Source organism: Camponotus vicinus, unplaced genomic scaffold (assembly GCF_025532165.1).
Source record: "Camponotus vicinus isolate PSW18456_S1 unplaced genomic scaffold, iyCamVici1.0 SCAF_2, whole genome shotgun sequence".
Lineage (NCBI taxonomy): Eukaryota > Metazoa > Arthropoda > Insecta > Hymenoptera > Formicidae > Camponotus > Camponotus vicinus.
In genome coordinates this window covers 3,841,655-3,902,602 of record NW_028141956.1, presented here as the reverse complement: position 1 = coordinate 3,902,602, position 60,948 = coordinate 3,841,655, and the positions used below count along the sequence as shown (strand labels likewise).

Below are 60,948 nucleotides of genomic sequence, written 5' to 3'. Positions count from 1 at the left end.
CAATATGCAATCAAACTTACTCCCTTTTCTTATATTATTCCTTTTTTTATAAGCTTTTAATAAGATAAAGTTGAAGAGTCTTAAAGCAAATAGCGTTGCATAATTTTAAATGGTTGATATATTATTTGAATAAGATTATTTTCAGCGAGAACTCGAAATTGAAATTTCATTAATTTAAATCCATCCCTGTTCTTTTCATATTCTTCCCTGAATAATCATACACTCGCCACAGCGACCCTCTCGATTGCTGGTCGTTAATATCAACCGCCAGGTAGTCTCTGTCGATTGAATTTTTTACCGCGATACCCACCGCGGAAGCCGCGGCTCGAACCGGTACCCCATTCGTGCTGTTGCTCCTTGAGAGTAACTGACATTCACCTTAAACGTCTATCATTCGTCATCGAGTCCGTGATGTCGATACAAGTTGGCGGGAAATGAAACAGTATGATCATACTAATATTAAAAAATTTGCTATTAAGAATTAACTGTTAGTAACAAATTTATTGATATCAGTTGTTTTTGATAATGTAAGTATTATATAGTGATCTAAAAATAAAGACTTGATAAAGATATATTGAAAATCAAGCTATTGATTAAACTTCTTAAGAATTCAATTGGTCCAGTTATTACTAAGATCTGATAATCTAAGATACTCGCAACTAAGAGAGCGGCTTGCATAAAGATATATAATACAATGCGTTTCGTTGTTGCTTCACATTCGTTACCTATCCTTGATCTCACATCGATATTTCAATAATATTCGCATTCAATAAATTATTCGTAATAATAACTTTTAACATAGATGCATCCATAGATGATATCTGACATTGATTGTAAACAGAACGTCAACTGTTTTGATGATAACACTATAAGAACATAAATGTGATAAAATGTATGTCACAGATATTATTTTATTTATATACATAAAGAACGCGTGTATATAAATGTTATGCTTTCTTAAATACATTAAATGAACACATAGCATAGGTAATAGCGATAAAATCATATATGAGAAAAGATAATAAATTAAATAATTAGTTTTAATCATGCATTTCAACTTATTTATATAATTTGTTATCTTATTTATCTATAGTTCTACTTTTCTACGATCAATGAACACACTTTGTATTTCTTTCAATTTGATTTTTTCATGATTCGACTTAAATATTTCACTTAAATATTATACTTGTTTAGTATTGTTTGTTAAAAGAAAAATAATAAAAACGCGTATTCTCATTCTTATGTTTTTTCTCTTTTGTTTAAAAATTTGGATATATGCTTATACAATTAAAAAATCTAGTTAATTTTATGTACACTACTCAGTTACAATTTTTGGACTCAAGCAATTATGATCATAATTTTAAAATTATATATTTTTATAGTTATATTTTTTCTTTGTATTCACTAGAAAATTATTATTGCGTGATTAATACATATGTAAATCATGTAAAAATATAAAAACGCATGTTAAATTATTATTTTCAAAATAAAGTATTCTCGAAAATGTCACGCGCGCGATTATTCATAATTACTAATTATTTTTGCCGATTTGACTATAAAATTATCCGAATGTCCATCAACATCCTCCAATTCCTTCGAATAAAATTTCGCCGCTATCCTAGCACGTCCTTCTAACTTCGGTGTCATGTAAAAGCTACATTCCGCATCCGCGTCCACCTCGACAGTCTCTGATAGTTTCAGCTTCAATTGCTTGTCCATACCAGGCCCTTCAATAAGGAACGTACCCTTCCTCAAAGGAATTGGTAGTGGATTGCGAAACTTGGCCGAAGCGTTGAGAGTCTGACCGACGATTGCCTCGTTATGTAACTAAATCAGGAAATTTAATTTTTATATAGTAACATACATATATATCTGTTATCATATCTATTTTCTGTCCTTAATTTTTTTCATTGACAAGAGTTTTAATAATATATGTATAATCTAATAATTACCGTGATTTTAATGTCGGGTTTTCTGACGCGAAAGTCATCCTGCGCAAAGTACTCGAAATTCGTGTCCTTGACAGTAGCGAGACAAGCAATGTTGAAGGCGCATTGATCTAATAATCTAGGACCGTATTCCTCCCAAGAAACATCCATGCGAATTTCCTCGAGCATTCCTGGCCGGACTAATCTATCGATATGTAATCTCTTCACCGGATCGCCTACCCGACCGGTATACAAGACAGTTTCCACTCTCAGAATTGCGGATATGCGATATTCCATTATTGAATTCCGATTTTTAATCAATAGTACAACACTATCAAAAAATATAAATAAATTTAAATAATTATATCTAATAAAATAAAGCATTTAAAAAAATTAATTCTACAATCAATTGTAAAGAAAAGTTGAAGAAAAAATTTGAAGAATTTTATTAATAATTTTAGTAGTATTTTAAGAATAATAAATTAATTTTATTAATAAACTAAAAAAAATACCTAAATGGCTGTCCGATTATGATGTCATCGCGCAATTCAAAAGTGAACATGATATCGTTGAACTCCTCGTTGAGATAATAACGGCTAAACAAAGACTCGCTTTGACGCAGCGCCTTCAGCATGGCAGCACGTTCTTCCTCAGACTCTATTACGAGACATGATTCTTATATAATTCATAGTAGCCAATTAAATGTGCATCACATTAATATTTTAAAATTAAAATAAAATCAATACACTTTTTTGAGTTGTAATATCATTAAATTATAAATAAATTATCTCTTGATTAAGTAATGACATTACCTTCTATTGCACAATTTTCTGTTAAGAATTCACTTACTTTCGGGATATTTGTAAGTGTGCGTGATATCTTCTCTCGTCCATTTTCCAACAGCTTTCGTGCTAATCAATTGGCCGATGCTGTAACATAATTATTGTATGATGATTATTCAATCTAATTAGGCTAATTATCGGTTTAATAATAAAAAAAAGTGACATATATTGGCAATGTATGAAAAGTACATTTCGCACGTACCCATACATATCTTTGCGAACTAATTTTAAGGGCTGTGTAGGTCCGTTGTAACGCCAGAAAACTTTGTCGGCATTCACTTCGGCAAAGACGAACGCGTTATCGTAGGGACGTAGAACTTCGCCCTTCTTTACAGCGACCACAGAGGCTGGTCCACAACGATATGCACCTTCGCTTAATTCCTGAGGAGTGGCATCGATCGCTTGCCATCCCGAACAATCCGGCGACAAGTCCAATCGTTTCATCCACACCTCATTCCAGACGTGGAAATTCCTTTTACGATAAAAAGAAGAAATTCGGATAGTTTTAATAAATTTATAATCCTTTAAATTTCTAAATTTTAAATTAATATCATCATAATCATATATCGAGATTCTTCATAATTGTACATTGATCCCTAAAAGAAATTATGCTGATTATTGAACAATTAAAACTAATCGTTTTATATATGTTTTATTTCTATTTTTATTAGAGTTAGTTTCACTTTTATTTGTGATTTGTAATTAAATTGACCGTCTTTCTTTCCTTCCCATATCGAATTAAATTAAATTACCATATCGAATCGCTGTTAAGCTCCTCCATGATTTTGCCCTCAGCATTCACAAAGTAGTCCACAGTCAGACTGCTCTGAGTATCATGCGCGCTCGAGTAGTTGGTCACTACTCGACAGGGTATACCGAGAGTTCGACAAACTGTTGCCAACACGCCGGAGAAGACCCAGCACTGTCCGTACTTGACTGGTTTCTTCGTTCTGTAATATTCCTGGAGTATTTTCTGCGAGCCCATCCATCTCGTAGGTGGTGTGCCACCTTCGTAATCATCCGACCAATTTCCCATCACTGCCCCGTTGTCATCGGGGGAATTCACCTAGAAATCGATGGCACTTACGAAAGACAATCTAAAAATTCTAATTTTCACGCATTTTGTTCGTATTTTCGAAAGAGGGAAAGTGTATTTTAAGGATTGTTTCCCAAAATAGGAAAATGGGAAAAATAACTTACCGCGGCGGACAAACAACGCGTTATGATGACGGGATCGTTTCTGCCGGGAACTCGAACCTTGCCAACATAGTTCATCAGGTGCAAGGCGCTATCCAAAATGTCTCGTTCGAATTGCGCGTATTTCCATACGGTGGGTCGCAAACGATTATGACTTCCACGCCAAATTAAACCATCCTCCGCTAGCACATATTCTTGACGTTCAGCCTCATTTTCCATGTAAACCACGTCATCTAAAAGAAAGTATTTTGCAAAATTTGAAATCATTAATTGGAAATTTTTTAATCCTTAGCCCCCAATAGATAAAATTTTTTTCCTTTTTTCAATAATCCGTAGATTTCTGCGAAGTTAAAAAAGATTTTCTGTTGTTATGTATTATAAAGCAATAATATAAAATTTGGAAAACTTGCATGATATGTTGCTCAATATTCTTGAAAAACAAAAGAAATTAAGACATTTGCAAATAAATACCTTCGCACCATGGATTACAAATCAAATAAAACGGATGATCCATCGTGTAACTGACAGCTCCTTCAGTTTCCTTGTTCTTGGTGTCAATCTCCATTTTCCATTTGCCTATAATTGCATTTGGGGATGATACAACCTAAAAGCAATATGTTTCGTTAATAAAAGATTTTTTTTATCTGATTCTTTTTACCTGATACATATGTATATTAAAGTTATGAGATCATATGTTCAATCACATTCTCTCTCTTAGTAATAAGAAAAATCTGACAAAATCTACATATCTTTCATAAGCTTCTAACTTGCCTTTATCCTTAAGAAATTTTGTGCTCTAGCGTCAATGGTGGTCTGCCAAGCAGCTTCGGAAATCTCTCCAGGATTGAGCACAGCGGTTGCCACCAATGTCCCGTGTCCATATTGCGGTCTTTCGATGCCGTCTAAAGTGAAGACGATGGAAATCCCGTCGATGGAAGAAATATAGTCTCGAGATAGGCTGAGATGCAGATAAAATTCCTGACCACGTCTGACAACGAGTCTCGCTCTGTCATCATGACGGGTCATCAGCTCATATCTGGATGTCCGATGATTCTCGCCATTCTCTTCAATGCAAGGATCTACATTATGAACCGTCAATACTGGAACGCCAAAATCTTCCCCTATAAATAACAGCATTTTTGAAAAAAATTGTGTAATAAAAATTTTAATATAATATAGGGGAAGAATGAAGTATTTTATTCAAATGGAAATAGCAAATCGAATAATAATTAAATGATAAATACTTGTAAAAATCTTGGAATAAGATTATGTCTTTGGTCAGTTGATAAAAAAGCATCTTCAGTGATTTAGGATTAATTCACTTTTTTCGCTAAATGTAACGATTTATAATGACACTTTAATAATTAGAAAGATTAAAAGATAAGAGTCAATGCGAGAATCAATAACACGCGAATAAATTTATTAAAAATAATAATTTAAAGAAATAAAATATTAAACAAGTAAAAAATAAAATTAAAAAAATTAATAACAAATGAAGCGAATATTTCGGTTCCATTCTTCGGATTATTTTCTTTGTAATATTTGACAATTTAATATCTAATAATTTAATTATTTTCTGAAGTAAATGTATTAGATATGTGCAACAAGACTGACAAGTGCGTTTTATAATTTGGATGTCATTTTTTTTTAATAATTACATTGTTTCTAATTCTTCGCGCAGGACTCACAATAAAATCTAAACGGAAACGGCCGGATACGTCGGTCGTTGAATATCCGGTAGCGATCGTAAAATCTATAAAACATCCCACGGCGATCTGGCTGCGCCGGCTGCGGATACGAACGAGAGGCTGGATACATGGATGAAGAACGCACCGAACGCGAGTTTGCCGAATGACTGAAGAGCTTTGCCGGCGACAAAGAGGAAGGAAAAATAGCCTAGGTTCTACTGCGTTCTAGGAGCAGTTTCAAGGACTAACGTGCTGCAACACCGAGTGCAACCATACATGGCGTCATCGGTGACACCCGCGTAAATAAAAGAGTGAAAGAGAGAGAGAAATAGATAGAGAAAAAAAGAGAGAGAATCACCCACTTTTCATTTTTATAAATTAATCGGCGATTATAATTGCAGTTAATTATTGTAAATTTCGACGAAAATCTCTATTTGAATTTTTTAATAAACAAAATAATATATATCTGGTTAGAAAATTTTAACAGCTTCAAAAATCAACAAATTAAATTTTTATAGAATTTTTACACGCTTTAATAAAATATTAAACGTTAAGGTAACAATAATAAACATTTCTTATTTAAGAAAATTAAAATTTTGAAATTATTCTAATCAAGTTGTTCAAATAAAATAAAATTGCTATCAAAATATATATCATACATGTCAAGTAATAAATAATTATTAAATAACAAATTAGGCAACAAATAATTATTTTACTTAAAAATGATATATTATTTTGTATGAAATCTAATAATATAATTATATTTTACGGATTGCGCGTAACAAATAAAATATTAGTCATCTTTATAATATTAGTTCATCTTATGGCTATAATGACGATAATACAGTTTTATTATGCAGTTATCACGTAATGTATTAAAAGATAAAAATGCGTCATTCTTAACACTCATTGTTCTCATAAGTAGTCCAGGGATATATTTGTAACTTACGCAAATTATAAATGCCAAAGTAATGATATCCTTCCATAATGTAATGATATCCTTCCATAATGTAATGTCATTAAATATAACAATATGTAACTTTAAATATCATAGTCAATAGTAATTTAATTTAAATTTTCTCTCATCTTATATAAATTTCAGAATTATATGTTTAAATTCTATAAATATTTAACTATTTAAGATTTATTTAAGGTTTATAAATGTTTCCATAAATCAAAATTTCGCAAGTATTCATTTAAAATGTGGACAAATAAGATTACGAAAATTAGTTACGCCTACAGAAATGTGAATAACGCTTTGTATAATTTAAAGATTGCACACCTACATGATCAATTTAATAACATAAGCCTATAATCATGCTTATTAAAAAGGTCATTACAAATCGAATTTAAAAAGAATTGTCTATCATTGGGAAAGATCTGCACAATCCCTAAATTATAAAATTCCGCAAATCAGAACGACATTGATGATTAATGATGAGAAAAGATCGATTATTACTCTGAATTGCATGCAGATTTTTCAATAATAGCGAACACGACTTACTTCATTCTAATTGATTGTTATGAAATGTAATCGCGCAAAATTTTGCATGTGCACAATTAAAAATTATTGCAGTATATATAAATAATAATTAAATCTTATATATAATATTTTAAAATATATTATATATAAAAAAATATGTTTCATACATAAAAAATATATTTATCTAACATTAATATTAATCAAACAATGAAATATTACAAAAAGATATTACACATACATATATAAGATTAAAATAATATTTTTCAATAATTCATAAACACAAATTTTTTAATGATTTATTTCAATCTTGCGAATTCATTTTTATTTTATAAAACATAAATATACCGGTTTACATATATTTAGAAACACACGCAAGAAGAAGTCACTATTATCATTAACTTGTAATTACCATTTCTGGTTAATAAGATACAGTTTAATAATAAGATACAGTTAAATAAAATGATTAAAATACAGTTTAATAAAAGATCGATCCGCTAATCGGTTTGTGGATTTCAGGTTTCTTAAGCGTAGAGACTAAGTTTTGCCATTTAAGGGAAGACAAGGTGTACTCCTTATTAGTCAGAAAACAATTTGCGACAATCACATACAATCTGAAGAAGTACTCCTCTCATTATGCATGATCTCAATGTGTATATATAATTTTTCGCGCCGACACATTGTCATTGCAAGCAATTGATTGGCGTCACCCACTTTTACCTGCATAAATTGATTTGAAGATGTTGCTTAAGACATGAATTTATAATTAATGTATTATTATTTAAGGAAAAAAGAAAGACTAATTAGATGATAAACAAAGTAAAATGCATTTTAATAAAGTTTATATAGTTAAAGACTAAATCACATTCTTTTTTTGCAAAATGTTTTATACTGAAAACTAAAATATGCGTTGCATACTGACTAATACGGAGACTAATTTTTATATAGTTTTTTATGAAACAATATAATTGCTGAGAGAACAAATTACATAGATAAGCTCAACCGACATAGTATGCAATAAAATGATAAAAACATAGCACGATAGATAATTAAGATCGATTCTTATAAATTATTTCTTACGTTTGCTATATTATGATTGCTCTATAATTAACCATCGATATGCCGACAACAATTATTATGTTATTTCATCAGATTTCTATTTATCGTATTCATTTCAAGATGCAATTTGAAGAACAAGACAGATTATGCAAATTACTCGTCTTATTATTGAATTCGCAAATAACAATACGCGCTCCAATTGTCATTGTAATTCGCTTATTTCATCGATCTTAATACGAAAATGATGATATTCAAATGACTCAGTAATGAAATTCATATCACAGACGTATGCGTAAGTATTGTTTCCGAACAAAAATAACGCCGAGAACTCGGCCAAGTATAAAAGTGACTGACATCACTCGCGTTTGCTCGCTTAAATCGATCGATTTTTCGATCAATTTAAGATTGATCTCTTTAAAAAAAAATTAATAAGATCTTGTTTCGTATTTAATTTTTAACATCATATAGTTCTCTTAACATTACATATTTCTATTAACGTAAAATTCATTTGAAATTAAATGAAGAGTTCTATTATCTCTTTTTATATCTAAAATATTAATATTGCATTAATATTAAAATATTTATATTGCAAATTGTATTTTTTCAACACAACAAATATAAAACGCTCAAATAATTAAATCTTAAAAGAATATTTGATGCAGTTTTTATAATATATTTATCTATGTGTGCGTATATATATATTTATATGTCGATATGTTTATCATTCAAGAGATGCATTTGCAATTCTTATTGGAAGCATCTTGCACACCTAAAGCATGTGCGAGCAAAATGCTTGTTCACGAACAACTTGCTGATGCTCTCATAGATACATATCAGGATATCTTAATTATCTAGCATCAGAGAAGCACCGCTTGGTATAATAAATCCGCGTCGAGAAGCAAAAGTCCAGTAGCTTGTATGTTACACGTCGTGTTATTTACATGTATAGAAGAGAATGAGTCAATAGAATAAATTATCTGGAAAAGACTGATTTAATGAGGAGATCCCCGATTGAAAATCCTCCGATTAATCTGTCAATCTACTTGCGATCCATGAAAGAAAGTAGTTTTTAGATTTTCGTATATTAATATAATTATATTTACTGAGAAATAATTTTCACTATTGATTATGTGAAAAAAAACAAATTTAGATTAATTTAAATAATTCGAATAAAAATGCTGATAGTAACATGAACTTACACTTCAGCGAAAATGACATCACCGTTTAGCGATCACGGCATCGCGCCGCTTGCGTAATTTCACTTTCATTCATGACAACGCGAGACTGAGAAGTATTCGTTAATATAATTCACGATCTGAGACTTTAGAAATTAAAGAGTTCTGAACCATAAAAATTTCTCTCTCTTTAATAAAAGATACGAAAATATTGTTTTCTTTATGCATGGCGGATTAATGCAAACACGTGCATCTTCTTTAACGAATTAATAGACTCTATCATGTATGTCTACAATGAATGATAAATAGTGCTTGCACAGATACAATCACATATATAAATACAATACTGATACAAGTATACCTAGTGAATAATTTCAAATACATAATCTGCAAGATGACGCCGTTTAATGAAGGTCGGCGTCTCGCGAGAGAGGCGGAAGCTGACTGATTTCCCATCTGCTTGAGTATATGTATATTTTCTTAACCAGAGAACGATAAATTGTAAATGTTCGAACGAGGAATAAATCGTGCGTTACATCGATGGAATCTGCGTTTATTTACAAATCGTTCAGTCATTTGTCAAAGTACAAAAACTCTCTGTCAAGAACGTAAGAGAATACAATCCTCCCAAGTGTTTCTTACGTTCCTCGCAAAATTTATATATCATTGAATTTCTTAAGATTCCTATATGTCTAATTCAAGCGTAAACAAATAGTTGCAAATGACAGGAAAAATATATAGAATATACATCTGTCTTTATTACATTTTATTTTACAATGTTATTCTTTGATTTCATTTCATTTTAAATCTTTCTTTTTTCATTCTTTAATTTAAAATATTATATAACAAAATATCATCATTAAATTAACGATATTTGATTCAAGATGAATGCTAAACGGATAAAAATCTTCACGCCTACGTATATTAATGCTCATCTCGTCAATTATTTACGATTTTTAACTTTATATCACGATAATAAAATCATCGTCAGCGTATTGAATTCAAAACGACCTTATGATTTTTTTTTAGATAATTTCATAATAATGACATCATACGTTACATGTAATACAATATTAAATGTTTGTTGTATTTTCCATCATACCAAAAATCATTGATTAAATGCACATTTTCTTAGCATGTGTTGTATCGTAAAACCTATGGAACACATAGCATCTTGTCCCTGACCGATATTCTGAAAATAGACTTCAAAGTACGTTGGAAAAACACTTTGCTTCTTAACTAGATATTTCGGATATTTAATCCTTCATCGCACGTGTTCAAACAATTAAACCTCCTTGATCTAATTTACATTTAATAATTAATATATAATCCTTTAATGTCTAACATATTTATCGTACAATTACAAATATAATTTCAAAACTCGTTTAAAAATTTATTTATGAAATTTATATATCAGCAATTTTATAATGTATTAACAAACAACAGTTTTGAATTTTTTAGATAAAATCATAGAATCGAAAAATTATAAAGATTAAAATTATGTTTGCGTCTCGTGATAATTCACGATCATTGGATCTAAAGAAAACCAGAAGCTTCTACTAAATATTATTCATTGTATTATCTCGATAGGGCACGTGCTTCCGTCACGATTTTAGACGCTCGGCAATATGGGCTTTATTTTACGCCTTTATGATTCATACCGCGCAGACGTTTACTTCTTATCTCTCCGTTTTACATTAATTGATTTTTGTCCTGCCCGTGCACTCCGTCCTCAAAGGGGTCAATTGACTACGTGTCAGGGCAAATATATCTCGGAATGTGCTTCTCTTTATCGAGATTCACTCAATCGCGGACTTTGAAAATTTAAATTGATATCGCGTCATAAAAACTCTTATCTTATTCAGTGAATTAATAGTATAATAATGATTACTTTTGTGTTTAATAATTTTCACAAATTATGTACACAAGTTCGTATACATTAATGAGGAATAAATAATTACAGTTTTTAATAATTATAAACATCGTACACACAATAAATGCGTGATTATATTTCTTTGATATCGACGAATCTCGATAATGCGAGATGAAATGTCGGAGAGAAATCGACATTTCACTAAAATTTATTAACTCACGTAGTAAGACCTAGAAAGCACGTAAGAACCATTTCGAGCAGGGAAATAAGTAAGACAATATTCTTATCTCTCTTGCAATTTTTAATTCTCCTCTTATTGCAATCCAAACTTTTGGCAGATATGCAGATAATCGTAATCTCACAAGAATATTTAGCTGCGCTCGCCTCGGGAAAACATTAAGGGAACAATCTATTCGAAAAGTTACTCCTCTCTCGAACTTTTAATCAACATTAATAATAGCATTATAATTAGAATTTCTTCAGTACATGAATATAATGCAATACGTGCAATAATGTTACGTTCATTATGTTTACTTTAACATACAAATACTATTTATTATATCATTGCATTGCATTTAATTATTATTTTTTCAAAATATAATTTTTTACATCTTTGTGTTAATTGTCAGTACATTTAATTAGCAATTAATAATCATTTTAGCAGAGGATTAACTTACCGGGAGTAATGGTTGCAGGCGGTCGTGGCGTCTGCGAAGGTCTGATATGTTGAGGTCTAAACGCGGCCCTGAATCCGGGAAGACACGGACACGTGCAACACTTTTTGATCATTGTAATAATTGAGAGAGACGTTATCCGTGTAAAAGTTATGTCTTCTACACCATCCTTCGATCCGCATAAATCTTGATGAATCTAATAAAAAATTTGTGTTTATGAATTTATCATTTTCTAAATATTCAACTTTGATCTTACCAATTATAAAACATTTTTTTATCTAAAATAATTTTAATTCTAACAATAAGTCTTAAGTACATTTAATCAAGGACAATGAAAATTGTTTAAAATAAGATATAAATGAATGATTGTCGGAGGGTGATTGACCACGTCGCCAATTGGCCAAATTCAAAATAGGATTCTCTGATTAGTTAATCATTGCTGATAGAACTCTCTGATTAGTTAATCATTGCTGATAGAACTCTCTGATTAGTTAATCATTGCTGGTTACTTTAGGCACAGGTCGATATAATTGGCTGTGGTCAATCGCAACGTGATCAAACTCCCGTGATTGTCTCACAAGTATAACGAAAATAATATTTTATAAGAAACTGATATGCTTGGCAACTTATTCAATTAGAAATTATTTTATCGCGTGATAATATTTTCAATCAAAAAATTAAAATCAAAAAATATTTTTTTGTTACATTACATTATGATATTATTTCAATAACTTTTACTAAATAATTTTTAAACAGATCTTATTTGTATTTGTATAATAAAAATTATGATTAGTAAATGAATAAGTGTGATGTCTTTCTTCAATCAATAGTTCATATAGTTTATAAATTTTTATATATATGAATTTAAAAAAAACTCATATATAAAATTCATATAAAGATATTCGTACAATACTTTCAAATGATGTGACAAAAAATCTCTTTTATATATATTCGCAATAAATAAATATATAAAATTTTCCAAACTTGTTAAACTATAAATATTAGTTTTTTAATACTTTTATCGAGAGAATAAATGTAACTTTTTTATAATTACATAATATCTTTGAAATAACATTGATAGCTGCGTACCTGTAAAACACAATCTGAAGTATTTTTCTCTTACAAATAACTTTGCACATATCACGTCACTATACGCATTTCAAACGCGTGTGTGCGAGATGATTGTAATAACGTGTTATATCTCCGTGCCGGTTGTCGAACGACTGTCAGTAAGAATCAACTGCAGACGATAATGTATCTCCCGCCAACCTTCGGTTAACTTTTAGGAAAGACGGCTAAGGAAAATAGTAATGATATGCGAATACGCTAACGTGGGCATTTTATATCACTGGTTCAACGATGAAAGGACACACCTCTCTAGTGGATGCTGCGCTCATTAATAACTCGATGCAGTTTACATTTTTTACTTATCATATTCTAATCACTTATAAAAAAACATTACAAATATATATAAGTATCTCCTCTCTAGAAATATGATTCTCATATCAATTCGGACAACTCGAAAGAGAGAGAATCTTTTTGCAGAAAGTTATATTTTTAATAAAAATTGATATTACAATTTATATATATATATATATATATATATATATATATATATATAGGATAAACAATAAATTAAATATATTGCTTATTATTGAAATTAAAAATAATAATGAAAGAAGTCAAATAATCGCAAACTTTTCTTCTTTGGAGATATTTTCGCATGCGTGTACAGTATAATATATGCATGATTTAATTGACATAACGTATAATAGTGTGAGCAGAGAACAAGTAATATTTATTATACAATTTGTCATATGTTCATATATTAATTAATAATTATTGTCGGATAATGAGTACATTAACGCTGCAATGCATATATAGATTTACGCGACAGCATGAGTAAATGATAGAGAAAATAATGCATATTTTTAGCGTCCACGTAACACAAGAATTTGTTCTCCGAATTTCGTAACTCAGTTCCGTTTCCGTAGTGAGAATGCGATATGTCTATGAGTCTTTCGCTCATCATCGAGCTCAAGATTAGGGTAGAAATGTAAAATGACGTAAATTCTAAAAATAGATGATTTTATATACACCAAGAAAAAGAAAATACACGTAATAACATATAATGTATTGTAACTATGAGAACATAAGATTATAAAAAAAGATTAATATTGAAAATGTATTAAACAACAGTTTTATTAAAAAAAAAATTTAATTTTTATATCTTTCAGTCAGTTAAGTCTCTAAATCCTAACAATGATTAATCAACATTTAGCAATTTTCAAGTATTCCACTAAGAAATTAAAATTAAAAATATTAAAAAAATCGAGCAATTTAAAAAAAAAGAAAAAAAAAACATCTATTATTATTACTATACTATATGAAATTACATTTAAAAATTACATTATTATTATAATACAACAATAGAGATGGTTTTTATACATTTTATACATTTTGAAAATTTTAAAGTAATTCCCTAATACATTTTGAAAAGTAATTTCTTAGATGATTTTATAAAGAAAAGTTTATATACACATTTTCATAAACTATTTCCAAACATAAGCGATATTCAATAAAAATTATATTTTATAATTATAAAATAGCTATTTTTATAAAATAATTATTTTTTTAAATTCCGAAAACGGTTATTGAAATCGGATTTAATTAACTAAATTTTTATACTATTGATAATACTAAAATTTTTCAAAATTTTTTCGCTAAAAGTTAACCCATTATCACTATTAACGCACAGTATTAAGAGACTAATTGGAACAATCTTCAAGAGATATATATAATATATAATATTAGTATATATAATATCATATATTAGTATATATATTATATAATATATATATATATATATATATATATATATATATATATAATATAGTATATATAATATTAGTATAAATATATTTCAATTTTTTTTCATAGTCATTTAAGAAATTATTTTTTTATAATTTTCGGAATATATTTAAATATCACTCTGTATAAAATATTATTTACATATCTCGAATATATCATATAATTATCAAATATATATCTCTCTTTCTTATATTAATTAAAATCCAAATAAATTATATAAATTCTTAATTTTGCAGCATGTCTGTTGTTATGTCTTGTTCGGGTTCTATTCTGATTATTCCAAAATGTTTCACCATAACATATAGATATGAATATTCATATTTACCAGACTCATTCTGTAATTAAAATTAAATATATATGATTGTATAAATATTTATTATTTTTGTAAATAGTTTTAACAAACTTACTTTTTTCATTTCTACAAATGCTGTTCCACGTCGTCTTGATCCTTCTAAATAAAACTTCAGTTTCATATGTTCAATACCATCTTTAATGTAATACATATGACTGAAAAAAGAAATAAAAAAAATATATTACTCCAAATATTCTTTATATTCTTAAAAAAATAATTAACATATGTATTTAATAATAATAATTAACATATCTGGAATAATAAGTATTTGTTGAATATAATAAATTGTTAAATAATCAAAATTCGTTATTTATGCAAGAGAATATATAAGTATACAAATATACACATATATGAAAAAGTTATCGATATTTCATATATATTTGAAAAAAGAAGAATCATTTAAATATACCTAATAGCTCTTCTGCGTCTACGACTTGTTTCATCTCCATAAGCTTTTATAGGAGTTCCAAGTGTATCTATAATTTTTGGATGTTCTATGCAACGTATACGAGCTTTACTATAAATGGCATCCAGACTTTCACTGGAGAATAATTCCGAAAATAAAGTATATAATATGAAAGCTGTAATTCCAATGCCACTTATTATTATTCCTAGTTGTCCAGTAAACTTCAGATTTTCTTTGACTAAAAGAAAAAAAATATATATATATATATATACAATATACATAATAATATAGATCATACATAATGATATAGATCATATTTACTTACCTACTTCTACTGTGCTAACTTGTTTCTTATTGTCAGTTTCATCAGATTCAACATTAGTTATAGATTTCTTTGTTGAATACCAAACATTGTGTTTGAAGATAATACTAAGACAATATGATGTATCTTTTTGTATGTTTTGTATGTTTATGTATCTTTTTTGAAGAGTGCGATTTAATATTGTTAATGCCATATCCTAAAATATATATTAATATTATTAATTATAAATTATAATACACAAATATACATATACACAAATGTACAAAATATTTTATAAAATTTATATCAATCTCTTCAGAAGTATATACTGTTTGATGAACGTTTCTTCTAAACAACGAATACAAGTTAGTTAATGAATAGTAATTATTTAATATCTCATATTCTATTATAATTGTATTATTTTATCATTCTCTGTTAACATTTTTATGACAATAAAATTTACATATTAATATAAAAAAATAACATTAAAAATATAGGAAACGGACAATTCGATATTGATACTATTAAATTATGTTCTTTTAAAAAGACGCATACTTTTTATTTATTTAGGACCACCTCGACTAAACTTCGCTCAATTTCATTGTTGATTAACTCAGCTAACAGAATTGCCAACATGCCAAATCAAATACATTTTAGAAAGAGAGAATATTATAAGAAGAAAAAGAGAGATTGTTAGAACAATAAAAATATTGTTAATAACACTGTAAATTAATCGTCGATTATTTTAACCGGAATTTAGTCGAATTGGCCCTTATACATCATTTACATCATGTATAGAAAAAAATTTACACCTTAGCCTGGTACAAAGTAAAGATTATCTAGAGTCAATTAGCATTTTGGAAAAACTTAGGGCTTGAAATTGGCTGCGTTCAGCAGAAAAAGCTGCTTTGCAACTGTTGTAAAATTCGTGAGCCTGATTGGTGTATGCTCTTAAATTTGACTGAATCTAAGAGCATACACCAATCAGATTCACGAATTTTACAACAGTTGCAAAGCAGCTTTTCCTGCTGAACGCAGCCATTGGGTGCACCCAGAAGCACAACCGCTCACTGAGCGGCTAAGTAGCAATCGAATGTGATTGGTCAATTCAAACATAGAAACCAATCACATTCAATTGCTACTTAGCTGCTCAGTGAGCGGTTGTGCTTCTGGATGCACCCATTGGCTGCGTTCAGCAGGAAAAGCTGCTTTGCAACTGTTGTAAAATTCGTGAATCTGATTGGTGTATGCTCTTAGATCCAGTCAAAATTAAAAGCATATGCCAATCGGACTCACGAATTTTACAACAGTTGCAAAGCAGTTTTTCCTGCTGAACGCAGCCATTGTTTCTCTTCCTACGAACTCTTGGGTTACGTTCCAAAACGTAAGTAACCGAGGGAAATTTTACTCGATGGCCGATTTGAACCAATCGGAAAGGTTTAAAAGAGTTTCGGAACGGCTATCGAGTAAAATTTTCCTCGGAGAGGACGTTTTGGAACGTAACCTTGAAATGGAGATCAAAAATTCTATTCGTAGGGTAAAGTAGTTTAATTGACCAATCAGAATAAAAGGGGAGCAAAGATTTCTTTTGTCCTGATTGGTCAGTTGAATGCTACTTTATTTCCGAACACATCCAAATAATTGCACATCGAAATCTAGTAGTAGAATAGTATAAGGTAATTGGATAAAATTACTTGTCTGTAAAAAAAACATTGCTTTGAATTGTCAACTGATAGGTTAATGGAAAATAAATAATTCACAGAATAAAAAGGAACGAGAAATATTATATAATTAAATTTATATAATATATTGATGAAGACTGTACTACATCAGAGATTAGTGATGGTTGGCGATCGCGATGGGTAAATAATATGTTAATTGTTCATGTTGTTTACATTTTCCATCGTTTATACAATTGAAACTGATTCTAAGTAATTTTCGCAAAATAAATCCTTTTTATTGTATAAATTTTGTTTTATGATATATGGTTAAAATTTTTATTTTAATTTCTAAGCATATTCAATTAATATTAGATTGTCTAATAAAACTTAGATATAATATTGTTCAAAATTTATTTTTAGACTAAAAGAATTATTAAGACGTAGATTGGTGGAATGTGGATGGCGAGATCAAGTAAAGTTAATTTCAAAGGAATTGATAAAGGAACATGGTCATGACATCACATATGATACACTGCTATCTGCAGTGACAACCAAAGCTCGTTCACTCGTACCAGATTCTGTAAAGAAAGAACTGTTACAGAAGATTAAAAATCAGTTGATGGCTCAAGAAGAAAAACTCAAGATTGTAACAGATCGCTAACTTATTCGATTCATTATTAAGCTTCATGCAGTTGTTTATCAATGCAATTACATTGGTATACAGTTGCAGAAGTTGTGATAAATATCTTCTCACAAATTACATGTATAATTTCTTAATAAGAAACTCATAATATTTAATGTATTAAGATCAGAGAGAGATAACTACAAAAAACAAAAAAATGTATAAATGTATATATATTTAAGAATGAATGAGTCTATACTTTTAAAAAAGATGTAAAAATGCAAATAAAATGAGATTTTATTCTATACCAAAGTATATGTAAAGAAATTGAGATAAATTAAGATTAAGAATTATAAATAAGGAAAAAAATGTATAATCTGAGAGTATATACAATATTCTTATTAAAATTAATAACGCAAGTTACCAACAGACGGCGACACGCGCCACAACTTGGAATTTGGTTAGGTCGGTTTGGGTCAATTCCGTCAGTGGTAATTTTTATTATATACGCACTTTGCGTTCAATTATTACGCAATCTTTCCGTAGTGTCGGCAAGTTTCAGCCGGTGATAGCTGAAAACTGCAATAATTTAGCACAAACAGTGATAGCTGAAAAATGTTGATAAAAGTAAAGGTAATTATGCTGGTCGACAGGCTCGCTACATCGTAATTTACGCCGGTTTGTCATAATATCAATTTTAATTTTGTTTCAGACCCTTACTGGAAAAGAGGCAAGTATCCCGAAATCAAGGGACTTTATAAAATCAAGTGATAGTTATTACGCGATTAGTATTTAAAATTATACTAATCTTATTATTGCAAGACTTACCTTTTTGTTGTGTTGATAACACAAATGATTTGACATATAAATTTATCTTAAGTTGCTATATTTTGAGAAGTTGAAGATTGAAAGTTAAATTTTCAAGCAGGCATCTCTTATAAATTTAAGTATAACTGGAATCTCTTATAAATTTTAAAACTGATTCATTTGCAATATTATATACATTGGTATCTTTGCAAAATATAGTAATGTTAATGTTATAAATGGATAGAAATAAAATTAAATGTCTCATGTTGAGACAATTCTGTTTTATATTAGTCAGAAAATCATTGAGAGTTACATCTTATTTAAACTTTTTTTTTAAGTGTAACTATTGTTAATAGAGAGAACACCTCGTATTACCTATCATACAAATTTAATTTTGTTAAATTACTATATTAAATGAATATATGTATATTTTTATACGTAGTAATGGCATAATATTTTTAGATTGAAATAGATATAGAGCCTACTGACAAGGTAGAAAGAATTAAAGAAAGAGTGGAAGAGAAGGAAGGAATACCACCACAGCAACAGCGATTAATATTCTCTGGCAAACAGATGTATGTATAAATATTATTACAATTATATGTATTATATATATATATATATATATATATATATATATATATATATATATACACACACACATAATTTTATATGTATTTTATTATACAAAATCAAATTCCTGTAGCTAGAGATATATAGAGATGTTACAATGGACGTAACAATAACGTGACACTCTTTTTCAAACTCTTCGACATACATACTTTGCATCTTCTTATAGCATTAATTTATTTAAATATGTCAAGAAATGATGTTCTTCCATTTTCGTTCTTTTAATGACAATATCTGTTCTCTCAATATACCTTATACATTCACAGATTTCTTAAATAAAATGTGTGTGTGTGTGTGTGTGTGTACATATATGTATATAATCATATCTTCCATTTTCTGGCATTTTCTTTTAAATAAAAAAGATATACAAATTCAATATTAAGTATGTAAATTTTTTTTATACATTAAATGAATTTTATTTAATGTATAAAAATAATTTTATATGTAAATAAATTTTATTTAAATATAAAATTATTCAGAATTATAATCAGTTAACAACGAATACAATTAATATATTGGAAGATTAATGAATATTGTATTTTTGTATTAGGAATGATGAAAAGACGGCGCAAGATTATAAAGTTCAGGGCGGTTCGGTATTACATTTGGTACTTGCATTGAGAGGAGGCTGCAAATACATTCCTCGTTTATAAATGAATATGAGAAGATATTAAATAAATGAGAGATCAATAGGAAAGAAAAACGGGAAACAACATGGTCATCGCCAGCGTCTGCATTCAAAGAGGATTCTATGTTGTTCTATGTGATAGAATAACGTAGAATCTAATCGTGATCTTTATAATCTAAATAAATATTTAATAAAATATAATCTAATCGAAAATTATAAGTGTTTTTATTTTAAAAATTAACTTTTTGTGTAATAAAAAATAATATACAAGTGATTTTTGTTCACTTTCTCATTATTCTTTGTAAATTACATAATCATTTTATTATATTAGAAATATGATTCAACAAAGACTTATGGTTTTAAGTTAAAAGAAGAAAAAAAAAGAAACCGTTAATAATGTTCAAATGGTTAATAATGTTCAATCTGTTATCAATATGATCTAATTATAGCAAAAGTGACATAAAAAAATAAATATATATATAAAATGTTAAATATATAAAACATTACTTTTCTTGTTGACAAGTTTATCTATTTAATAATTTTGCAAAAAATATAATTTTGATAAAAAAAAAGAGACTTGCAAAGCTCTATTTGAATCTTACATAATTAAAAACTGCTTTTTTATGATTTTAATAAATATTTTATATCGTTAAATAAAAATTAATTATCAATATACTACTTATATATAAGAAATTGCAATTATTTTTTGCCTTTTAATCTTATTTTTATCTTGTATCTCTAGTCTCTTTACAATTATATAATTTAAAAATCATATATATATCTATTACTTTGTAAATAAATAATCTTAACAATAGAATGCTCCATCAATATACCATGTTTTTCCTGTATATATGATTATTAAATTGATAAAAATAAACAGTCGTAAAATTAATTATTTTCAAATAAACAATCAAAATTTAATTTGTGTAAACTTAAAGAGTAAAACAAGCATTTACGCGAAATCAATTTGAAATATTGTTTCGAGGACAAGAAAAACAAGATATTCTATAGACAGAAGCAGCGAAACCAAAGTACTTATCGATGAAACCACTATCAATTTACCGATACTATACTGGAGGAATATTATGATATGATGTAACATTACAGCCGTATTTCGTGCGAAAATTGGCGATTTTCAGGTCAATTTCTGTGGTATCTGCTATTATGCGTCGCCCGGCTCCATTTGGTCTTGAAGACGCGTTGACAAATGTTGCAGTAGACCGCGGAGTTAGGCGACTCCTCGTGCTTGGACGTGATGTGCCGCAGAAGAGCGTGTTGCGTCGTAAACGTAACGCCACACTTGTCGCAATACGACGTCGGTGTATGAATGCTCCTGGTCGCTGCCGTCTTCAACGACTCTAGAAATGCATTCCTCGGTTTACCTAAGTGAACTCTGTGTCTACACAATATTCCAATTCCTTAGATGCAGTACATTCATCAGTAAATTCGCGATATATCTCTCGAGGAATACATCTATATCTATTTCTGTTGTATACGTTGGATTACAACAATTGAAAAGTAGAGAGTTCTGTCGAATAATGTGGGAAAATCTTGTTCCTTCGTCAGTTTCAAGTGTGGGAATTTTTAGTTGAAAGAAATTCTAGATAAATATCACATGATAATATTGAAATTAGAGATTAGAAACCTGTTTCGTTTTTAATGACGCTAAAATTATTTCACTTCATCATTCGATGTCATCCATTCCAAAATCATTATGCAAATATTTCGTTTGTCAGTCTGCAGTTTTTGCAAATACATTAGTAATTTGTTTTGTTCGCTTTTAAAATCATAATGCAAAGTGTGAAACATGTATTTCAAAACAATTTCTATTATTTGCTTGTCATAATGAGATTAAAAAGTCCTGGCTGATTATCATTATCTTGTGACTTGTGAATTTTTTCCAACTCTCGACACTATCGAAAATTAAAGGCAAACTGCAAACTGCATAATTTTCGTTGAGAAATGACATAACTAAATACGACTAATTGTTCTTATGAATTTTAATTATTATTAAAGATGATAAATTTTTTTCTTTATATTAATATATTTAAAATGAATCGTAAAATAGATGAAATTAACTGAAAAATGTAAGGGAAAATTTATGAAGAAAAAATTTACAATTCTTCTAAGAGTAATTAATTCATATGGAAATAAAACTCAATATAATGCTAATTAATTATGAAATATCAATTTCCGAGTACACGAATATATCCATCAGAAATTCTTTTATTTACATTACTGCGATAACATCTGAAAGCGTATAGTCTTACACGATCTTTTAATTAAGTTACAAGCTCACAATTACGATACCGAACGTAACACGTACCTGAACGCAATGTTTCGTGCTACTGACAATGATGTCTGATGATATTTATAGTTAATTTCTAAACTCGTTGCACGACTACATATATCCGCTGTTTTTTTTCTACAGAGGATTAACTCATTCGAGCCAAGAAACGGATAACTAATTCATTATTACTCTGAAACACCATTTTTTTGGAGATCCTCTTTTGAATAGTATGGTAGATTCTTTCGAACAGGGATTTCGAAATGGTATCTTTATCATAAAACTACGTTTCAAAGAGTTAAACAGCTTTTTCGTAGAATAGCTTCCTCGATTTTTCGCAAAAGTACAGAATATGGAAGCAGATTCTGCCAATAAATTTCTAGGATCAACAAAGACCATTGGAAAACAATCTTCCTAAAAGTATAAAATGCAAAATTTATTTAATTATCAAAAATTATATTAGGCGTTTTGCGAAATTATTCAATTTTAAGTATTTCGCGATGCAAAATTGATATAATATTAATTTTCCTTGAAAAATTCTTTGCCTCGTATGTCTCCATCACTCCTAGAAATTTACAGACAAAATTTTGCATTCGCTGTATAATAAGATTATCCACGTCTACATTATTCTTTGTTAGTACTAAATTCCGTTACATCTCTTTTTCTAAGATGCTAATTACCTGAATCTTTGCATCAAAACATTTTTTTTAACGTCACAAACACTATGCAGACAGAATCATATTTCGTATATTTCTCGTACGAACGAAGATTTCCTCCTTCATTTGGCTGCAATTCGCAATTTATACTTCACGTTATGCGTCCCAGCAATTTTTATCGATTTTATTTTTATCTCTGTTTATCTTTGCTTCATCGTATCAAGACTATGACACTTTTCCGCTTCAGGATTTTCTGTTGAGATTCATCTTGATTCTTTATGTATTTCATCTTTCTCGTGCATCCTGCACAATTTCTTATTTTTGAAATACATATCGCGATTTATCTGTCGCAGAGATGCTTAAATTTTGTCTTGTTACTTCTAAAAAGATATGTTTGAACGTATTTGTGTGTATTTTAATTTTTCTTTTATTATTCTATATTTTTCTCTTTTACTGTTGTGAGGATAGAATATTGCTTTATGACACCAAGCACAGCTTATAGAGAGCACAGCTCTTCTACATATAAAAAATTAATATTTTCTTATACAATTTCTCTGCAAAGGAAACATAAAATTAAACCATTAGTGTAACACTTCTCAATAGAATTAAGATTAATTTCGCAAAGTTTGAGAATCCCTGATACAGTTTCGCCGCGATAGCCACGTACGGCTAAAAATACTTGTACACTCTTTCACGGCGTGACGTTGTATTAACCCATTAAGCACCAACCATTATCGCGGAAATTGCAACATCGTCTTATCTAAATTGTTTGGTTTAAGATGTTAGAAATGTGTGATTAACTGTATTCCGCAGCGCGATCCTCTAAAATGGCATTTAATGAGTTAAAATTCGTGAGGCATTCGTTCTAGAGACGCACGGTCGAAACGCGCATTCTCGTGCTACGATCAACAACTACAATAATTACGATCACTTACATCTACGAGTAAATAGTCAGGTGCGCAAAGTGCGATGTCACTCTTAAAAACCAAACGAAATGCGAACGTACGCACGTATGCGTCGTATACATACTCGCGATTATTGTACTACTTGTTGCATAACACTCTTGAATGCGCTCGCTAAAATAAGGTATCCCCGCTTGCGAAATCGCTCCCTTGTGTATGTGTAGATTACTTATTTAATAACAACAATAACGGTAACGGTGACGTCTTATATTCTGTCTTTGGATACATATGACACAGTTCGCAAACAATCGAAATCAGCGTTTCTCTAACATTAAATTATATATTAATCTCTTAGTTATCTTATGTAGAGCGTATTTAATCGTATTAAAAAGTATAATCTCGCTCAAAAATAAATATTTCGCGATTTTTAATATCGTATACTTTCTATATATCACGCTGAATAATTGAAATATAAAAATTTATAATATGGATTTTCGAACATTTATATATTCATATAAATAATATATAAATTATAATTTAAATTAGGAATTTTATGTTCCAATTAAAAAATTATAATAAATAATATATATAGCGAGTTTGATAAATATCGGTATTAAATCTATATCTTCATTTGATTTGTTTATTATTTAAGCATTAAACATTATTTAAATATTAAGATATAAGATTCTTCATGATACTGAGAAACGCTGCTCTCGCACTTTCATACAGAGACAATGTTTACACGAGGCCAGTAACAAAATTAACGACTATTTTCCGGATGCTCCGCATCGTTAGATATATTCTTGTCTATGGTAAATATCTGAAGAAGTCAATACGTAAAATATAAAACCAGGTATTTATGTAAGGCACTGTCTATGCGCTGTCTCGACAGCTGAAGCTGAGGCTCGATGTACGCTTAAAAATTTCATATTATCGAGAGCTACGTCTCATTCAGTGCTATTCTGTCAGAAAACCTTATCGTTTTTTATTCTTAATTGAGAGAGGATGATCTTTTGCATAGTTGTGCTTTGCGTAAATTACGCAAAATTAGAATTAATAGACTGACAGAATCGATTCGGATGCGAAAGATCACGCCGTCAATCGAATAAATCTTTCTAAGCGTACACCGAGCCCAAGAATCGTTCGCAAAGAAATTTCGGCACATGGCGTAGGTAAACGTGTAAACAGAGTCCGTGTAACGTGTCAAGGATCGTGGCTGCGGAGCGAGGATTACAACATTGCGGAGCGATGTCCTGCGAGGACATAGCGGCCGCAAGAGAGAGAGCTCCCGGGTGTATCGAGGAGTATCAAAAAATAACTTCGATTTACTATAGAGTCCTGTGTGAACGAGCGATAGAGATCTGGATAGTCTAATGTCTCGTACAATAATGACTAGAATCCTTTAAGATCGTCGATTCATTAATCCGGAGAAGAGGCGACTCCACAGCTGGCCAGGCTCTACATGAAAATATGAGACTCCGAAGAGATTCTTACAAGTGCGAAGAGATATTTTTCTGCGCGAGAAATTTTTTTCTTCTTTTCTTTATCATAAAAATTCTCAAAGAAGCGTTTTACACGATCCTTCCACAAACCTAGGTCCCGTTTTTTTAGGTCGTCGCATTTTGCGCTCGAGGGAAGATCCTGTGAAATGTTCGAGATCTTGATCGAGGCCTCGCGATAGAGCCACCTCTGTTCATCGGTGACGTATACAACACTCAGATCCTTAAACACGTATCACTTAATTCTCGCCTTTTAACACGCCTAAAGCGTAATCCGCTAATATAACACAATCGCTAACTGCGTTAACTGCACACTTAGCGAAGATAAATACGCGCGTATGCGGCAAAGCTAGATACATCAATTTTCTTGCGGAAACGCATCTAAACGGACCAAGTGGACCGCGTGCTGATAATTATCGGGAGAAAAGAAAACGCGAAACGTCAATTCCGTTCCGATCATCTCTCTCGCAAAATCAAACATCAAAGCGCAATTATTCACTATATCTCTCAGAAAATCAGTAATACAGAACGTATCTGAAATATATATATATATTGCAAAGCCATTTTGCGAAAACGAAGAAAACATTTTTCCGAAAGCGAATATATTGCCGCCTATATCAAATACATTCTATTTAATTTCACCACAGCAGGTGAACGGAATCGATGAACTTTAAATGAAATTGAATTATAAATACAAGAATCGCTCGCTAAATTATTTTTACTCGCTCCTCGAACAAACCTATCGCTTCTCCGATCATCAAAAAGCATTCATCTTAATATCTCGTTCTCGTACCTATTTTAGGACATGAATTTTTTAATTTTGATTCGATTCGCTCTCCGATTTCATTCACCTACCGCTTTTGGACTCGTTAAATGTAACGAATCTGCGAATCGTCGACAGTTCTACGGATCTCAACGTACCTAAATGCGGCAGCAACAAAGATGCATAATATATATATATATATTTTACGATTATATAAATATTTAATATTCCAGTAGAAATCTATCGTATTAGCCAGACTTGGAGAGATCTTTGAATAAATTAAAATATATATGTTTATATAGATAATCACATTGTTACTCTTATTGAACCAGTCCGCTCTCGTAATAACAATTAAATTCCGGTTGAGAACAATGTAAAATCATATGTGTAAAAAAATGCTTTATAACATATTTCATTTGTTTGGGAAGAAAAAGATGAGATGCAAGATCAATGTCCCGCATTGTGTTTATTTCATTGAGTCGGACAATAAACTTCCTTTTCTACTTTTTGAGAAATAACACGATTTAGCGCACAAGTGATGATTATTTTAAGTAAAAAAAATCAACGATATCTCAAATAATATATTTCCTGGGGATAGAACGTATTCTCCAAAATTATACACGCATTATCATTGAAAAAAAGTCAGAAAAGGAGCGTATAAGTTCTTCACTCGCGAGAGCCTCGTCTTACATCCCTCTATTGAAGAATGGCAAATGACTTGGACGATCGTCATCTTAACACTATTGTTAAATAGCTGGAATCTATAATGTTTTTTTTCGAAAAAAAGGAAGTGATTCGAAATATATCAGTTTAAAATTGAGAAATACATTTCTTTGTTATTTTTTACACAAACAAAAATATTATTAATTTTAAATTAGAATTTGGATATACTTCCTATGAAGCAAAATTTAAATCCTTATTAGATTCAAGTAATCCACAAAATTATAAAAACATGGAAGAGAAATTCAAATATGTAGTATTAAGGTGACGAAAGACATCGCCGCGATCAGCACAGCAAGCTCTCGCATAAGCAAACGCAAATATCGCGGAGTCAATAATCTCCACGATCGATATCTATTATCTCGAGAGAGTGTGCGATGCGCGTTATCTACGAGTCCAATTCGCTTTTCGGGCTGCGCTGCCTGTGGATCGTTTTTTGCCAGGGTATTTGGTGTTTCAGACGCATGTGACGCCGCAGGTCGGTTCTACGACTGAGAGTGGTGTGGCAGACGATGCAGGTAGTCTGGTTGCGATGCACTTCGAGGTGCTGGGTCAGCGAGGCAAGGTGCCTGTAAACGTTTCCGCAGAGCCGGCACGGAAAACGCCCCGGGCCTTGCATCACCACCTGACCAGTTGTATCGCCAACGTGCTTCCGATTGCGTCCCACCCCCCCTGCAACACATTAACACAGCCACGTGACCCGCCGGTTCCTCATCATCAATTATCAACGGAATCATAGTCAGGAAGAATAAATTTCGAGATATGGAGGCGGGAGAATAGGAAGGAGAAACGGAAATACGGGAGGGTGGGAGGAGGAGGGGGACACGGTGGTGACACGTTAACACAGGCCATTCATTGCGAGGGGATCGTCAGTCGATTACTGGTGAGACTCCGGTGACGAACTGTATAAAGGTCTCGAAGCGCGAATTTCAACCCTTTATCGCAACTCTAGGCGATAAATCTAATAAGCCACCACTATCACAAAATTCATCATAGCACTGAATCGTTTGTAAAATTTATTTGTTATTTAATTTGCAAAGAAATAATTTATAAAATTTATTATTACATGAACAAAATCGCCAATCATGCTTAGCGATTATAAGAGTGTTTCGAATTTATTTCGTTACCCCCTTTAAGTACAGCCATGTAAAAGTATTTTTATTGTGTTCTTTTTTTAATTTGCTGGCCTCGTGGGGAATCAGGTGAAATTATCTACGCAGGTAAAGGGTCAAGATCGCACGATCTGTTCCAATGTGTCGAGGAACGCGCGTTTAATGGTCCACATTTGATCCATATTCGGTGTGGGGTCAACGTGCACTGTATTAGCCGATGTGTTAGCAGGCGCCGGGTAGGACACCCCTGAAAGAGCGCGCGATCGACTGATGATCCTCCTCGAAGTGTTTGTGTACATGTAAATTACTCTCTTCGATCGGCTCTCACGGAGCTTAATTAATTCTGCCGATCAAATTAGCGACGGATTCAGTCACTATATACAGTACAACAGTTAGACTGTCATGCATGATATATCGCATCTGTCAATTTTTACGACTCTTATTCTTGAAAGCAGTTTTGGGTAGAGTATAATTTTCTAAATTATTTCTATGATTAGTTTTGCATAATTAATTAACATAAAGTAATTATAATTAATGCAATTATGAATCAGTAATCATAAAATGAATGATTTGAAAGATTACTTTCAAATATAAAACTTATCAAACTTATTGTGAAATTGCATAAATATTATCAAGTTTCTATGTGATATAATTAAATTAAAATTTAAAATTTGTAATTTTTCCATCTAGGAGAGGTATGTACACGCACATGTTCTTTGATTAATAATTATAACATTATATTTTAAATTTATTAATCATGATTACTCATTATCATAATTACTGATTATTAATTTAATTACTCCGTAATCATTAATAAATTGTGTATTTTCTGCCCAATTCTGCTTAAGACATACACGTCACAAGTGCACCAATATCGCCTAAAACATATTATAATTAACAGCATTATAATATATATCGTAGATATACATCGTAACAAAATACGATTGTATAGTTACATCGTGAGAACAATAAAATCAATATGATCGTTATGCCAATGCATTATTTAACTAAAGCGCCGGCATAAATTAGCACATGTAAGTAATTGAACGCGCTTCAATTTACAGTTGTAGCGGATTAGGTGAATTAGAAGGTATCGCGAAGTGCAAATGCTGCAATTTGTCTAATTGATTGTGTCACGTTCTTCGACACAAGTGTGTATTGCGTGAATGAAAGCGCAAAGCGGTCCATTCAGTCATCATTGTTTCGCGCAGTCTGTGCAATTTGTGTGCTTGGAAAACAAAAATAAAAAAATTAACAGGATGACTCAAGCGATGAACCGAATCGCAAGCCGGATGATATTCTCGAGAAGGAAAGAGGAGTCTTATTTAAGTGAATTGATATTTTTTCCAACTTTATTCACACATATGTCCACTTACATTATTAGCCTGCATAAGCCAAACATAGGATTATGTAATTATATATTATATATATATATATTTTTTTTTTATACTTTATGTATACATATATATGTCTCATCTCTTTCTTCTTTTATAAATAATCAACTAAGGGAATATCAATTCATTTAGAGCAATATTAATTGGCGATCTTGTACTTATTTCGCATTCGTGGCTTTTGAGGAATGTGCACATTCGCTTTTTCTTTCGTAGTAAAATAATGTTTCGTGTTGCTGTATGTGTATGTGACTAAACACACCGTCATTCAATTAATTACATTTACGCGCATCATATGTGTATGCGTATGTCTGTATATAAGTATACGTAAATAAAAACGCGGATAAATATATAAATATATATATCGATATATATATAAATCTTATAGCTCCTCGAAAAAAAATAAGTGTGATATATCGAAGAATAACTTAAATAAAAGAAAATTTTTACGTAAAAACATAAATTAATAGTATCCCAATTTTATGCTTATGTATACTAATCTTTTATTAACGTTCGAATATTATAAAACAAATTATGCAATCAAACTGGTTTAATCAAATAATTGCAATATATTCACTTCTATATTGCAATAAATTATGCATCTAAACACAATACATATTTGCATAAAAGTTGATTTCTTTCAAATTTTTTATCGGTTTTTTTTTATTATTTATATTTAGTGGCTATTAATTATGATAAAAAATTTTGAATATTAAGAATTTTAAAAATTATATATATGATATACACGCGCGCGTGCGCGTATTTTTTTCAATAAAATATTCATTGAAGGAAAATCAATTTTACATTTATTTTTAGAATTGGATCTATGAAAAATACTTCAGTAGATCTAAAAAAAAAACTGTATAGTTCTAAGTTCTAAAATTTTCTAAACCAGCTTGGACAATTATAAAACTTGAAGTCTGTCCATTCATATCATTGCACCAGATTGTGAAAAAAAATTCTCCGAAAAGAAAATAATTAATCCACAAGTAATTGAACTAGATGTAATTGCACTAAATTATGTTTCGTAAACTAGCGTCGATTTGTACATTTTCACTTCATTTGATGATATATACTCACGACTTTAATATGTCGACAAACATCATTCTCGAAAAAGAGATCATTATGCAGGTAGGTATAATCATTTTAAAACGGAAGATAGCCTCTTTATGGAAAAGTCACTTATACTTCGATAGTCACGTATATTGCATCATACTCCATTAAATTTCGATTCTAGAGAATAGTATAAAATTATATTTACATCTGATATACTTATAATATTATGTCCAAGTTTATAAGTATAATTTATATTATTTGTATAATTAATATAATTTTTTATTATTATTTTTTATCATTTAATAATTTTAATAGTAACCCTCTCTCCTCATAAAAGTTGCATTATATATACTTTTTATAAAAATAAAAAAAATGTGTGTTTCTTTTTCAAATAAGTCTTTTAATTTATAAACTTATGAGCATTATTAATATTTAAATAAATATATTATGTTATTATTAAACATAGCTACATACAATTTTTCATTACGGATATTAATGTGTCAATTTAATGTAAAAAATTGCGGAGATACGCAGGGGTGACTATCGACGATTCTATAATGGCAAAGTGAAGTGTACCCATTGCACCGTTCGTTGTATAATATCGCGAAATCGGAGCTGATAAAAAAAATAGAACAAACAATAACGACAACAAAATAAACAAACGAAATATAATATAATGTTAACATTCGCGGAATAAAACTGAAATTAATATACTATATATATAGTATATATTGTATATATACCATATATATCGTCTACTATATACATATATAATGAAATTAGTGTACTATATATAATAGATAATAGAGAACTATATATAATAGATATTTGGCAAGTCTCTGAGACCTTAAAAACTAGCGCGTGTGAGTATGCGTAATATCATAAAGATTTGCGATCTAGGACCAAGACAAAAGATCCTAAGAAATATTGAAACGCGTCTAATTCAGCGAGATACTCAATCAATTATCAAAATATCGTAAAACACGAATTTCGATACGTTGACACTTTCAATTAGTAATGGCACAAAATAATTAACCGAATGCTATCTCGGCTCATTATTCACTCGATCATGGTAAAAATGCATTTACATAAATATATATATATTATATATGTGTGTATATATATATATATATATATATATATATATATATATATATATATATATATATATATGTCAAATGTATATAATATCTGTAATAAAAAGATATAAATATTATATAAATTAAAAAATATAATTTATAAATATTTAATAATTAAAAAATCATATATATATCATATATATATATCAAAGTAATAATGTCAAAACTAATATGAACTGTTAGAGATATATATAGCATATATATATATAGTATACATTATATACTATATATTATACATTTGATAAAGTATTTAACATACATTTTTTATCGTATTCGTAAACTAGCATCTAATGAACTGTTCTGGATAGTAATATTGATTTCATTTTTTAAATCTTCGTCACAGTCAAAGATTAGCGACAAATTAAATGAAACTCAAATCTTTTTATATGTAATATGAATCTTGCTCAGATTTTGTCCAATCTTAAATTAAATATTAGACATAATCATAATCATAAATATTTACGTTCCTAAAGTCTGTTAATATGGAAAGCAATTTGCTACAGAAAATTATGTACACATAACAAAAATTGTATTGTAAATATATATACTTTATAACATATATACCAGCATTTACGTATCGATTTTGGCATCATTACTCAGTTTTTTTTTAGGAAAACAAACAAAAATTGTAATTTACTATTTGTACTTATCTTCATATATATCTTTGGATTTTGTTTCTTTATTATATTTATATCGATTTTTCCGTCTACAAAAAAATTTTTTTCAGATAATAGATTCGATTAATTTTACCATGATCGCGTAAATGACGGATCCTTGATGATCGTTGTTCAGATCGATCATCTGATAGAACCAATCGTTGAAACGTATCGATTGTACGAAAAAAATGCACATTCCTCCTTACGCTATTAAGTACTGAACTCAAATTTGACTAGATAAAATAAATCATTTCTGTTCTCCCTTCGTGTCTTTGGTTACAAAAATGTGTTTGCATATACGTGTATTGCGTGTGTATGTGTGTTCGTTTATTTGTTTGTTTGTGTAAATATCCTATTGTGTAAATATCGTATTTCTTTTCTTGTGCATTATACACATATAAATACATATACATACACATATATGTATGTGTACAAATGACTAGGGTGTGAAGTTTAAGACAGGCGTAATATAGGTTCCTCGTCGACGACTAGAGTAGAATAGGCCTCACGTTTGACAATACCTCATTAACGTCACAGCAAATAATCATATACTACAATTTTCGTAATCACGTACACAATGGTATTTTTCATACCATTCTTCGATAAAAAATACAATCGATTGTACCACATAATGATTAAATTCGAGAAGTGTGAAAAATATGGCACTCAACTTAAACACTAGCAAGAGAAAGAGAGAAAGAATTGCTCGTTAAATAATTAATTTAATAAATATAATTTTCGACATGTATATGCGAATCGATACTATCTTATTATAATAGCGATTAATACAATTATAAATTATTCGTAAACAATTATCAGATTCGCTGCTCCAGAAACAGGAACAAAAACTTTGGCTTTTTACAGGAAATTGTTTTTATTACAAAAAATCGATTCTTTCGCATAATACTGATTCTGATACATACAAATTGCATCTATTATTTGTTAAATATTAAAAAGTAACAATGATATGTAAAACGTAGAAATTTTATTTACATCTATTTTTTTAAATTTCTTTTGACTCCTCTTTTTCTCGTTTTGTCTAATCTATTCACGATAGTACTACTGCGGCAAATTATGCGTTTATCGTTCTTATTATTTCACCTAATCATAATTTTACTGTGGTCTGATCAATTATAACTGTAGCTATTAGCATACATTATTAAATTGAATCTTGAGCGCGCCATAAAAATTGATGTTAAAATTTAAAATTATCATACAGGGTTTAGCAAAAGTGTGGAAACCCCTTAATATTTCGAAAAATACGCATTTAAAAAAAAAATGTTTCATACAAAAGTTATAGGGTTTTATGTGGCGCATTACACAGCAACATTATTATGACCTCGAATAGCGTTGTCAAGGTTATGTGAAGGTCACCTCCAACTTTTTAAATGGGACACCCTATATGCTTTTGCATATTCTTGTAGCTTATCTCGAGAGCTTTCCAAAACACTATAATTAAGTTAGTTTTCATTAAGTACTTTCCGAGTTATGAGGCTTGAAATCATTTCTTAATTTTACATAAACCATAAAATATCTTGTAAAATATTCATTTTTCGATTATCTCACCTTAATACTTTTATGTACAAAATAATGAGAGTAATCAATTGGTGTAAAGAAAACATACAGTTGTTTTTAAGAAGAAATATGGAATTGTTAATTGCAAATTATATATTTTTTCTTCAAAACAACTATGTGTTTTCTTTACACCAGTTGATTCCTCTCATTATTTTGTACGTAAAAGTATTAAGGTAAGATAATCGAAAAATGAATATTTTACAAGATATTTTACGGTTTATGTAAAATTAAGAAATTATTTCAAGCCTCATAACTCAAAAAGTACTTAACGAAAAGGTACTTAATTATAGTGTTTTGGAAAGCTCTCGAGATAAGCTACAAGAATATGCAAAAGCATATAGGGTGTCCCATTTAAAAAGTTGGAGGTGACCTTCACATAACCTTGACAACGCTACTCGAGGTCATAATAATGTTCCTGTGTAATGCGCCACATAAAACCCTATAACTTTTGTATGAAACATTTTTTTTTAAAATGCGTATTTTTCGAAATATTAAGGGGTTTCCACACTTTTGCTAAACCCTGTATATAAACATCATATATAAAATTATGTATCAATATTTTATCATATATATATATATATATATATATATATATATATATATATATATATGTGTGTGTGTGTGTGTGTGTGTGTGTGTGTGTGTGTGTATATAATTATTTTAATAATTAAAAAAATATAATAATTTAAAAAAGATTAAATTAATTTATATAATTAATCTTTTTTAATTATTAAAGTAATTATTAAAATAATTTTAATTTTACTTTTATATTTCAAAAGAATCATTATTTGTAATTAAAAATATATCATATATATTTCTTTTTAATCTCTCTCTTGAGTTTCGCTAAATATTGGATAATTATTTATTTTCGTTCGTTTCTCTGTCTTTCTCTCTTTCTCCAAATTCAACGAATTACCGATCTCTCTTGGAAAAAATGTTGACGGTCGTAACGATCGATATAATCAAAGATGACGTTTAGAGATAAAATGTGGCACATTCTACAAACAATTATCGCGATCAATTAACCGACAATGAAAGAGTCGATGAGGGACCCCGGTCTATCCTCCCTTGTGTCGACGGGATTCTTTCTTTGGTAGGGCATCTTCGCACTAAGGAATAGGACTAGAGGTGATTCTTTCCACGCTGCTCTCCCTAATGCGTATCGTGGTATAGGTCGCGTTCGCGTCGATGCTCGACGGACTGCTGGCGTTTTGCTGAGCGATCGCCTGGGCGGTTGACGACACGGAGATCGGCGCCGGCGTCTCGACGCCGCCTGCCGAGGCCATCCCCGCGGCCGCGGCCGCGGCCGTCGTCGTCCCGACGCCGCCGTGCCAGCCGTGGCGGTTCTTCAAGTGGCGCTTCATGTGCGTGGTGCGGCTGAGTACTTTGTGGCACACCGGGCACTGGGTTGTGCCCTTGTGCATATTCATGTGTTTATACATCGAGTCCCGATTCCAAAACGATTTACCGCAGAGTTTGCACGAGTGCGACGGATGTTCGATGACCACCGTGTGTGAATCTAAATCAGACACAAACGTTCATGCTACGTCGTGGCCGGGCATCGCGGGCCCGGATATCGGGTACGCGTGACTCGGACCCCTTCGCTCTCTCGGGGCCCTATCTGGATTCTCTGCCCGCTGTCGATTGTTATTGATTTGTACTCGAGAGTATATTTTCCGCAACGTGACATTTTTTTCCGGATTGTACTTTTAAATCCCATGCGACCAACAAAACTTTATGTCAAGAGGATTCTACTTATAAACAAGGAATTAAATGCAAATCATTTTTGTATCTGTACCATTTTGTAGATACATTTATGTTTTTGAGATTAATGAAAATTTTCTCCGAGATTGATCAAAATTTCAAAAATTTCAAAAATTCAATTGTATATGTCTCGTAGATTATGACACGCGAGAACAAAGGTGTTTTTGATAATTAAAGAAAAACTAGAAGAAACATTGAGAAAAATCGCACTTCAATAACAAACTATCTGTACACTCGGAAAAATTTTGCGTCTCACTCTTTTCTCTACCTACTTTTCCACTCGCTCACTCAAATCTCTCGAAAGAGAATAACAGCAGCAGCAATGACAAAAAAAAAGAAAGACAACACACATGATGAGACTTACAAACAGGAGCAAGATAGAGAAAGATAGAGAAAGAGAGACAGCAATCACGAGAATGGCAACACACGCAGTAATTATAATTATAATACTCTCGGAGCAGCCATGCTACTGTGTGAACTGTGAATATAATATGAACAACAGCGAAAGAAAACGGAAACAGAACAAATACAAATATACAAAATGTTCAATATTCATGCACAACACACATAGACATAATTCGGGCGAGATCTAAATCGTGATTGGAAGCCGAATATCGGGCCTAAAGTTTATAATATACGAGATATATTGCTAATCGCATATTTTTGGCAGTGAACCGACAATCATATATATTCCTTTCATCATTATTAATCGAACATAGATCGCATACGCGATTATATATTTTGGCACATGTAAGGCGACGTGTCATGCAAGAGGAATTGACAATTTGTAAATTATGACATTCGCATATTTCAAGAAATGTATGTTTGCCAAATTTTTGACAGAAATTATGTATAAAAGTATATTTAAGTACATTCTATGATAAGATATTTCGCTAGAAATTAATTTGTACATGATATAATATATATATAATATATATTATTATATCATGTATACATGCATACTCGAATAAATTAATCTCTCTCTTAATTTAAATTAAATTTTATATCACAAAATAGAAATTATATTCTATCGGATATTTGTTATATCAAAATCTCAATGCATTTGTTGATCGAAGATTTTCGGAAGATTTCGAAAAGTATTCGACTGTTCCATGCATGAGAAAATAATGCACTCTTCGCAGCCCAAATGACACACATACGGTTTTTACATCATGGCTTTATTTTCAGAATGCAAAGTACAAAAGAAATGTATAACCCGGCATTTCGTCTTATATTCTATAGCTACGTCATAATTTACACATAGTACGGTAATTAAAAAATTATGGCTATATTTTAATTATAGATCTTTCATATCGCAAATTAATGAACTCTAACGCTGTAAATCAATTTTAGAAAGGCGGGAAACTTAAGTAAAATTTGAACGGTAATCGAAAGCAGCTTTTTCGTTTTAATGAGATTTTCGAAATTGATTTTATATAGGTTTAGGCGTATTTCAAAAAGAAATATTTATCTTTACTATTAACAATATTAAGAATATTAATTTCTGGATCGAAGTGAATTATTTCTGCGATAGAACATATACGTTATGTATGAGCTGTATAAAATAATGGTGACGATAAAACGAATAATAAAAAAAAGTTTTGCTCGTAAATGGGACACATATCGGGGTTTGTTAAAAATATGTCAACTGTATGTCAATCATTATTATCGCGTACAATTTGAGATAAGTTATATATTATATGATTGTCAAAGAGTATATATTGCAAATTAAACTCTATACACATTGAGAATCTATTTCTTCCTCATCGACGTTTTTACAGGTTATTATCGATAGACAATGACATCAATTAAATACGAATTAAATACGATAAGATCGATCGATCCGACTGTGATCGACGATTGTCTAAGTTATGCTGAGACAGAAATGTGATATCCACATAAATGACAGCTTTTATACATATGACGTTAACATATGATAATTGTATCTCAATATTGTACATAAATTACGTTTAGTGATAAATTTTGGGTCATTTGGAAAAAGGAGAGGAGAGGAAACTGCCATCTCATAAATAAATTGTGCAGGATTGAAAGACTAACGAAGCTTCGTACATATGTTCATTGATAATGCATGTACGGATATTCGCGATATTCTAATTTCACTAAGTATAATGACTACAATAGCACAATAATCCCCTTTGTGCGGTTAATCGAGATCGCTCGATACAGCTTAAGGAGGAATTGCACAAATCAGCTACCTCAAAAGTTAGTAAATCTAATATATTTCGAGATTCATATTGCGCAAGGCATTTTTAGTTTTTTTTTTAAATATAAAGTTAATAATTAATTTGTGTGAATTAAAATAAAGATTTGATCTGTAGAATTTTTATTTTCATGATTTTTGTGTAACTATTTTTGTGTACTATAAAATTTTCGCAGTTTAGTCATTATAAAAATGTTAGCTCGATATAATATATACATACACATGTACATATATACGCGATTTTGAGACTGAATTATCCTATTTAGCAAATCTTTACTTTAACTCACAAATATATTATTAATTTTATATTTTAAAAGTATTTTGCGCAATTGAATTAAAAAATCTTGAAATGTATTAGATTAATTTTTGACGCAACTAAATCGTGCAGTTTTTCCTTAATATAATTATCTAGTTTCGATAGAACAGAGTATGTAACATTTCTATTATATTTAAGTACCACACACATTGCAAGTTTCGTTTACCGAAGGAAGAAAAGGACAGTCTTTATCCTATCTTATACTCATTAAATATATGTATTATGTACACATCTTAAATTTCTCTCGTATTTGGAAGAATGCGGATAAAATTCTGCAAAAAGCGACCGAGATTTTATCTCTTTTTATCGAATAAGAGCTTTAGTACACGGGGTACTAGTCGTGCCACGAATATTGATGCTAAAAATTTACTGTTGGTTCTTTTTGCAGGATATAATCCATATACGAAATTCAAAAAAGAAACAACATTATATTTATAATTTTCTTTTCACTTAGAAATTGTAAAAAGTCAAATAAAACTATCTTTCCTTTTAAAGTTATCTCACTTCATTACTCTCGTCTAAAAAAATATTGTACGTGATTACTTATCACGGAAAAATTGAACACATTTATCGCATTCATTATATGACTATCGATTACTAGACATAAAAGATGATGAAAAGATTTTTGTATATTCAAAACAATAAAATTGTAAATAATCGTATATAACTGTAAATAAAATTATAAATAATTGTAAATAATTGTATATAATTGTCTTACGCGATAACAAAAATAAATCAAAAAATTGAGTTTCTAAATCTTTTCAAATGCATGCAGTATAAAAATTGATTAAAATATAAAACCATCAAGATAATAGTTGATAATACTAAACAGTTGCATGTAAAATCTTGCAATTGCATACCAAATATTATTAATGGAATGAAGAATATATTGTGCTTCAAAGCACTCGATTGATATTAGAACACGAGTGAAAAATGAAACAACAAAAATCTCTCGCGAGAAAAGATTTGGGCATGATCGACATGTAGAAAGAAATAACTCATTGATGTATATAATACATTTAGAAATCAAAATACTAAATTTCATGAATCCTATATCAAGAATCTCTCAAGATACAACACTTATTTTGTACAACATCCCAATTATTTAAGAATTCAAACTCCTGTAGTCCAGACAAATATGTAATTTGATTATCATCCGCGAACAACTAGATTAATAATTCGTCAAAAGTCGATATAAATATATATTATGTCTATCGTAATCATCGTTTGTGTACGATAACTTACAATATACGTCCATGTGTGTATGGAAGAAAAATATTTTCCTACATCTCCATGTCTATGCAATAACACGAATACCTATAGAAGATATATCTTAAATTCCTCGATCTAGTTTCTCGCGGATGACGTACTGAAATATCTACCCAATTTCTACACGACAAAGACCCTGATTCATCCTTCACAGAGTTTCTCTACCGAGCCCTCGATCCCGCAACGGCTATTTCAACGGTTACTTGACTCCATGCACGTTCACCATGTGGCAGCGCATGGTGTACTTTCGCGTAAAGACGGTCTGACAGATCGGACAGATCGTATCACCCCTGTGTATACTGCGATGGTGGGCTAGAGAATCGCCACGATTGTAGGTTCGCCCGCAGACGTCGCACACCCAGCGACCGCTTTCCACCATGTAGTGCAGCTTAGACCTGCGCCTGACCCCGTCGAGAACGGGGCTCGCGTGCTGTTGTTGCTGTTGCTGTTGTTGTTGTTGTTGCGGTTGCGGTTGATGCTTCCCGTAATTGTGCTCTGATTCTGCGCACACAATCCAAAGTGTTTCCCATACACACACGGTCTCATACTTTTATGTAATAATTTCGTCGTGCACGCGAAGATGTTTTTTTCTTATATTTTTTTGTTTTTTTCATGTGCTTCGTCAATTCGCGGTTTTGGTTGTTTTGCTTTTTATTGTTATTTCTTTCGCGCGAAGAGAGATGACGATAGTGAGACAACCCCGATAAACACACACCGGTATCGATAAATTTTTTCTTATATTTGGGATTATGTGAGGATTATTTATACATATATGTGTGTACTAATTCATATATGAAATATTAGATACACATCGGAATGGAAGTAATAACAATACCATGTCAATCAAATTTTGCATCAATAAAAATAACAAGGATACATTTTTTTTTAAATTTTGGAGGAAGAATGGCGATTTAAAATAACATTTGAAGGAATAAAATTATTGAAAAAACAAAAAAAAAGGAAAAGAACAGATTATATATATATTCTAGTAATAATATATAGTATATAATCATTTATCAAAATTTTGTTAAACAATCATATTATATTATTTTAGAATTATAGTATATAAAAAAAATAAAAAAAACAAATTAAATTCGAAAATGTTTTCAGAGCATTCTTTTGCATTTAAAAAATTTTTTAGATACATAAAGATTACACACTAATTAAAAATTCTAAAGTTTATTTGAATAAGATATCGCATATAGGTGTGTGTTTATAAGAACATTGAATAAACTTTAGATATTAAATATATGTATGCTCTGCACTAAAACGTTTTATTGTTAGTATAGATAGATGAAAATTTGGTCTCAGGCCGTCAGGGACACTTTCGAAAAAATAAGAGGGACGACCCATCACTCATAAAAATTTATATTATAAAAGATTATATAATGAGATTATATATAATATTATATATATCAAATAAACTTTGAAAAAAATTGATATACAAGAGATTCATCGGATATAATTATATCTTACAATGGATTAATTAATCACATTTAAATTATCGAATTATAAAATAAATTCATTGAATATCGATCTTTATAAAAAGAAATTATTTCTCAAAAAAGTATTTCAAGAAAAATCTATTGATTATATTTAATAGTTTATAATAACACTGTGATTCGTACAAAATACTCTTGAAATACTTACGAAAAATGATATGACATTATTAAATTAAAATATATGCGAAAGATTTTTATTTCTAATTTTATTTTATATTTAATAATTATATTATAATGGATCGGCCCTTTATATGTTATACTCGCCAACGCATTCTGTGTCGAGTATGTGTACCGTACATCGATACAATCGGGATATTTTGTGTTAAAAATTCATAACTAATGTAAGTAGGTATATAGTCCCCATAAGCATGTTCAATAAAGCTTCCAGCCAGAAACGAAGAGGAGAATTTTTTTGGGAGTGCCAAAAATGTCAAAAAGCTTGCGGATATCGAGATTCATGCGAAGTTCTATTTTTGTTGTGACCTAATATAAAGGGACATATATTCTTTCGTACGTTATTGTAATTTGGAATTTGAACAGTAAATCGTGTCGTCTTGAGCAATCTGCGGATTTTTATTTTTCATAATTAATCGCTCATTGCATGCTACTATTCCAATCATCATTAATATGATTCACAATAGTTTTGCTTATCGCTCTGACACAAGGGACATAACAATTGTCTCTTTGTAATATTTTTATTAGAAACTCACAATATTACTCGATAATATCGAGTATCGATTCAAAGTACGGTAACGCGCAAATAAGTATTACAGAATTCTTGAAACATGTAATGCTTACTAAACGTATTAATAAAAATCTCGGAACGCGCGATGTGCATTATAGATGCACGTGGAATAACATATGATGACACAGTAACACTTTGACAAACATACGTATACAATACATTCATTCCAAGCAATTGTAATGTAAGATTTATTAATAATATCTGTGATATATTCGCGCTCTTGCTCGAATCGTGAAAATGTACGTTTTTCGAATATAAAGTTGTAAAATATATAGTTTTTATTCTCTCATTACACATTTAGAACTAAACAGGACAAATATATTACATATTTACGTTAAATGCAATATTCATACAAATTAAATCCCAAGAATAAACAGTCACGTTTAGGGCTAAATGTGCAGCGAGAATACAGATTAATAGGTATATAAAACCAATAAGAAACATTTGATGAAAATCAATAATGATAACAAAATATTCCTATTTTACACGTATTAATTACGTATTTAACAGTCTTGCAGTTTTAAATGTCATAAAGAGTTCTTCATATATATGAAAGCAACCATCTAGAAATCTAAAATAATAAAATTCATTACATCTCTAGTGTCATATTTCTACTTCATGGCACGTCGTTTAAATCAATATAGATTTTTCCATTCATAAAGAGTGTTCTATAAGTAATACTTCAATTTTATTTATACCATTGAACTTAATTTGGCAAGATCTTTCAAGTTCTTATAAGAATAAAATATCAATATAAAAACTTTAACTTTTAACAATTAAATAATAAAAAATTGTTAGAATTTGTCGTATTACTTATGCAACACTAGAGTTTTCAAATTCGATCAACATCAACTTTATCTTTGTCTTTCTTGTATACAAAAAGAGTCTCAGCCTAAACTGATTATTAGACTTTTCGATTAATCTAAATTAAATTTGTCCTTCGCCATAAGATCACTGGAACTATTATTTTGCGAAACATATCTTAATTTTCGATAAGATAACGTTCGTTGCTATGATAATCATGTTGTTGATACAAACTAAAATATGCATATATTTGCATAAAATTAATAAAAATACAATAAAAAAATATTTAATACAAAAATTGAAATCTAAAAAAAGATTTCATAACACACATGCGCCAGCGAATTATGGAATATTTGTTGCCCTTGTAAAGAGATTATATGGAGAAACTTTAATCATTTTCATCGGGCGTAATCTGATGTATCATATTGAAGCAACGTAGACATAAATGAGGCTTATCAATGCAATCATTACAAAATGTTGTTACAACAGGTTTTTTAAGTAATGTATCGTAACATTTCTCACAGGGTTGCCTTACTAGTTTAGCCAGACCTCTTTTTTTTTTAATCTTATGATGTGACATATTCGTTGTTATAGTCCAATTCGGAGATTTATCATGATGCTCATCTTCCAGCGTATCTCCTAGGTATTTAGTAGTCAGTGGACATCTAGTTAGGTAGATTACCAAATCTTTTAATGATTCTACAACAGACATATATATCACACTATTATATGTCAGTGGATGCTCTGTATATTTAACTCGAGGATTAATTTTTGCACGACTTTATTGAAATACTGTCTCACTTGGCCTAATATAATTAATACTGTTGCGACTCATTAGAATTTTTGGCTAGATAAGTAAATTTATTTAACTTTTTTTTTCTTTTTTAAGCATAACTTTACTGTCCGTTTTATAATGAATAAGAGTACATCTCTCGCTTGTCCTTTCATTCTCAATTACTGACGTTATATGTTTAATATTATATTTTAATTTCGTGTGCTATCGTCAATTCTGAAAAGTGTGTTGACAGCAAACACATCAGATTAAGAATTAAGTTCTGTTAAATTCCATTTGAAACTAATCTAGTACATCCTTGTGTATTATATTATTTACGCTATGTTGAAACTTAATTATATCTTCTTAAACTTTCACTTCTTCAAGTACTCTTAAAATACATCTGCTAATTTTGGCTAACATAAGCACCACAAAAAATCTGCCATTACAATATTTTCTCGCGGCAATGAGATATTTCATATAAAACTGTCGTGAAGAAACGAAAATCGAAACTGGAAGAGAAGCCCGGGGGGGTGGGGGAGAGGGGAAAAGAGAGTCATCATCACTTTCGAAAGTTCGATTTTGCATCGAACACACTGAACGTGTGTTGACGCTTGTGGATGCGCAGCAAGTGTGCTTTCATGTCATAACTTCGACTGAAGATGCGCTGGCAAATCGGGCACCTGGTCTGGCCTGTGTGCAAATCCTTGTGCAGTGTCAACGACATCGGGTGCTTGAAACCCTTCCAACAAATTCTACAGCGAAACAAGAGGCCGGCGTCCGCCGCAGCGCCGGACTGACCGTAATCGTCGTCCGGGACGAGCTCGGCGACGCCGCTGGCAGAAATGGCGTCGGCGTCGTCGTCGTCGCCACCCGCGGCGGCGTCTCCCGCGGCTCGCTCTACAAAGAAAACAACAAACACACAACGTCACCACGCATTGTTAGCCACGAATGCTGGCGCGCACGCGTGAATTCGTCTTTCTGGATACCAAATCGGGGGCTAATTGATAGCGCGAATGTCCTTCATCGACAACCAATCGTGTTCTGTTCGAGAAAGTTAGGCTCTAATACCTATCCCTTGAAAAATTGCCTGGTTGATTGTCGAAGAGAAAAATTTCACCACCATCGCGACTGTCTTAAAGATTTGAAAGCACTTGGCATGGTTTATGTCTGATAGTGAGCTGTTGACTCTGGATGCTGTCTTTTAAAATTTAAGAGTAATGTAATAATTTCGCTTTTATTGTACAAAAGAACTAATTTGTAGATTTTCCGGTAAAATAAAATCTAAATTTTATCCATGACTAGCATCTATTTTTTTTTAAATAATACTTTTTTTTATTTTATATGATGAAAATATATATTCCAATGTTATATTATCGTAAAGAATATTTAATTAATGCTGGAAAATTCCTTGCTTATAAATATAAGTATAATTTCATTTATAAATACAAATATATATATTTGTATTATTTCATTATAATATATACTTGATAGATGTTTATATAAAAATATTTTATTGCAATGCATATAGGTAATATAATTTTTGTATAAAAGATACAAGATCAAACGAAATAAAAAGTGCTTTCAAATATCTGCAAGACGGCGATATTATGTCTCATTTCTCCTCGTTAATTCTACACGCCCTTTTTCTACAAAGTGCGTAATAAGCGCAAGCTAGTAGAGCAAGCCTAATCAGGTCAGACAGAGGAAATAGAAGACACACGACACCATTGAAGAAAGATCAGAAGCTCGTTAAACCCCCAGGCGGTCGAAAATATCAAAGAAGGATTCATTCCTCACGATTTTGACCGAAACATTCAATAATATGGATCTAAAGCATAGATTTCTTGAGGCTATAGCTTGTATAATATTTTTATTAATATGTTGCTTCGTCGTTTATTTTCGTTCGTTTATTTCACAAATTGCTTTAATAATTATCCATCATTTTATTAAAAAAGTTGCCTCGAGAAAATCTCATTTTCTTTGCTTGCGCATTAATTTTCCAGGACGCGACAAACTCTCTTTGAAATTAAATATTTTCAAAACAATCTTTAAAAGAAGAAAAATCTTGTAAAAATTTTTCTTTAATCTCTTGTATAAAATTACAAGAAATGTTATTTTATTATTTGTGTGTCAAGAGGAATTATAATAAAATACAATCTCTTAATTGAAATAAATGTCCATTTCGAATATTTTCTATAACTATACTGGATTAGAATTTTTAAGAGAGACAGAAAGAAAATAATGACAGAAAACATTCAACTCGTTCGCTCTTTAAACTTTATGTAAATGGAGAAAATAATAAATGTTGTAATAAAAATATCAGTCTATAATAATTTATAATATTGCAAATGATTATATTGTAGAAGAGTATGTGATTTATCTTATAAGTATGATGTTAATGTAAAATTCCGGATCCTATCCTATTAAGAGATCCGCGGAATTATGCAAAGAATATAAAATGCATCAGATTAATTTAAAAAATATTACATTTGTTACATACTGTACAAGTTTGGAGACTATCCTACAAATGTAATTAAATCATGATAGCTGCTTTAATCTTTCTTATTGGATAGAAAATTATTCTATTCTTTGTACTTAACATTTTCTTAATGAACGGTTACAAATCCTTACGGTAACGTTATTCTGTACGAGATCCTGAATAAATAACGTATATCCGCACGGTACACGTGACCGATAAAACTAACGAATAATCAATATTTGTATTGATAAGGCTAAATATAACAGTCTTACGGAAAGAGTCGAAATTAAATTGATTTTACTTCGCCATAAATTGAGTCACTTATAATTCTTTGCATTTCTCCAAATTCGTAATATCTCAATATTAAATAATAACATATAACAGTGACAATTATGGTCAAATTACCGCAAAACAAAGTGTAGAGAGAAACAAAGAGAGATTTATTAATATTCTCTAATATAATAATAAATATAAATATAAAAAAGTATAAATATAAAAAAAAATTAAAAATTAATGATTTTTCAATAATTCACATTTTATTTCTTATCATTACGGTATTATTATACTAGTTTTCAATAACTTATATCATTTGACCGAAATTGCTACCGTTTTATTTTATAATTACGTAATTACTTATCGTTTTTTTCATATGTTCAATTTTTCGTGTAAATATTAAAATATCACATTGCATTTTATAAAAATTTCGGACATAATAATGTCAAATTAATTTCGACTGAACTCTCAAGCGAGTAAAACAATAATCTCATGTAACTTACAGCGCAGCATCACGTCAAATATCATGGTTTGTTCAAAGTGTTATGCGACTATTATCGCAATAATCGATATGTCCATAGTATAATTTTAGTAATATAACAATATACATATACATACATATATATATATTGCACGCATGAAATGTTACGTAATTAACAAATTAATTAATAATTACGTAACGTTTTATCTCCATCATATATATTAGAGAGAGACAACTCTAATGTTATTACCTTTATAATCGCGAGTTAATTAGTTCAGCAATTAATAAATACCTTATATGGAATATATATTACCTAACATGGGAGAGATGTAAAAATCCAAATTAAAAGAAGAATCTATGTGGATAAAGTATTAATAAATATATCTTAAAAATCCGAAAAGTATATCCTCTATGTACAAAATGTTAATGAAAATGCACATTAATCACGAATAACAAATTTCTATTAAAAAAAAAAAAAAAAAAAATTGTCATCGCGTTCAAGGCTTTAAAAAAAGACAACATTTTTAACATAATTGACGTAATACAGACTTGCTGCGATGTAACAATTTCACTGGGAACTTCATTGGATTTCTAATTGAAATAAAGTTCAGACAAAATTTTAACAAATGTTCCTTATTAATTCGTCCCATGCTAAATCCGATGGCTCAGTTCTATATGCGATATTACATATACCGAGAGCCCACCTGCATAAAAGAAGCACGAGACTCGCGTGCATCGCGTGAACATACAAAGTTAATCAAAGCTCTTTCGTTCCCTTTCTCTCTCGGTGAAGCTATATCGAGGATGTCTCTTTTCTACCGATTTTCACCGCGCTTGGCCCGATCGCGGGGCGGACGGAACGTTAGTCCTTTTTCGCTGCCGGCGAGGCGCTACGATGGGGTTGGTGCTATGGGGGCGGAATATGCGGGATCGAGCGCATTTTGTGATAATCGACGAAGCATGGCCAACGGCACAAACAGGCATTGCAGGGCCAGCATTTGAAGCGGGTTTGCCTGAGTTTGCCGCGTGACGTTACCATGCCGCGCTGCTTGCAGTGCACGCACACTTTCCCGTGGCCGTTTGCTTTGCTGAGGCTATGCGGTTGACCAGATACGTACGTAAACCCTCCTAGAGAGAAACACAGTGTTGTGGCCAACAACAAACACAATGCACTGTCGGGCTGTGTCGGGTTAGTCAGTTTTGTAAGAGGTAATAGGCGCGGTAGGGGCATGCAGAGGCAACCATTGGTTAAATATAGTTATACAACGACAAAAAAAGACCTGTCTGTGTACATCATCCCCCGGACAACAACAAGAAACCGCAACAGCAGCAGCAGCAACAGCACCAACCCCCAGCACCTACCACAATAATCCCATAATCACAGCATCAGCAGTAGCAGGCGCTAGAAAGCTGTGTCTACAGCGTGTGTCATCGGTGACTTGACATACCATCGGTTTTATTTCTCGCCGCGGTCGTTGTTTTTTTTTTACATCGCGCGAATTATGACGTATATAATAACATTGCCATGTGCTAGTTTCAATGTGCGGATTTTTGCATCGTTCTGATGATTCCTTTCTTTGTAGGAGTTAACGCGATGTTTTTTTTTTTCTTTTTACACTCCCCTTATATTGATCTGGTTGACTGTCTTACATATGCTTGGATTGATTATGGATTCATTATGAAGCCAAGTGGATTATAATGTAATAGCAATTTCGAGTCGTTCCAGGATTTGTTCTTTTGACCAATCTCTCGATCGTTTCATCTAATCTTTTCATCGAGATTATTTCTCTAATAAACAAAAATAATGGTAAGAGTAATTTAGATCTCTTTTGTCAATTAGTCTTCGAAAGTTTCATTATTCGTCGCAGGAGCTTCCGAAGAAGACTGCCTTTTCTCTCGATCATTAACGATCATCAATAAAATCTTCTTCGATAGAGGAATTTTTTCGTGCGGTCGATGATATAAGGACGCTGATTACTTATAATTTATTAAGGTGCTCGCTGACTCACGTGTCCAGCCTCTCGTGTTTTTCGACGGTGAATGTCTTCGTCAACCTCCTGCTGCGCAATTTGCGAAAGATCAATACCTCGACGAATTTGCTTCTATTGTGGATAGGAAAGTCGCGCGTCGATCATCTTTATCATATTCATCGTTGATATTATTCGTTTTTCGATAGGACAAATTACGAATTGGCTCACTCTTACAAGTGTGAAACGCAAACTCTCTCATACAAGCACTCATCATCCCGTGTGTTTGATTTTTCATCGACTTCTTCAGCAACGATGTGTGAATCTCGAAACGCCACAGAACTATCGACCGCATATCAACGAAACGAATCTCAAACATAATGAGAAATCGGAATAGAGAAACGAATGATAATAAAGACTTGGAAGTAGATAAACCAGCAATAAATATGTCATCCATGATTTAAAAGTAGAAAGAAGATAAACATTAAACAATATTAAAGAATATTAAATCGTTCTATCGAATTACTCTTATCTATGTCGATCCTACACAATTTAATAGCATAAGAATAGATAATATTAAACATTTGTCTTTCTAATTCCAAGCCGCATAATATGCTTTTGATTGCTCTAAAATTCGAAATATTTAATAAATGCAATCCGCAGTTCATTCTGTGTTTATAAATTGATTTACAATTGCGATTTAGCGAATTAAAACATTCGCATGTATGTGAATCGAGGCGAAACGCAAATCCGGTCGCACGTTATCAGATGCAGTAAACGATAATAACATTAGCACTTGAACAATGAAGGAACAAGCTTTTTGATGTCTTCATGACTCTCTACTAGCTAATTCATGCTTCTGCTTTATAACAATCGTTGAGATTTCTTAGATTACCTACCTGTCAAAATATTCATCTCTCTCTCTCTCTTTTCTCTTTTGTCTTTCCTCTTTTTTCTTTTTCAGCGGCTATACACATATTGGCAATCAAAAAATTTTAAGTCTGGTCAAGAAATATTCCTCCACAATTCTTAGACACGTGAAATTTTCAAGAAAAATGTCATATCGGACGTCGACAGTCTTCCTAAATCCGTTATTAATTTTGATTCACATTTCTTGTTTCCATAAAATTTTTGTCGATTGTTTACTACAACCAAATTATTTTAATGCAAGTGTTTATCTGTATAATTTATTAATAATAGACAAAAACGCGTTTTACTAAATTGACGAAGCGTAATAATCTGCAATCTATATTTTTTAATTGACTAATGAAATTTATAAGAAATAAGAAGAAACTTGACACATTGATCTAGATAATATAATATAAAAATCTCAAACTTTTTCTTTTAGCAGATATTTCACAATTTCATAAAATTTATTTTTTATAAGACAAATTCATCTTTTTCTCGAATATATATTATTCGTATTTCTGTATTTTCGTGAATGTATATATATTGTATAAACATGAAAATTATTAATATAAACTTAGATTTATATATATATATCTTAAGATAATCTTATAATAAAATAAAATGTGTTTTAAATTTGATGTATGCGCAATGTTGCATCTGCTGATGTAATCTTATTTTGCGATATTTTAGAGCTTGGATTTCTTGTATAATCATACGAAAATATGTCAATATTAATTTTTAAAATAAACAATAATACCAGAAAATAACGGATTTTGGAGGAGTATCGATTCAATCTGATCGCCGTACTTCCCACACGCACCCATATTTGCCATATAGAGTTTGTTGCATACAAGGAGGAAAAGAATTGATTTTAAGTTACCAAATATTAAGAAAAGATTACACGCATGCCACTGTCACCAGAGTACCACCACCATCTGACTATTTCAAAATTATTAGTTTATATTTTAAGAGATTATGCGAAAGTATATCGCGATAAAATAACGATCGCTACATGTTACAAGTTTTACGTAACATTATTCGATTCTTATATTTATAGAGATGCTGAGATCGCAGAAAAACCCCGATTCGAAGGCAAAATTCACAATTATGTTCAAAATCGAATAATTTTAATAACAAATACTATTAGTCAACTTATATTGTACAATTGTATTAAAATTACTTTATTTTAAAATCTCTAAAAAAATATTGTTTCTCATTCGATAAAAGTTTATATATTACTATTTTTTTAATTAAACATAAATTATTAATTAATTAAACATTAATTAAACATAAATTTTGTGAATAAATTTTAAAACAGAAATATGTTATATTAATATAATAATTAAAATATTATATAAACTTGAAAAATTATCAAATCATAAAATTTTAATTTAAAGATGTTTATTTATCGGAGGAATATTATTTAGGATATTTAGAACATAGATTTACAATACTTATTAAAAAAAATAAATATTGTTTAAGCAAATAATTTCTTAAATTATTTGTAAAATAATGTAATAGAAAGATCTTCCACATATATTGATTTCTTGCAGCACATACTAATTCTATAAATGTGACTCACAGCGTTTCATTTTAATGTTCAAAAATCAATATTCGTATTTAAGATTAACATTACATGCAAATAAATTGTGTGTACATGTGTGTGTATGTGTGTGTACGTGTAAAGAAATTCGCGCCATACACACAAATTGGATGTTTTTCTGAAGAAATTTTCTCGAACCAGCATCAAAAGGTATTTTTTTCTTTTTTAGTATATACACAGAAATATGCTTACAGTTAGTGCGCATGAGGAATATAGTGGTGGCTTTAATCAAGTTATTAAAAAAAAAAGGAATGTTGATGATTGTCGGCACACATACAGCACTTGGCAATGCTTACTAGTATCTACAATTCAACCTACACCCGAGTGCCTGTACCATACATTTACATCCAAAACACCATGCACTCTGTACACTAAAGATGTAAATCTCGATATGATCTTGGAAAGAAAAATAGTCTTTCCATAATAGGAAATGTATATCATGTAAATTATTAATATAAATATAAATGTTTAGATATTCGCTTATAAGATTGCGAATTCAACTTCATTAAATTCAGTGCAAGGAATAATCATACCAAAAATTAAATAGCATCGACAATGTTTTATAGAGCATAGCAAAATCTAATAAATTTTTGATAAATGTATTATATTACATACGCGCGATAAAATATGATGCTATTTTTATAAAATTTTGTATAAATTTATTCAAATTCATTATTCAAATTCTTTACTATTTTTAAATATTTTCTTATATTAACGAGGATCAAATCTAAAGATGAAAGAAAATTATGAATAAACCCTCAAATACTTTTATCATTGTAAAGTAATAATAAATATTTCCACTGAAAATTTTAAAATTTCCTTCAGATTTAACTTAATTCGTTTATTTATATATATATAATTTTTGTTGTATGCATATAAGTGATGCAAAGCTGCACTGACTACTAAACCATCGCACAGTTTGATGTGAGACTCAAATCAACTAACTACCCCTCAAACTTAATAGATCACAATATATCACAATAAGAAGAAAACCCGTCTTTCTTCTTATCATTATTAAGAAATTGTTACAAAACCTTAATCCATGAAACTAAGTAACAGCTGTATATACTAACGCTTCATGTATCAAGGTATTTATATTATTTTGGTTTTGTACCCACAATACATGCAATTAATCCATCACCATAGAAGTTAGAATGTAGTTTTGTGTATGAAAAAGTAGTTTTTATATTGCAATTAATGTATAAAATTTATTTATAATTTATAACATCATTTAATATATTAAATGTATATAGATGTGCTTTTTTAAATAATAAAGAAAAATTGTGTAATTTCTTTATATCGTGGACCATGTGTGGATACAAAACTTTGATGTATGTGCATTGCCATTTACTATGTGTACATGTATATTATTTTATATAATAATTTCAGTAACTACAAGCAGTGAAATATAAATTTAGATCAAGAAATTGTTTCTTTTCTAATTACAATTTATAGTTTTTAATTTAATAATACATTTTAAATTATGGCTTAAATTATATATAAATACCAATTTTTGAAAATTTAATAAGAAAATAATCTATAATAAATATTAATTTGTCAAGTCTATTGTAATTCTATATTGTAATTACACATGTACATATATATATATATATATTTCATAATGGCAACACAACAGACTACATCATATTATAAAATGAATAATCACTCACCTTGTACTGCTTCCTGTGTTACTCTTTCTCCTGAGGTACTTGGTTTAGAAAGTAGGTGTCCTAACAAACAAACAAAAAAAATGCATGTTGAAAATTTATAAAAATGCATACAATAAGAAATATTGAAAATTCTAAGAAATTATCATGTACAAAGATACTTACCAACATCTGTTTGATGTTTGCCATCCAAACCATCTGATGTCGATTGACTCGAGTAAAACGTTTGACTGATGTCGGGCTTCTGTTCGTGATCAGGCGGGTTCGATGATGTGTCGTCTATTGTAATTTTATTGAGTGCATTGTCGCCTATACTCTGATCCTCGTAACTACAGCTGCTACCATCTTGCTCCAGGTATTCAGGCATCTCCAGTTTTAAACTCGGCATAAGGGGGATTATTTCAACGGGATCAGAACCCGGGCCAGTCTGATTTTCCAACGTTTTTCCTTCGGAATCCTTCGCATTCCCTGAATTCTTTTCCGTATTCGCATTCGTACTGTCTCGAGTTTTTCTTCTTTTGTTTGGCGGCACTTCGGGTTGCAATTCGATGGCATGATATGGCATCGGAGAGGATGGTGACTTGTTCCTCTTACTATCTCCTGTGGATTTGCCAGAAACATTCTGCAGTTGAACTTCAGGCTCATTGGGAATTTCTATGTCATCCTAAAAATAATATAAAATATATATAACATCTATTAAATATCTATATTTTACCTATAGTCTACTTATGATTTTAAATCATTTTATATCTTACCTCTACTAAACTATCGTTATCCTTTCCTGTGCCATCTGTAAGACCCTGTACCGCTAAAAGTTCTGCTGTTGTGAGAAAGCTTGCTAACTGTTCCTGGACAACATTTACTTCGCCTTGATACATAAAATCTACCAAGGCAGCCAAATCATCAAATTTTACATTACGGAATATTATGACAGGATGCTGGCATGGATTCTCCTATAATATAATGAACAATCATTGTAAAAGATATATTTGTATTGAAATGCACAAGTAATAAGCCAAATAAATAACAAGTATCATAAATTACAAGTACTTTACCTTAAATAAATCTCTAAAGTATGTACTACATGCTGACAAAAGCATTTTATGCGCCCTAATCCTTTTGCCTTCGCAACTCAGAGTGACATCTACGAGGTCCTCATCTGTCCTTAATGTGTCAAAAGCACAAGTAATATGTTTTAAATAATTATTCCATCTAAGAGAGAATTGTTGGCTGGAACCCATGCTGCTTTCCTGAAAATAAAATTCTCGTCAATTTCTCGTTAGATTATTCAAATCGTAATATGCAAGTTTTTATCGCAGAAAGATTAAAATAAGAATAATCATAGTAATATCGTCTCCCTTTTGTTATAAATATAAAGCAATTATTACTTTCATTCTACATTGATTATAATAATATTTCATAAGAAATTTAGTATCTGGGAGCATATATGTATTAAAATGCTATCGCTTCAACATAAGACAGAATACGGATATCGCTATGAGGCAAAAAATTCGTTAAGTCAAATAAACATCTCTCTCGACGCAAACGGAGTAATAATATTCGGAAGATTATTCAAGGAAAATTTCGCGTTAAATGAAATCCTACCTTGGCTTTTCTCAGGGTGTAGAATGTAAATCGAGAGAAATCCTGAGGAAGTCTCGTATCGCAACGGCACGAGTGAACGGTATTAGAACGCGGTCGCGAGACCGATTCGCGCGGCGAGCGACTCGAGGTGGAAGAGACGGAGGAGGAGGAGGAGGAGGACGATCAGCCGCACCGTCGAACCCGCGTAGCTCCAGACTAATCACGGCGCACTTGGCATAAAATAAAAACTGTAAACAGCCGAACTGGTTACACTTTCATGGCACTATGGCACACCGTCGAAGCAACACCGTAGGGGACCCCGTCGTTAGCGCGTCGTATACTTCTATTCTCGTTTCCCCGCTCTCCTCTATCCGCACTCGATATTTCTTTCTCTCTCTCTCTCTCTCTCACTCTCTTTCTATCTCAATCAAGCGATCGCGTTCGATCTCAGCCAGCGAGCCGCGCGTCGTTACGTAATTGCATCGCGTTCTCGCGGCGTCCTGCGCGCCCGGAGAACCGTCCTGCGCCGAATTCGCGTCGTGTTCCTTCACAACAAGCCACACTTCGTAGGCGAATGACAGCTGGCGGCCATTTTCAGTACGGGAATATGCGTATGAGATGCGCGGGGAGATTCTACCACCCTCTTCCCCTCCCACCACGCTTTTTTGTCCCGCTAGCGGCCGCGAAACTGCGCCTGCGTCACACGTTCATTGGTCGAGGCGCGTTTGGTTCCTTCTAGGAACTCTGACCGTTGACAATTGGTAGATAGTTAGATATTAGGGCGCATTCACACCTTGGCAGAAAAGCGGGAAACAGAAAAGCAGAAGGCGAATCAGAACTCGCACTGATAATAAGCAATGTGTACCAGAGAGAAGACTTAGGGCCTCCGCACAAGGTGTTCCGTATCGCATTACGTTACGTTAAGTATAGATCGTAAATTTAACTCCGTACGTAAAATTAAACTTCAGTCAACGCACAGAAGAAATCGTAACGTAAAGACATGTCTTTACGTGCGTTGACTGAAGTTTAATTTTACGTACGGAGTTAAATTTACGATCTATACTTAACGTAACGTAATGCGATACGGAACACCTTGTGCGGAAGCCCTTAAGCCTTGTGTCCACGATGCTAGAAATCGGTCCGAGTTCTCGGACCGAGAAATGTGTAGCCAATGAAATTGCTGCCTTTTCGTAAAAACTGCATATTAATTGGCTACACATTTTTCGATCCGAGGACTCGGGCCGATTTCTAGCATCGTGGACACAAGGCTTTAGGCCCGAATTCATAGTCATTTCTCAAATCTTAGATCTCATTTCCAATCTCAAATTTCAGCCATGGACCTATAATTAGAATATTTTATATTAGAATATTTATATTAGAATATAATATAAAATATTCTAATTATAAAAAATTATATTAGAATATAATATAGGTCCATAGCTGAAATTTGAGATTGGAAATTAGATCTAAAGGCTCGTCTACAATGGGTCGCAAGTTGTAAGTCGTAAACAAATTGACCAATCACAGTTTATTATTTCTCAGAATAATCAACTGTAGTTGGTCAATTTACGACTCATTGTAGACGAGGCTTAAGATTTGAGAAACGACTATGAATTCAGGGGGTCGATTGTGTATCACACAACTTGGTGAAAATTACAAAAGTGAGCAAATGTACTAGAATATTTATAATTTCATTAGTCAATATCTAGTAAATTTGCTCACTTTTGTAATTTTCACTCAATAATGTGATACACAATTGACTCCCAGGCTTGAGAGATCTCATGGCCTGCTTTTAGATGATCCCTGAAAGCGATATTCCTTCTATGGACATTGAAAACATGGACATGAATTACAAAGCCAATGTTCATGAATGTTCTCAGAGGGTAATATATAATGGCCCATATTCTGAATCCTCTTTTATCGATAAAAGTGCCTCTAAAAGTGGCATATAAGCCTTCTGATTGGCTACAGGCCGCTTTTAGGAGCACTTTTATCGATAAAAGAGGATTCAGAATATGGGCCAATGTGCACAATTTCTGGTTTTGTTCCTATGTGCACAAAATGCCGGTAGCACCATGCCAGTGCTGTATAGCAAGACACATGTATATAAATTGATAGTAAATAAATTATTCAATCGCGAAAGATACTGTAATCTTCCAATATAATGTTCAAAGATGAAATAAATATTTTTCTATATTCATTGTCATATTTATATATATTTATTTACAAAACACAAAATGCCTGCTGTGGGATAAAAACATTTTTAACCGTATTTCTATAAATCTTAGCAGTAAACTGATCTTCGATATTTATCAATCATTTTTTTAATTATTTAAAAATTTCATTATTAATATATGTATAGAATTTGTCAAATTAATCACTGATTCTTCTAAAGTTTTCTAAAGTTTTTTTATAATTAAGATTCGAAAAATATAGATGTTGCAAAATATTTTAAATATCTCTTCCTTTATATAAAATATAAAGAATTCATATGTTCCATTTTAATATAGTCAACATTATATATTTTTATTATAATTATTTATATATTATTTATATATTTTTATTATAATTTTCATACCAGCATAATATTTTTATGCTTAATACTTTATATATTTAATACTTTATATAATACAATGTACTAAATTATAAAATTTAATATAATTACAAAATAGTGTTATGTGGAATGCGACGTCGTGCACGATATATATCTTAGTCGAGAAAAATAAACACATACACACACACATTCATGCGAGTTTATAGGCCTCAACGCGTTTACGATACACGTAATAGCAAGGTCCAGCGAACTCACGAAATAATAAGTGGTGGGGAGCTGAGCGCAGAGGCTCAGCTCGTCAGTACGGACTAAAAAGCCGAACAGAGAACACTCAATACGATACGTTACATGTGTGTGAACCACGACTCAGGAAAACATTCCCAAGGCGTTGTCGTGGTCCGACTAAGAAACAAGGCAAAATGCCTCTAAGCGATACGTTTAATGAAACAAGGCAAAATGCCTCTAAGCGATACGTTTAACGAGACAAGGCGAAGTGCCTCTAAGCGATACGTTTAAATATCATTTCTTTCATACGTGTTTTCTATATATTCATAATAAAACAACAATAAAGTACATTATACAAAAAGACAGTGTGGGTATTAATGTTACCCCCATTGACACATAACAAATAGTATTACTATTAATTACTATTAATTAAAATAGGTTGTATGCATACTGTCTTTTAGTTTCTAATCATTTCCAATCACTATGCATTTCTATCCAATATATTCTCTTCTTCGAGTTCTTGGATTATTATGGTTTATTGTATTCCTTTGTGTTAACATCATAAAGATTACCATCACTTGTCATGCTTATTCCTTCCTATGGAGTCCATCGGAATACTTTCTTTGTTCTCAGGTATAGATATTCAAATCATTGTAGTTGCCTTTTTCTATTTTCTCGATTATTGTCTCTTTTTCTTTCATTTTATTCAAAAATATTAAGATAATATAATATTTATATAATTTTGGTATTTCTATTAGTCTGACTCTTCCCCTTCGACTTGTCCGGCATGGCTGACCCTACCAGTAACTACGGCCGATATTCATAATTTACTCTTATATTTCGTCTTAAGTAAGTTGGAATATAACTATTTTCCTAATTAAACGGAATCTTAAAAAGCAATTTAAGATCATACTTAAAATGATCTTAAATATAAGAATAATCTATATGAATATCGGCGTATATGAACATTACCGCCGGCATAGGTCTCAGGTTCATGAGAGTACTCAAACCTCGCCACCTGGCAAATGCGTTCGTTAAGGTAGAGAAACATCGAGGAGGAAAAATTTTTTTAAATTTCTTTTTAAATTTCTTTTTATTTTCTTTTAATACAGAGTTTCCAAACAGAAAATATAATACACATATAAAATATATATTACATAATTATATAATATATGCAACGTAAATTATAATTAATTTGCAATTACATAAAAAACATTACAAAATAAATTACAAATTAAATTATTAATTAACATAAAAAATATTAACATAAACATACTAACAAACATATTAAATTATTAATTAACATAAAAATAATTACATTACAAATATATATATTACAAAATATATGACAAAATATAATACAAATTTAATATAAAATATAATTCGAAATTTAATACAAAATAATTTATTACACGAAAATGTCCAAAATATACGTATAATATAAAATTTACTAAAAATTTTTACATAGTCCAGACGAGACTGATCAGCGAAGATTAATTACGCGACATTTATTATTAATAATAGATATGCAATAATAGAATTTAATAAGTTTTATATAACGTAAATAATCGTGATCAAAAGAGTCATTAATAAAATTATTGATCGTTTCTTCGATTGTAAAAGAAAGTATTTGCATTACTGGCGCATTTTGTATAGATTATCAAAAGAAATATTAAAAATGAAAAGATAGAATAAACTTCGAAATCAACAATTAAATTATTAAATAAATCGCGATTTAAAATTCGCGAGAAAACGCGACGAATAAATAAATCGACAATAATTGGAATATTCGATGGAAAATTCGATTGCGAGATAATTACGCATAATTTTTATAATATGATAATCGAAACCATCAATAGACACGCGTACGATATAATTATTATCACACAAATGATGACAGACGAAGATATTTTGGCAAACATTTGTGATCCGTATTGTTTATGAACATAAAATTCACTGTACGATTTATTTGCGATTAATACGCGACTTTATACGAATTTCACGATTGAGAATAAAATACATATCCTATTTCGCGCATGATTAGCTGAATAAGATGAAATGAGCTCTATAAGCTTTAAAATATAATTAAAAATCGCGTTGTGGCCACGTTTAATAGAAAATAACGGAACGAATGATTTTCAAGTCCCTCTAATAATCGATATAATTGTAGAGTTTAATAAGATTTAAATAATGTAAAGAATCACGTTTAAAACAGTCATTAATAAAGTTATCGATCGTCTTTTAAATTATAGAAGAAAATATTTGCACTATCAGCATTTTGCACGAACTATTAAAAACAATAGTCAAAGACGTGGAAAGATAAACAAAGCTTCAATGTATAAGTCAACGATTAAATTATAAGATAAATCGCGATTTAAAATTCCCGAGAAAACGCGACGAAAAAATAAATCGATAATATTCGGAATATTCGATTGTGATACGTATACCTTTTATAATATAATAATCGAAGCGTCTCAATAGACATTATAATTGCGCACGATATAATTATCACATAAATGCGAAGATATTTTGACAGACAATTTGATGTCTGTAATATTTATGAATACAGTACTCACTGTCCGAGTCAATTGCGAATCTTTATAAGATAAATCGTGACTCGAATTCACGAGAAAACGCGACGAATAAATAAGTCGATAATATGCGGAATATTTGATCGCGATACGTATAATTTTTATAATATAATAATCGAAGCTCTCAATAGACACGAGTGCGATATAATTATTATTACGTAAGTATAGAAAGTCAAAAATATTTCGACAAATTTGAGGTCTGTAATGTTTGCGAATATATAATTCACCGACCGATTTACTTACGAATTTTTATAAGATAAATCGCGATTTAAAATTTGCGATAAAACGCGACGAATAAATAAATCGATAATATTCAAAATATTCAATTGCAGATACGCGAATGACATATCAGTAATATCCGATAAAAAGAGGAGCGATCTTAAAAATGGAGAACGATCAATATCTTGTTTCTACATCAGATTTCGCAAGCTCAATCTGCGAAGAAAAGTTAAGTGATTTATTGAACGTCGGGAACTTCACTGTAGGAGGGAACGAATCCTGGATCTTCCGGACTATTCCCGATAGCAATGATTTCAGTAATAAATCAATGACAATTATCCCTCGTCATTATCTTCAATTTACGAAATTGATATGCACATCAGAAAACATGTTCTTCCATTATTAAGAAATATATTTCTTTATTGATAATTAAATGGATATAACGACCTTTTTTTATTGAAATGTGATTACGAACGATTATATTTATAAATAATAAAATACATGCATTAATGGAGTTTGTGTTAAATGTGCGAACACATATAATTTGGGGTACCGTTCGCGCGCGCGAGACGAATCGAACCCGATATCAGCAGGATTTAAAAAATTTCAATTCGAACAGTGTGTAAATAAAATAAATCAAATAATTTTAAACAATTAATTCTGGATTAATTCTCTAGATTCTTATTCTTATAACGTTTAAATTAATAATTTTTTTTTCTTTTAATCAATATCTTACTGATATAAAGGTACCCATTCGATTCGTCTCGAAATTTTTAAGTATTCGCACATTTTATGTAACATTCATGTATCATTTCGCGTATATATAATATATAATATATAATATATTATATAATATATTATATATATATATATATATATATATATATATATATATATATATAATATATAACATTATTAAAAATTATAAAAATATTTTGGATACGTTAATTTGTGCATGTATTTTATTATACATATATATAAAATGGTATATATCTAAAAACTAATATTCTAAAATGGCGATGAATGTCCAATACCTGCAAATAGTTTCTT

The 60,948-nt window shown here is 30.6% G+C and overlaps 5 protein-coding genes across 19 annotated transcripts; 2 read left to right on the top strand and 3 right to left on the bottom strand.

The window, feature by feature from the left end:
- Window positions 1-454: 454 nt before the first annotated feature.
- Window positions 455-13,383, bottom strand: Tg (transglutaminase). 3 transcript variants are annotated; one of them, XM_083091067.1, is made up of 11 exons: window positions 13,006-13,383; window positions 11,920-12,112; window positions 4,739-5,088; window positions 4,439-4,571; window positions 3,971-4,200; window positions 3,523-3,836; window positions 2,973-3,242; window positions 2,778-2,857; window positions 2,441-2,585; window positions 1,953-2,259; window positions 455-1,827 (listed from the first exon to the last, which is right to left on the bottom strand). In XM_083091067.1, the coding sequence occupies exons 2-11, from the start codon at window positions 12,029-12,031 to the stop codon at window positions 1,519-1,521; spliced, it is 2,250 nt and encodes a 749-aa protein (XP_082947193.1). In that variant the 5' UTR covers window positions 12,032-12,112; window positions 13,006-13,383; the 3' UTR covers window positions 455-1,518. The 3 variants fall into 3 exon arrangements, with proteins under 3 accessions (XP_082947193.1, XP_082947191.1, XP_082947194.1); XM_083091065.1 differs by lacking the exons at window positions 11,920-12,112; window positions 13,006-13,383 and adding an exon at window positions 5,656-5,834; XM_083091068.1 differs by lacking the exons at window positions 11,920-12,112; window positions 13,006-13,383 and adding an exon at window positions 5,626-5,761.
- Window positions 13,384-14,841: 1,458 nt separating this feature from the next.
- On the bottom strand, window positions 14,842-16,743 carry LOC145967445 (mitochondrial import inner membrane translocase subunit Tim21). Of its 2 annotated transcripts, none has more exons than XM_083092345.1 (5): window positions 16,659-16,743; window positions 15,871-16,063; window positions 15,549-15,783; window positions 15,195-15,294; window positions 14,842-15,122 (listed from the first exon to the last, which is right to left on the bottom strand). In XM_083092345.1, the coding sequence occupies exons 2-5, from the start codon at window positions 16,058-16,060 to the stop codon at window positions 15,012-15,014; spliced, it is 636 nt and encodes a 211-aa protein (XP_082948471.1). In that variant the 5' UTR covers window positions 16,061-16,063; window positions 16,659-16,743; the 3' UTR covers window positions 14,842-15,011. The 2 variants fall into 2 exon arrangements, with proteins under 2 accessions (XP_082948471.1, XP_082948470.1); XM_083092344.1 differs by lacking the exon at window positions 16,659-16,743 and adding an exon at window positions 16,402-16,601 and having other exon boundaries at window positions 14,843-15,122.
- Window positions 16,744-17,503: 760 nt separating this feature from the next.
- E(y)2 (enhancer of yellow 2) lies at window positions 17,504-18,441 on the top strand. Its single transcript, XM_083092346.1, has 2 exons — window positions 17,504-17,708; window positions 17,928-18,441. Exons 1-2 carry the CDS (start codon window positions 17,659-17,661, stop codon window positions 18,166-18,168), a joined length of 291 nt encoding a protein of 96 aa, XP_082948472.1. The 5' UTR covers window positions 17,504-17,658; the 3' UTR covers window positions 18,169-18,441.
- A 118-nt stretch (window positions 18,442-18,559) lies between these two features.
- On the top strand, window positions 18,560-20,468 carry Nedd8 (Nedd8 ubiquitin like modifier). The gene is made up of 4 exons (XM_083092347.1): window positions 18,560-18,762; window positions 18,842-18,859; window positions 19,399-19,511; window positions 20,117-20,468. The coding sequence occupies exons 1-4, from the start codon at window positions 18,745-18,747 to the stop codon at window positions 20,217-20,219; spliced, it is 252 nt and encodes an 83-aa protein (XP_082948473.1). The 5' UTR covers window positions 18,560-18,744; the 3' UTR covers window positions 20,220-20,468.
- A 515-nt stretch (window positions 20,469-20,983) lies between these two features.
- On the bottom strand, window positions 20,984-54,969 carry LOC145967444 (zinc finger and BTB domain-containing protein 6). 12 transcript variants are annotated; one of them, XR_014437426.1, is made up of 7 exons: window positions 54,331-54,963; window positions 53,781-53,975; window positions 53,481-53,678; window positions 52,891-53,389; window positions 52,729-52,788; window positions 24,073-27,693; window positions 22,403-23,691 (listed from the first exon to the last, which is right to left on the bottom strand). XR_014437426.1 is itself a non-coding variant. In XM_083092341.1 (7 exons), exons 2-6 carry the CDS (start codon window positions 53,964-53,966, stop codon window positions 49,458-49,460), a joined length of 999 nt encoding a protein of 332 aa, XP_082948467.1. In that variant the 5' UTR covers window positions 53,967-53,975; window positions 54,331-54,955; the 3' UTR covers window positions 43,132-43,270; window positions 49,446-49,457. The 12 variants fall into 12 exon arrangements, 11 of the variants coding, with proteins under 11 accessions (XP_082948465.1, XP_082948463.1, XP_082948468.1 ...); XM_083092341.1 differs by lacking the exons at window positions 22,403-23,691; window positions 24,073-27,693 and adding exons at window positions 43,132-43,270; window positions 49,446-49,513 and having other exon boundaries at window positions 54,331-54,955; XM_083092339.1 differs by lacking the exons at window positions 22,403-23,691; window positions 24,073-27,693 and adding an exon at window positions 20,984-21,552 and having other exon boundaries at window positions 54,331-54,962.
- Window positions 54,970-60,948: the final 5,979 nt, after the last annotated feature.

Excerpts from the sequence above, each read along its gene's own strand:
- Tg (XM_083091065.1), bottom strand. The coding sequence starts at position 5,785 with ATGTATCCAGCCTCTCGTTCGTATCCGCAGCCGGCGCAGCCAGATCGC. Across the intron at positions 4,201-4,438 it reads TTGTAATCCATGGTGCGAAG|ATGACGTGGTTTACATGGAA; the intron begins GTATTTATTTGC and ends ACTTTCTTTTAG. Across the intron at positions 1,828-1,952 it reads AACCCGACATTAAAATCACG|TTACATAACGAGGCAATCGT; the intron begins GTAATTATTAGA and ends TTCCTGATTTAG.
- Nedd8 (XM_083092347.1), top strand. Across the intron at positions 19,512-20,116 it reads ATATTCTCTGGCAAACAGAT|GAATGATGAAAAGACGGCGC; the intron begins GTATGTATAAAT and ends TTTTTGTATTAG.
- LOC145967445 (XM_083092345.1), bottom strand. The coding sequence starts at position 16,060 with ATGGCATTAACAATATTAAATCGCACTCTTCAAAAAAGATACATAAAC. Across the intron at positions 15,784-15,870 it reads AGTTAGCACAGTAGAAGTAG|TCAAAGAAAATCTGAAGTTT; the intron begins GTAAGTAAATAT and ends TTTTTCTTTTAG. Across the intron at positions 15,295-15,548 it reads AGACGCAGAAGAGCTATTAG|TCATATGTATTACATTAAAG; the intron begins GTATATTTAAAT and ends TTCTTTTTTCAG.
- LOC145967444 (XM_083092333.1), bottom strand. The coding sequence starts at position 53,966 with ATGGGTTCCAGCCAACAATTCTCTCTTAGATGGAATAATTATTTAAAA. Across the intron at positions 53,679-53,780 it reads ACTTTAGAGATTTATTTAAG|GAGAATCCATGCCAGCATCC; the intron begins GTAAAGTACTTG and ends ATTATATTATAG. Across the intron at positions 53,390-53,480 it reads ATAACGATAGTTTAGTAGAG|GATGACATAGAAATTCCCAA; the intron begins GTAAGATATAAA and ends TATTATTTTTAG.